The 72,089-nt window shown below is 36.3% G+C and overlaps 5 protein-coding genes and 1 pseudogene across 10 annotated transcripts in view; 4 read left to right on the top strand and 2 right to left on the bottom strand.

Moving 5' to 3' along the window:
* LOC142541362 (uncharacterized) overlaps positions 1–15,064 on the top strand; it is a 54,459-nt gene extending 39,395 nt beyond the window's left edge. The window contains exons 1-2 of one of the 3 annotated variants that reach the window (XM_075647904.1): positions 13,898–14,060; positions 14,291–15,064. In XM_075647904.1, coding sequence (XP_075504019.1) covers positions 13,913–14,060; positions 14,291–15,012 — 870 coding nt within the window. In that variant the 5' untranslated portion in view covers positions 13,898–13,912 and the 3' untranslated portion in view covers positions 15,013–15,064. Of the gene's footprint in view, positions 1–13,897; positions 14,061–14,281 lie in introns of those variants that run through there. The other 2 variants (XM_075647903.1, XM_075647906.1) reach the window with 2 other exon arrangements.
* On the bottom strand, positions 9,080–11,979 carry LOC142542103 (ATP-dependent Clp protease proteolytic subunit 4, chloroplastic-like). 2 transcript variants are annotated; one of them, XM_075648541.1, is made up of 3 exons: positions 11,498–11,979; positions 9,880–10,384; positions 9,080–9,368 (listed from the first exon to the last, which is right to left on the bottom strand). In XM_075648541.1, exons 1-2 carry the CDS (start codon positions 11,938–11,940, stop codon positions 9,898–9,900), a joined length of 930 nt encoding a protein of 309 aa, XP_075504656.1. In that variant the 5' UTR covers positions 11,941–11,979; the 3' UTR covers positions 9,080–9,368; positions 9,880–9,897. The 2 variants fall into 2 exon arrangements, with proteins under 2 accessions (XP_075504656.1, XP_075504655.1); XM_075648540.1 differs by having other exon boundaries at positions 9,080–9,379; positions 11,498–11,978.
* A 23,481-nt stretch (positions 15,065–38,545) lies between the features above and the next one.
* Positions 38,546–42,610, top strand: LOC142542101 (uncharacterized). 3 transcript variants are annotated; one of them, XM_075648537.1, is made up of 9 exons: positions 38,561–39,486; positions 39,616–39,805; positions 39,934–40,011; positions 40,307–40,670; positions 40,798–40,910; positions 41,185–41,349; positions 41,475–41,614; positions 42,036–42,128; positions 42,222–42,610. In XM_075648537.1, exons 1-9 carry the CDS (start codon positions 39,383–39,385, stop codon positions 42,382–42,384), a joined length of 1,410 nt encoding a protein of 469 aa, XP_075504652.1. In that variant the 5' UTR covers positions 38,561–39,382; the 3' UTR covers positions 42,385–42,610. The 3 variants fall into 3 exon arrangements, with proteins under 3 accessions (XP_075504653.1, XP_075504652.1, XP_075504654.1); XM_075648538.1 differs by lacking the exon at positions 42,222–42,610 and having other exon boundaries at positions 38,546–39,486; positions 41,706–42,125; XM_075648539.1 differs by lacking the exon at positions 39,616–39,805 and having other exon boundaries at positions 38,615–39,486; positions 42,222–42,593.
* A 1,799-nt stretch (positions 42,611–44,409) lies between these two features.
* Positions 44,410–48,611, top strand: LOC142542100 (protein root UVB sensitive 1, chloroplastic-like). The gene is made up of 7 exons (XM_075648536.1): positions 44,410–45,289; positions 45,377–45,652; positions 46,285–46,341; positions 46,530–46,728; positions 46,872–46,987; positions 47,404–47,580; positions 48,042–48,611. Exons 1-7 carry the CDS (start codon positions 44,474–44,476, stop codon positions 48,330–48,332), a joined length of 1,932 nt encoding a protein of 643 aa, XP_075504651.1. The 5' UTR covers positions 44,410–44,473; the 3' UTR covers positions 48,333–48,611.
* Positions 48,612–50,599: 1,988 nt separating this feature from the next.
* On the top strand, positions 50,600–53,573 carry LOC142542099 (putative carotenoid cleavage dioxygenase 4, chloroplastic). The gene is made up of 2 exons (XM_075648535.1): positions 50,600–52,051; positions 53,108–53,573. The coding sequence occupies exons 1-2, from the start codon at positions 50,631–50,633 to the stop codon at positions 53,475–53,477; spliced, it is 1,791 nt and encodes a 596-aa protein (XP_075504650.1). The 5' UTR covers positions 50,600–50,630; the 3' UTR covers positions 53,478–53,573.
* A 16,332-nt stretch (positions 53,574–69,905) lies between these two features.
* On the bottom strand, positions 69,906–71,349 carry LOC142541284 (putative carotenoid cleavage dioxygenase 4, chloroplastic; annotated as a pseudogene).
* Between the last annotated feature and the right edge of the window lie 740 nt (positions 71,350–72,089).

Here is a 72,089-nt window from a genome sequence, read left to right as displayed (position 1 = left end):
TTAGTTTGTGAAATATACTGGGAAACTTGATCTTCCATTGTAGTCTTTGTGAAATGAGTCAACTCAAGTCAGAACTCAAAAAAGTTTTCGACCCGAACTCGAACTTAGGTAACATTGTTGAACGCTCACTTAAGCTCAAGCTGGGTTGCGACGAGAAATTAGACGAATTATAATTATAAGATAATCGTGCATACGATAAATTTAATAGATATTTTTTTAGATACTTGTATATAAGAAATGTCATTTAATATAGGTAGTATTAGCAAAAATAACGATAAAATGCTCATAATTAAACTACTCCAGCAACTTTTAAATGATTAAGTGATAAGTATGAAAACGAAGCTCAACGGATATGAGTTGAACTGTGCGTAGTATCCATCACCACCTCCCATTTTGAGAGTGGAGATGTCACTCGACCAAAAGGTCAGTGGCTAAATCAGTCAAGTTTTGAAGCAATGTATTTAAGAAAAAAGATACAACCAATATCATCATGTGTTTTGGTTTCGTAACTATTCATTTGGTTTTTGGTCTTTTTTTTACGGAATTTTGATATGACGTCATATATGTCAGCATTTCTTGATATAACATCAACATTTTTAGTAGTCATGTTAGCATTTTATGGTGACGTGCCAGCTTTTCGAGAAAAATATCAAAAGTCAAAACATAACCTAACTTGTAGAAAAAAACTAACTTTCAATAATTATTAAATCAAAACACAAAATAGGCAAACTTAGAGGACTATTTCAAAAAAAAAAAAAAATTACTTAAAAATGTTTGGTTTGACTTATAACTCAACATGCACGTCTCCAATTTAAGATAATATCTTATATCAAATACTCAATTGTAATGAACCTCTCCCAAATTTAAAAAACCCGTTTTGGAGTCATAAGTTTCACTTTTCAAAGTAGCCGATTTTTTGTTGAGTATTTTAACGAACAGCAATTCTACGGCTCTACTTTTAGGAACGTTACGAAAAATATATGAAAGGGTTGTAGCTCATAAACGTACATGAAATATTTAATAACTAATATATCAGAATTTGGTATTGTGCTCAGGTGTTATCAACACTAGTACACAACACTGCAGCGGAAATTAATTATAAACATACAAGAATAATTTTATTGAATAAACAGAGAGCAGACGTTATCATGCACAAGTACGAATACATGTGCGATGACTAATGGCAAAAAATCACTAAAAAATATGTAAATCGTTTACACCAAACAATACTAGTGAAAATATTAAAACTAAATTCATTGACACATCAAAAAATTAAATATCATCAAAATAAGTTACGACTAAGGCCGAAATGCATAAACTAAACACATAATGCTTAAAAACCAAACAGAACCACTCGACGATCAACACTCTGCGTCAGTGTTGTTCTTCGAGTGTTGGCAACACCAAACAACAACACGTGATTATGTGAGTCGATCACTTAAAACTCTTCACGCGGAAATCTTCAATTCCGAAATTCAGCAGCAACGTGGTTATTCTTCCGAGAGAGATGGATCGTTCTTTTAATATTCGATCATCATAGTTATATCAGTTCTTGACCTAGATCTTCATAGATACTCCATACCTATAAACAAGGAAACAAGAGTTTACTTGGAATCAAAATCTATACAAGAATGATATATTATATCTTATGGATAATTTCTCAAATTATATTGAATAATTCCCAAAAATACAATTAGTATATCTAGGGAAACAAATAATTAAATTAGTCTAGAAATGTAAAATAAAATATTAATTAATTTAGAATCCAATATTACTTTCAATATATATCTGGGATGGCCATGAATTGGGGTGGATTCCTAATTTTTATAATCGATAATAGTGACATTTTTTTTTAAATAATTTAAAATTAGGACATGATTCTTGACTAGAAATTGCAATGTCTGGAAGAATATTAAAACCTACATTTGAATAAATATTATGAAATTCTATAGGTTTTGAAAATATATATCAACTAGACCTGAGAGCCCACCATGCACTACATAGATTTATTTAAAAGGGAAAAATTATTAAAGTACATTTTTCTAAAAATAATAATTTTGATGCATCGATATTACACCACAATATAAGTGATCATTTGATTAAAATTCATTACATATTATACAATACAACTATTTAAATTAATGACAAAACAACCATCATTTGGTTTCATGCACTTGGAAACATTAATTAAGTACAATAATTAAACAAAACATTGCATAAATTTTAGTCAACTAATCTTATATGCATGAAAAACATTAGCTAAGAGTTGAATGCAGTCCTGTTTATTTAATTAAAATTTTAAAACTTTCAATCAACTATTCGAGTTATAATATAAATATTTTTTATATTAAAAGACACATACTTGTTTTTTGAGTTGGAGGACATGTAACCTTACCCAAAATTTTATTGCAAACTCGAGATACTGATGTCAGATAATCTATAAACTGAAAAACAACGACTTTGTTTTTAGAACGAAAACAGTGAATTTTTAAAATAGCCGACATGTGGATCCTCGCTTCTTCACCGTCGGCCGCTCAAGATTATTGTCAAGTATAGAATATAATTTTTGATAGTTGTGGAGTTTAAGGTTTCAAAGTCGACACAAGACGTCCAATTTTCAATGTCTCTTCATAAGTAAAGTTCATTTAACATGTCGTCTAATGCATATTTTTTAGTTTAGTTTAGTTACGCTACTAGGGTTTGTTTTCCAATTTTGATGCCATAATAAAAAATACTAAATCAAGAAAATGACATCGGATGCATGAAATTGCTCTTTTATTAAATCTTTTTGGATTAGTTCTGTTCACATATGATTTCAATCTAATCCATATAGATACAAGGGATGTAAACGATTCAAATCAAACCAAACAGTATCAGGCTTGAGCTTGACTCGTTTAAAATTATCTGAGGTTCGAGCTCAATTCGAGCTTGGTTTGTCTTGAATTTACCAAACTCGGGAAAAGCTCGAGCTCGACTTGTTAAAAGCTCGTTTAACATGTTAATCAAGCCAGGCTCGAGCTTGATTCATTAATAGCTCGTTTAGCATATTTAACAAGTCTGGTTTGAGCTTGGCTCGTTTTCGAGTTCGTAAAACATAGAATTGAGCTCGAGTTTGAGCTTGATTCGAGCTTGTTAAAAATTAAATATATCTATAAAATAATTTTACATCAGACATAAATATGTAAATCCATTCATAAAGAACCAAAACGACACAAATAAGAGCTAAAAAAACATAAATCAATATATTATTGAACATTCCAAAATAATACATCTAGAATATGCATCATTCACTGATATCACCATATAAATAACAATGAAATAATTTCACCCCTTTAATACTTCAACTAAGTCTGGTGAGAAAGTAGGGAGGACGTCAAAGAATCCATTAAAATCAGGAATTACAAAATCATCTCCAATAACAACTAGTCAAGTATCCTGCAAAGTTCATAATAACAATAATACTAATATTTTTATTTGTCTTGTGTTCAATTCCTTCAATTGACATTAGTACTAATATTTTATTTGTCAACTCAACAAATGAGTCAAGCTCAAGCTTACGAGCCACCTAAACGAGCTGAGCTCGAGCTCGAGATCGCGAGCCTATTATCAAACATGTTTGCGAGCTCACGAGCCGAATATTTTTAGGCTTGAGCTTGGTTTGATTAAATTTTCGAGCTCAAAATCGAGCTTGAGCTTGGCTTGATATGATTAACAAACAAACTCAAACGAGCTTTTTATCGAACCAAGCTTCGAATAGCTCACAAAAAGTTTAGTTCATTTACATCCCTAGATACAATGATTAAATTCATTATTCAAATTCTTACATTCTATTAGATTTGATAGAGTATTTGAATTTGAAGGTGTTCTTATAATAAATCTTATAATAATTTCGAGAAAAAGTAAATGATGTGACATAGGACTAATTACTAGCTAGTAAAATCCTTCAACACATAATTGTTTCGGTATTATTATACGAATACAAAAATTCTTGTTAGATGATTTTACGAGTCAATTTTATAAGACAAATATTTTATTAAGATCACCATGAAAAATATTATTTTATGTAAAAAAAATTACTATTATAAATATGGACACAAGATGCCTACTCTTATTCGAAGGGGATAATAGTTTTCCAATTTTGAGTTTAGTTTATTAATTTTTCAAAGTTTGGTTTTAATATTTCAAAGTTTGATTTTAATATCTCAATTTTTATTTTTCGATAATTTTGATCAAATTGCTGATGTGACACTAAAAAATGCTTAGATGACAATGAAAAATATTGACCTGATGCTAACGTGGTATCGAAAAATGTCAACCTGTCAGATGTCATGTCAGAAATTGATCCAAAATATTATCTATCTAATTTTTTATTTATACATTATTTAGTTTCGTCTATCAGTACAATATCATCTGCAAACAAAATACATTAGAGTACATCATCCTGAATATATCCCGTCAGCTCATCCATAACCAAAGCAAATATAGGTAAGGGGTTAAAGATGATCTTTGATAAAGTCTTACTGCCACAGAAAATTCACATGACATTGAAACAATGCAATCATATAAAACATATATAAAAGCATAAACAAACATTGAAACATGTATCCAATCTGACTACATGAATCAATACAAATCTGTATTTAAATCAATGACTCGTTATCTCTTCTCAACTTATTTCTAATCTAGGGATCCCAATCTAATTAGACTCTGGCATGCTATATCGAATGTCTACAATAGAAGTCGATCTACTTCTAAGCTCATCGATACACCACAGTCTAGAGTCTCTAGAGTCTTAGCGGTTCTGTCAAAGACTCGGCTGTTCTGCCCTAGCTAGGCTGATCTGCCCTAGACTCGGACTCTTGCTCTGCTATAAATTCAATAGACTAAACATATCAATCTGATAATTTGCAAATATCAATGCAATAAAATAAAGTATGTGATTTTGGAAAACTCAAGCCAAACCTAACTCGAGTTGTGCAATCCCGAATCAACATTTATTTATACCTTTCGTTCTGTCGCTCTGATAGAATCGAAGTCTCGACTCAAAGTCAGTCAATGTTCAATCTGGCAATGACAATATCAATATACTGCATTAATATTCTATTCAAATCAAGACATCTCTGTCTTATCAAATTCTGACGGTACAAGTGTACAATCTTGCGATACCGGTGATGCCACATCAGTATATACTAATTCCAATAACTTATAATCAACCACAGTGCAAATCTGACATCACATCTCAGTCAATTTAACTCTGAATTTCATAACAATTCCATAATCAATCTGTTTCTTAATCTTATTTCGATTCTTTGATGTATATTATGTCAAGAACACCATATTTGAATCATATTCGATTCTGACAACATCATAATTTCAAGACATGACAAAACGTAACCAAACTTACGTTCAGTTGAAGCCTGCGTCGATAGGAACACAGTACCGAAGTCGGATTCACAATCGGACAGATGAATCAAAATATAAAGGCGTAAGGATTTTTATCAATCTTTCTCGTTTTCCTTTCTTTCTCCTTTCAATTTCTGAAGGGATGCATTTATATATATCAAGTTTACATGTAAAGCAACGTGGCTTATTTTTCTTGAACTTGGGTCGGCGCTCGAGCGGTGCTAAACTACCGCTCGGGCGCGGCATTCTCTGTCCAAGCATTTCCAAATTGCACCTTGGCGCTCGGGCGGTCACAACCTACCGCCCGGGCGCCACATCTTCTGCCCGAACATGTTCTTGTTGAACATTGGCGCTCGGGCGGTTATTTTCTACCGCTCGGGCGCCAGTAGTTCCGTCTAAAAAATTGAACCCTTCATATGCTTTAGCCAATCTGGTCCCGTGATAGCCCGATTATAATCACATCAATTCAAATTCAATAATCTTCGCTTAACATGATATGAAATCTAGGGCATTACAATCCTTTTCAGTGCATCTATTACTTACTTAGCACTAGCTCTATTATATAACACTAGATGTCTTATTTTTTGCATCTCATGTATACCCACACTTAACTCCTCCGTATTTATATCATTAAGTAAGTTCTTAAAGTAATCCCTATACCTACCTAGGATATCTTTACCTTGCATTAAAACTCTACCATATTAATGCTTGATACACCTGACATGGATCGATTTTTTAGTATTCCGATATCTGGCTTTCACTATCTTAAAAATATTTTTCTCTCCTTTTGTGCCTAGCCTATCATACAAATCAATATAAGCTCTTTTTTCAGCATCTCCTAGTGCTCTACTAATGAGTCATTTGGCTTGCTTGTATAGCTTATACGATCATTGGTCTCTAGCTTCTTGCCAGTTCTTGAACCTTTTTTTTTTCCCTAATGACTTTTTGCACCTCATTGTTCCACCCCATGTATCCTTGTCGTATCGTCCCTTTCTTTTAGCCTCTCCAAGTACTTCCATCGCCCCATTCCTTATATGGTTAGCCATGAGCTCAAATAACTCAGAGGTATCGGTCTTATCTTTACGCCATACATTCTCACATCCTTTGAAGACTAAGTGAATATTTAAAATCTCATTCTTAAGAGTTTTGCATACATATCCCTTCATAATCCACCATTTGATTCTCGGCCTAATCTCAACTTTGTTTCCTCTGCTTCTACTCTTAAAGCAAAGATCTAATATTATAATCTATGTTGGGTCGTCAACCATTCTCCTGGTACGATCTTACAATTTTTACAACTAATTAGTTATTATCTCCTTATAAAAAAGTAATCAATCTGACTTATATTATGTCGAATTCTAAAGATTATTAAATGACTCTCCCTCCTCTTATAGAAATTGTTTATTATCCCAAAATCACTAGATAAAAAATAGTTTAAAATAAAAATCCCCGTATTATTTTGAACCCCAAAGCCTTGTCCTCCAGGAACCTTCTCACACCCAACTTTATCCTTACCTATATGGCCATTTAAATCTCCACCAAAGATCTTTTCCTCACAGGAGATTCTATTAACTACATCTTCTAGAGAGTCACAAAATTCCTTCTTACTCTCATAATCTAATCCCACTTGTGGTATATACGCACTAATGATACGAACAATCTCTGGTTCTAAGGCTAAAGTGATACATAATCATGTCTTCAAACCTCCTAACCACAACAATTGTATCCCTATAGGCTTTATCCATAAATATTCTCACTTTATTTCTAGATTTATCTACTCCTGCATAAATAAGTTTGAAACATTCTCTTAACTTTCTAGCATTGCTTCCCTTCCACTTTGTCTCTTGAAGACAAGTTATGTTTACCTTCCTTTTTTGTATGACATCCATTAACTCTATTGGTTTGTCCGTCAATGTTCCTAGGTTTCAAGAGGCCAATCTAATCTTTCTAATCCTAGTCAGAATTAACTTTTTTATTTGCCTCTGTCCAGTAAGGTCTGATAACTCTTGCCTACTTATCACTGCAAATGGGCGCCACTGCAACACGCCTAACTCATTTGACACTACACCCGAGCTTAGGTGAAGTGCGTCGCTTAAAGCTGATGACGACTAAGCATTTCACGTTAATCTGTTTGAACTAACATCCATGTGAAGAGGTGTCACAATAGTTGGTTGGGTATCACAAATTTGACACCAAAAACTGTGAGAGAGAGAAAGAGAGTCCATCATGAAATACTTATTGAATCCATACATTAAATCTAACATACATATAAATATATGACTTCTAATTGTAAATTTTTTAATATACCCTCATTCATTTAAGTTAGCAAATTAAATCAATGGTTTTTTTAATGGGTTTTTTTGGTAATTCATTGTACATCTTAAATATTAAATGACTTTGGACATTAATGCATATTGAATTCATCAATTTACTAATGATTTTTCTTTGTTGCTACTAAAATTGGTTGCTAAAATGAGTTGATTTTTTCATGGTTGCTAATGAATATTTAATGTTTTTATCTTATCTTATCTTTTTTTTTTATTTTACATATAAATATATCACTTTTATAACAAGTTGATTTTAAATATGAACTAAAAAGCATCATATTTTTTAATTTAAATATGTCATTTTGTTTTTGTGACACTATTTTTTTCTTATATATATTTTTTTAATGTTTGCGGGTGTTTTTGTGCTTATTATTTTTATTTAACATTGTTGGAAATATTATATGCATAGAAAATTTAAATCATAATGTGTCTACATTATTGTGTTTACACGCGTTTGCAAATTTAGGATCAATGTTCATAGTGTGTTTTTCGTGAAATGGGTCAACTCTACCTGTATTTACAATAATAATTTATATTTTTGTCAAAAAAATAATACTTTTTCATTAGTGAATCATATAGGAGATTCGTCTCACAAAATGACTCGTGGGGCCGTCTCACAAAATTTTGTATGTTATCTTATTTATATATCTATTTTATTTAGCAAAATCACAATTGATATTTAATAAATGTTTAGTGGTTTTATTTTAATATTATTATGATAATTTAGTTAATTAAGAGAATTTTATTTGACAATATTTTGTCTATGTTTACTCCATTTAAGTACATCGTGATTTTGGCTTTGATAAAATTCATTATTATATTATTTTTCCATTGTGAATTACATTTGGATGAAAAATATATTTTCTAATTTGAGAGAGCTGTCGTTCTGTTATAATCACGCGGATTGAAAATGTCATATGAATAAGTTAATACATATTATTTATTGTCATAATATATTTTCATTTTTTGTGTTTTATATATATATAGATTGATAAATACTCATAAAAAATATGTTATTCAATTTTAAACATTATCTAAATTTCATTATTATATATTTCATTATTAGTTATCTACGTGCATCGCACGTATACATTCTTGGTGATATTGATATATATATCACAGTAGCATAGCGTACTCCAAATCAAGACTTCGACCGAGGCAAACATGCGTACTTTTCCATCTCAAATTAATTCACGAAAGACATGCTGAATTGGAACTAATCAATCATCTAACTATTAAAGTGGATATGATCTTAGAATGGAAAAAATAGCCTAACTACGTGTTTCACATTCGCAAAAATTCCACGCAACATACCACAATTCGTAACATCTAATGGGACGCAGAAGAACGAAGTCTAAACATTGCTGCATTCAAACTTGAACTTTTCTTTCCACATTCTCATTCATAACAAAGACAGGACCCCGTTTGTCATAGAAAAGCAGAATTGGGTACATTACATGTGTTACAAATAAACTATTGATGAATAAGAAACCACTAATCAGTCACTTTTACACTATCTCTGGTGACAAATGGAATTTCGAATGCTGAAGCAACCCTTCCCAAACTTGGAACCTGTCAAAAAGTCTCTAAAGTCGAATGCTTGATTTGTTCATCACTTCCTCACTTCGCCAGATAAACCTGATGCCAGTCTGGTCAAAAGATACAACAAAAGTAGCATAAGACAGTGCATTAGCAGCAACTTGAATAGATACAAATGATCAGTACAGTATACAATAATCAATTGCCAGTCTAAAGGATCTCTCGTGAATAGACATCAAGATGGAACATATTTTGTTGTGACTAGAATCATCGACTCTCTCTCAAAAAAAAAGAAAAAGAATCATTGGCAGATATAAAAAAATGTGCTTCTAGAAGTTATAAAATTAACCTTAACAGAAAGATACAAGTCATATAAGCCATTGGTAAGTGAAATATGAGTCATGAGCGGATCAATATACAAGCAGAATGTCAATAATTTTAGTCACTTTTAAAATTCTCAAAAATTGTTCTTTAGCTCAATGAGATAATAAATTTAAAACAGGAATTCAAGGTTTCATTTGAAATCTTAGACATCTGTAAGTACATGTGAATCAAAGGATGTTCAGCACAAAGTACAGAAGCAAAAATGAAATTTATAAAGGAAGTTTACCCAAAATAAATGTCCAGACTAATATATCTCATCATCAGGTATATCAGGTGTCAAGAACTTTCTCGGGTCCTTGCTGATCTCCTCATAATTGAATGTAGAGGGCTTAACTCTTTCTGGGACAGGCTCAAGTGGAATAATGCTATCCCTATCAATAACTCCATCTATTAAGCCATATTCAACTGCTTCAATCGGGGACATGTAGCGATCTCTATCAATATCCTTTTCAACTTGTTCAAATGATCTACCGGTGCAATCAGATATAATTCCTGTGACGTTCTTCTTGTTATGCATTACCTCCCTGGCTTGAATTTCCACATCAATCGCTTGCCCACTAGCACCTCCAAGTGGTTGGTGGATCATGATTCGAGTATTAGGCATTGCAAAGCGCTTGCCTTTAGTGCCACCACCAAGAATAATAGATGCTGTTGATGCTGAAATGCCAAGAGCAATTGTGGAGACATCGGCCCTAACTAGCCGTACAACATCAAAGATGGCCATCGTAGCGCTGGAGTAAAAGAACTTCGAAATAATTAAAAAATATTTACAAGCCTAAACCACGAAAAGCTATTCAACGATGAATTTGGAATAGGGTTAAATCAATATTTTGGCTTGTGCCTCCATCCATTACAGTCACATTTAGCTATAGTTCAAGTTGCAAAGACTTGAGGCCATAAATACGGGATAACTTATGATGGTCATCAATCAATATTGGTCAGATAATTTAGATTGATCATGACTCGTGAGGAACTAAAATGGAAACGAGATCAATCCATTGTCGGAGTAAACTATCACTAATTAAGATAACTGAACTACTGTGAGCCGAATAAAAACTATGAATTTAAAATCAATACAATGGATGAGTTAGACCAATATGTAGATATGGGGGCAAGTGCCAAGTTGAAGCACCTAAAACCACAGAGCATATAAAAAAGATTCAGTGACATGTGCATCATATTATACCGCCAAATCCATTTAACTGGAGCACTAGAATGGTGATAATAAATAAAATAGCATAATCATTGAAAGATTCAAAGACATATCGATCACATTATATAAAAATAAAACAAATACACGTAGTTTTAGAAGAAAGAATATTCATATGAAGCCAAATCCTCCTACAGATAGACCACTACATCCACTCCTTCAACCTATCTTTCAACTCAAGAAATAATGGTACAAATTGTTGGCCTCTCACATTCAAAGTTACTGACTTTCTCCACACAATCCATCAGGAGGAAAAACCGAAAAAACCTAAATATGCCATCTTAGATACGCCAACAATTATGGACTAGCACAAACATTTGGCAACCCAGAAATAAGAAGCAATGTCAATCTACCAATATAAATGCACTCAATCATTATTCTCGCAGTGACTCTAATACCAACTCATACTATATATTGGTCATTCAATCTTCGTAACAAGTACACATGGAAACATAATCCACCTTGTGACTAAAGCTAATATGATTTTGGGATTCCCATCTTCAGATCAACTGAAAAATTAACTAGTAAAGACTGAAGCCAAGTCAGCCATCTTTCTTTGGCTATGTAATAAATTACAAAATGAATTAAAAGGACTTCATAAAACTAAACCAATGACAAATTTGTATACACAAACCTGAGAGAGCCACCAGACGAATTGATGAATAGCCGGATATCCTTTGTCGAATCCTGAGCGTCTAACAGTAACAGCTGACTAATAATTGAATCAGCGACAAGATCATCAATACTGCTCCCCAGGAAGACAATGCGCTCCTTGAGCAACAACCCCATGGCGTCAGAATCGGCGCCACGCATGGCGGTTGCGGGAGTCTGAGGGGAAGAATCCGTGAGATGGAGCAAGAGGGATTCCTCCGAAGGGGCGGAGACGGAAGAGCCGAGAGTTTGGTGGTTGTAGGAAGCGAGGGAGCATCTGAGGGGTAATGTTCGGTGGCGGGTTTTGGCACGGTGCAGGCAGAGAGCAGTAGGTGGTGTAGTTTTCAGTCCCGTGTGGTAGCTGCGGCAACTGGATGCGGCGGAGGAGTGGTGGGAGAACGGCGCAGAGAGGATGAGTGAGTCCATGGCAACACTCGGGATAAAATGTTGGTCACGGGAGATTGATTGCAAATTGGGGCATAAAAGAAGCATTATTGGGCTTGGGCTCCTCAAATTGATAAAAAAAAATGAGGCCCAATCGAATATTTCAAAGCCCATTATTTCAACAACATAAAAACAATACATAACGAAAAATCTAAAGTTTGAATTCGATTTGAAATAGATATAATCGAGTTTGATTCGAAGCTCGAAATATTTAATTTTTTTTGTTTGATATGAAATATTCAAGCATGTTAGCGAGCTATTAAAACTATTGATAAAATAAATAAGTAATTGAAAGATACAAAATATGTTTTTTTACTATATTTTTATATTATATTAATAAATTATCAAAGCTTCTTTTAAAAAAAACTTATCAAAATTTGCAAATTTGTCAAATAATAAAATTTAGACTTGAATCTGACTCGAATTCAATGAATTCAAATAAGAATAAAATATCTTTCGAGTCGTTTCATTCAGTAACTCTTAAAAAGTCATATATAGTTTGGGCAGTTTTCTAATGCAACACCGCCAATAGGCATTTTGTACTTTTTGGAATTGTAGAAACCTGTGCATTGGAAGGACTATTTCATTCAAGAATTTGTTGTAAAAAATCAGGGGACAAAAGTATAAATTTAAATCATAATTATTTCAATTTTGGGAATTTTTAGATATGAAGATTTTGGGATTTATAGAAGCCGTAAATTTGGGACCTATAAATTTAGGATTTTAGAAGCTTTAAGTTGATGAGTATGTCTCTTGTGAGACGGTCTCAAGAATTTTTATCTGTGAGACGAGTCAACCCTACCGATATTCCCAATAAAAAATAGTACTCTTAGCATAAAAGATAATATTTTTTCATGGATGACACGAATAAGAGATCTGTTTCACAAAATACGACCTGTGAGACCGTCTCACAAAAATTTTTGCCTAAGTTTATACTTTATCTATGCTATATGTACTTGTTCTATATCATATTTTATTATTAAGTTTAAAACACATGAAATAATTAACTTTGTATCAACATAAATTTTTAAAAATACCAACCATACTCTTTTAAAAATATAAAAAAACAACTATATTTTTATTTAATATAAAATATTATAAAAATATTCTCTTCTCACTGTCCTACCTACTTTCCAAAATTTTAAAACTACTAAAATATTTAATGTAATCTTTATCCAAAATTTTAAATTATTATATCATTTATAATAAAAAAAATTATCATAAAAAACATAAAATAAAAATTAACACGAAAAATATTCACATATATACACGCAAAACACATGCAAATGATATTCGATTTTTTATGATTATTACAATTGAGATGTAAAATAATATTTTATATTCATATATAAATATGGAACAAAATTGCGCCAAAAAACTCAAAACCCTTTTATCTTAGGTCTGAAATCGGTTCATGTGGAATCAATCCAGTCCGTTAATAGGATCCGATAGCCTCCAATAATGTTCGAACTGTTTTTAAAAAGAATTTTGATATTCTGTTGTTTAATAATTATCACGTGTAGTCTACATATAACAAATAATATATTTAATTTTCAAATAAGTTTTTTGATAAATTATGTTTGAAGTACACATTGATTGAAAATAAATAAAACTGATTTTAATTCGATCTCAATATGTTCCTACACATTTCTAATACGGTCAACAATCTGATCAAATCATGTGCAACGCGTTTCATTTTAACTCGTTTTTGCCATTTTGGATTAGATTATATGCAAAATCCAATAAATAGGAAACCGGTTTAATCCGGTATTATGTTAAATTTGATTTGGTTCAACTACTCTATAATCCAAAACCGATCCAATCAGATCTGGTCACATGCCTGATCCCATTTTCCTGATATATAAACAAATAGTACAATACTACTCTAAAATGAATGGTGGAGAGAACAAAGTATCGATTCACGAAGTTGGATTGGGCCAATTAAAAGTTTGTAATGGGCTACTGGACTAGTGAACTAGTGGGCTTGGGCATTAAATTACATTCGCCTGGCTTTGCTGTTATGTCCCTCGTTTCTTCTCCCCCGGTCGAAGCCGCGACGTCCACGGTGGCTGTTAGTCAATCCCGAAGCACCGGCGGAGGCGGTAAGCGAATCTTTTTTCTATCCTGTATTTATTGTTCTTTAGTTCTTCAGTCTACGTTGTCTTCTAGTTTTGAGTCAAAGTGGGATTGGGGATTCGGAAATGTGATTGAAAAAAATTCACAAGTAACAAATTGGAATGCTTTTATGAGATTAAGATTATCGTATCTTTCGTTGATTACTTGAGAAGTCAGACTTTTCATTGCTTATTGTTATTATTCTTAGCTGTTACAGGAATGAGTCGATCCTTTGGAGCTCTTTCCCTTAAGCGGCAAAGGCCTGAAACAGATCCCCCAGGCCTGGTCGATGCTGAACGTGCCATTCTCAATTCAATCAAAAGCAAAAAGGATTTGGGTATCTGGGTAAGAGACATCAAACTAGATACCAAGCTAACTGATAATGTAGTGAACAAATCACTCAAGTCTTTGATAGCTAAGAAATTGGTAAAAGAGGTGGTCAACATCCAGAACAAGGGAAAGAAACACTACATGGCCGTCGAATTCGAGCCTTGCAAGGAGATAAGTGGAGGCGATTGGTACATAGATGGGAATCTTGACAATGAACTTATTAACGTACTCCAACGGCTGTGCCTAAGGTACATGCTGGCTCAGAGGGTTGCTACGTTGCAAGGGGTTCATAACGAATTGAAGAAGAACCCAGTGGTGAATTTCGAGCTCTCTGCTCAGCAAACTGCGGAGACACTGAATTCCATGGTTTTGGATGATGAGATTATAGAGGTCAAAAGCACTGGATTGGGGGATTATCATTCCATACCCATGGGAACGATTTGCTACCGAGCTGCAAGTGGTGCCGGGGCCGCCAAAGGCTCCAAGGTTGGTGTGTTTGCTTCAACTCCTTGTGGTGCTTGTCCCCGGATTAGTATTTGTACACCCGATGGCGTAGTTTCCCCAAGTAATTGTGTATATTATACTAAATGGTTGGACATTGAATTTTGAATTCTTAATGTTATTTTGTCTCATATGTAAATGTGAAGATAGTAATTTGATCCCTTTGTGTAAGGTTAGTTTCTTGTTTATGGGGAATCAAAGCGTTTCATTTCAAACTTGAGGGATTAATCTTTGATACTCACGGGAAATTTAGGGTCCGCACCCAGCAAGTGTCACTAGTGCAGACGCAGGGTTTTGAAATTGTCCTGAGCCTGAAATCACGAAAAAGACCGTTTAGGGGGATGAGCCAGGGATAATGGGCTCATACGCTATAGTGAATGAAAACAATATAGTGAATTAAATATCATACGCTCAAACCTGGTATTTATAAGAGAATACCTGGGCTCTTGATGAGCCTGTCTTCCATTTGGGCTAGGGATGGGCCAGGGATAATGGGCTCATCCATGGGGTATCACCAGTCTCCCCCTCCTGAGTCGAAGTGAATCGCAGGTTCGAAGTTCGATTAGTCGTGCTGTACTCGGGTTACCGGGTGCGAGTTGTGCATTATCTTCCAGCCTTTCGTCAGTCCCCAAAAATTTGGAAACAAATCAAATCGTAATCCTAGCACCGCTTCATCATCACCTCGCCATTACCCGAGCTACCGCTTCACCCCGCTCGCCGGCCCCGCCTCGCCCAAGCTACCGCTCCACCATCGCCTCACCCGGCGCACCTCCTGCTCGCCCAAGCGCCACGCTCGCCCAAAGCTTCACCCCCGCTTGCCCGGCGCACCTCCTGCTCGCCCAAGCGCCACGCTCGCCCAAGCTTCACCCAGCTCGCCCGGCGCACCTCATGCTCGCCCAAGCGCCACGCTGGCCCAAGCTTCACCCCAGCTCGCCCGGCGCACCTCCTGCTCGCCCAAGCGCCACGCTCGCCCAAGCTTCACCCCAGCTCGCCCGGCGCACGTCCTGCTCGCCCAAGCTTCACCCCAGCTCGCCCGCTCTCGGCGCAGCGGTCGCCCAGCACCGCGCGCAGACGTTCGCCCGGCGCCATGCTCGCCCAAGCTCGCCCCGCGCCGCGCATCCTGCTCGCCCGAGCTTCACCCCAGCTCGTCCGGTGCACCTCCTGCTCGCCCAAGCGCCACGCTCGCCGCCTTCTGCTCTCGCCATCACATGCCGCGCTTCACCCTCGCCCTCTCAACGCTCGTCTGCCATCACGCCGCATTCACGCCCAAGCACCTTCTTCGCTCTCGCACGCTCGCCCAACCAGCGCACGCTCGCCCATCACACCTGCTGCGTGCTCGCCCCGCTCCCTTCACCTGCTCGCCCCATCCCCTTGTCAAGTCGACCTGCCGAACGCACGCTCGCCCGAGCACTCGTCCAGTACGTTGAGAATTTTGATACATTGCCTTGCGAATGGTTGTGTGATTTTCGCAGCGGCAAACATAATTTCGAACCCCGTAATTTTTGCAGCGGCAAACATTGTTAGTTAACGACAAACGAAATAAATTTTTCTAACACAGTATGCCCTCGTCACCCCCATCTTCAAGGTCCTCTACTAAGCTTTTGAAGGGAAATAGTTTCCACTTCCCCGTGCCCTTGACTCCTCTGCTAACATAGTTCATAGCAGGAAAATAAAATTCAACGCCTCCACCCTCTAACTCCTCTGCTAGGTGACGCCATAGCATGAAAATAAAATTCAACACCTCTACCCTCTAACTCCTCTGCTAAGCGATGCCTTAGCAGGAAAATAAAATTCAACGCACCCACCCTCTAACTCCTCTGCTAGGCGATGCCTTAGCAGGAAAATAAAATTCAACGCACCCACCCTCTAACTCCTCTGCTAGGCGATGCCTTAGCAGGAAAATAAAATTCAACGTCCCCACCCTCTAACTCCTCTGCTAGGCGATGCCTTAGCAGGAAAATAAAATTCAACTCCTCCATCTAACTCCTCTGCTAGGTGATACCTTAGCAGGAAAATAAAATCAACACCTCCATCCTCTAACTCCTCTGCTAAGCCAGGCCTTAGCAGGAAAATAAAATTCAACGCGCCCACCCTCTAACTCCTCTGCTAGGCGATGCATCAGCAGGAAAATAAAATCAACACCTCTACCCTCTAACTCCTCTGCTAAGCCGGGCCTTAGCAGGAAAAATCAAACTCTCACCTCATCATCTCATAACTCCTCTGCTAAGCCGGGCCTTAGCAGGAAAATAAAATCAACACCTCCACCCTCTAACTCCTCTGCTAAGGCAGGCCTTAGCAGGAAAATAAAAATTCAACACCTCCACACTCTAACTCCTCTGCTAAGCCGGGCCTTAACAGGAAAATAAAAATTCAACACCTCCACACTCTAACTCCTCTGCTAAGCCGGGCCTTAGCAGGAAAATAAAAATTCAACACCTCCACACTCTAACTCCTCTGCTAAGCCGGGCTTTAGCAGGAAAATAAAAATTCAACACCTCCACACTCTAACTCCTTTGCTAGGTGATACCTTAGCAGGAGAATAAAATTCAACACATTCATCCTTTAACTCCTCTGCTAAGCCGAGTCTTAGCAGGAAAATAAAGATTCAACGTCTCCACCCTCTAACTCCTCTGCTAGGTGATACCTTAGCAGGAGAATGAAAATTCAACGCCCCCACCCTCTAACTCCTCTGCTAGGTGATACCTTAGCAGGAAAATAAAAATTCAACGCCTCCACCCTCTAACTCCTCTGCTAAGTGACACCTTAGCAGGAGAATGAAAATTCAACGCCCCCACCCTCTAACTCCTCTGCTAGGTGATATCTTAGCAGGAAAATAAAAATTTTCTTCTACACGCTGCTCCTCTACTAGGCGATGCCTTAGTAGGAAAATAAAATTTTTCTTCTACACGCTGCTCCTCTACTAGGCGATGCCTTAGTAGGAAAATAAAAGTTCTCTTCCACCCCAACTCTGCTCCTCTGCTAGGCGATGCCTTAGCAGGAAAATAAAATCTCTCTTCCACCCCAACTCTGCTCCTCTGCTAGGCGATGTCTTAGCAGGAAAATAAAATCTTTCTTCCACCCCAACTCTGCTCCTCTGCTAGGCGATGCCTTAGCAGGAAAATAAAATTTATTTCATTCTCACAATACAACAACATCCATGAACTTAATATAAGAACTTGGTTTTATTGAATTTCAACTGATTACATGGGAAAATGCAAAGATGAAATACATCAACAATAAATTCAAGAGTAATATTTTCTGAGGTGGTAAGCACTTCAGGGTCTCTTTGAAGCCTTGCCCTGCGCTTTTTCCAACTTTTATGCTCCTCTTATACCTTCACAGGACAAAGTTACCCACTTAGAAGCTTCTTCGAATGACTCTACAACTGCAAGACTGAGCTCAAGCTTCCATGCGAATGCTCGTGACCTCTCTTTTCTTCTTCCTTCACGATTCTTTCATAACAACGACGTGCGACTTTTTGGTCCCCGCACAGGACTCCAACTCCTTTTCCCACAGGAAACTTAAGCTTCTGATGATAACTGGAAGCTACTGGTCTAAAATCCTTCAGGGCTGGTCGTCCTAGAATTTCATTATACGCTGACGGGGTATCTACTACAGTGAAGGCTATCATCTTTGTTACCCGCCGTGAATCAGTCCCCAAGGATAGGGGAAGAACAATCTGACCCAAAGGCAAGATGACGTGTTCTGCAAACCCATACAGCAGGGTGAATATCGGCTCAAACTCAAATCTTCCCATCTTCATTTGATCCAACGTGCTCTTGAACAAGACGTTCACAGAGCTTCCATTATCAATAAATATTCTCGCCACATCATAATTGGCAATGATGGTCGTTACCACCAAGTCATCGTTATGTGGAGTCACAACGCCTCGGAGGTCTTCCAGCCCAAAGCTGATGACGGGGTCTTGTGGTAAGTCTGCACCCCTAGATATCTCAAAGTTCTCCAACCTTCTCCCATGTGCCTTCCGAGCTCGCCCAGAGTCTCCATCAGTAGCACCCCCCGAGATCATATGAATCATTCCTCTCGTAGGGTGGTTATCCTCATTCATTCCCCTCCTCGGTTCGACGAGCTCCTGAGGGACATCTTGACATCGACCTTCCCCTCTCTGCTCCCCGATCCTCTGATTTATCCATGGAAGGCCTTGACCACGCCTAGGGGGCGAGCGAGACCTTTGTCGACTCCTGAATGAGGATCCTTCTCGTCTATCCCGTGAAGGCAATCTAGCACTGCACCCAACCCTTCGCGACTTCTCCCACCTCCCCGCGGGCTCCTTCACTTCCATCACCTCGTCCCGACTCCTATCCAGGGGAACATGGGATGAGAATTGTCTTCTACTACTAGTTCTGTCTTCCTCTCTTTCCCCCGCACCCCTCTTCCTTCCTCCTTTCTCCGCTCCCTCAACTCTACTTCCTCCGGACCATTTCTCCATCCTTCTGTACCGTTGGACATCTTCCAAGTTTACATATTTCTCAGCTCGAGCCAACAGATCATCATAGCTCAACGGAGGCTTCTTGACCAGCGACTTGAAAAAATCCCCTCCCCTCAGTCCTTGTGTGAAGGCACTTATCATGATGTCATGGGTAGCCGCTGGTATTTCCAGCGCTGCACTGTTGAAACGCTGGACAAATTCTCGCAAAGTTTCATTCTCTTGCTGTTTCATCACGAACCGACTCAAATAATTTTTCTGGTGCCTCTTGCTGCTAGCAAATCGGTGCAAGAAGGCAACTGAGAAGTCCTGAAAAGAACGTATAGAGCTGGGCTGCAAAGTGTTAAACCACTGCTGGGCTGACCTCACCAACGTGCCCAGAAACACCCTGCACCTGACTCCATCCGAATATTGGTGCAACAGAGACGCATTCTCAAACCTCCCCAAGTGTTCCTTGGGGTCAGTATGTCCATCGTACTCTCCCACATTCGACTGTCGAAAATTTGGAGGAAGCCCTTCTTTTAAAATGGTTAGTGAAAAAGGACTTCCTCTCTTGGGTGTCGGCGCTCTGCTCCCCAACTGCTGCCTCAACATCTGTATTTCTTTCCACATCTCCTCTATCTCCGGATTCTCCTCACTTGGGAGGGGTCGCGTCTCCTCCCCCCTACTCTGACTACCCTCCACATTCTCCTCTTGCTCCTGGCGAGCGGCTTGCTCTTCTACAAACATAGACTCTTTATTCCTTTTCATTGCCTCATCCACTGCCCGGGTGATAAATTGGCCCAACTGTTCCAAAGTCAAGTTCCCAACATTCTCATTGGGATGGGTTTGCTCGACCCTTGTATCCTGAAGGGGCTGCTCGGTTCTTGTCTCTGGACGAGGTTGTTCCTGTCTCGTCTCGAGACGCGGTTGTTCCTGTCTTGTCTCAACATGAGACTGTTCGGGTCCCCTTTGAGGACGCGATGATGCTTAGATAGCTCTTCTACTTCCTTTCCTGCCTGCCATTTCTACGTCTCAACTCAAGTTTTCCCACAGACGGCGCCAAGTGATACTCACGGGAAATTTAGGGTCCGCTCCCAGAAAGTGTCACTAGTGCAGACGCAGGGTTTTGAAATTGTCCTGAGCCTGAAATCACGAAAAAGACCGTTAAAGGGGGCCAGGAGGGTGTCCTGGCGTAGCCCCTCCGACGCTCAAGTCAGTGACTGAGGATATATAGGGGGAGCAGCTAAGGGTGCTGCTGAAAACAATATAGTGAATGAAATATCATACGCTCAAACCTGGTATTTATAAGAGAATACCTGGGCCCTTGATGGGTCTGTCTTCCATTTGGGTTAGGGATGGGCCAGGGATCATGGGCTCATCCATGGGGTATCAATCTTGATTCAGACGCACTTTAAACAGCATGCTCGTTACACAATGTGTGCCATAAATGGGGATTTTCAGGTGGGATAAATTTTGAGTTTCAATAGACAAAATTCGTAATGTTTTAGAATTATACATAAAATTTGTGAGGCCCGGGGCTGGAGAGGGCGGAGGTGATCGTCGGTGTCATGAGGTTGCACGGACAATGAGCGGCTCTTGACAGGCTTCTAGGTGAAGGTAACATGAATGAACCGATCTCACGTCGAAAAGAGAGGGATTTAAAAACTTTTCAGGTATGAGACTGTGCAGTTGATGAGTGTTTAAAGATTTGATATGCAGTACTCATATCAAGAAAGTGCGCATCTTCTTTTCGGGAGCTCATCACATAAGAACTTTAAAGTTAAGCGTGCTTGACTTGGTACAACTCTGGGATGGACGATCATTTGGAAAGTTTCATAAAGTGCGTGTGAGTGAGAACATAAACACGCTGGAAAGACTCGTCTTGGTATAGTGAGACAGTCGTCGAGTATGAGGCGTTACAAAATAAGTTTATTTAATCATAATAGAAAAATAACAGTAATAGATTATAAGGTGACAACAATGATTTAGCATTAAAGAGAATCAAGAAACAAGAAAAATGTGACCAGTTTGGACCAAATAACATTTGGGTAACTTCACAAAAAGAAGGTGCGACTCATACGCCTGACTTCTGCGCATGTTATTGCGAGGGTTTCAACATTACAAGTACACTGGACTGTTAAAAATATATCCATGAAAGAATGACTCATAAAATATCGGCTGTCTTATAAATGATAAGTTAAATTTCTGCCGGTGTTTATGTAATTTTTACAAATTTGAGGAGCCCTCAATTGGTAAAATGAATATAGACACCGACCATTATAGCCAACACCAATGTCCCTGATTGCCTCGACTCGTCGGATACAACCCAATGGAGCAAAAAGAAGAAGAAAACCAGCAAACATGCCCATCCAAGCTCTTCTCCGTTACATTTTAAAGAAGGCAAATAAGCTGTCGTCGCCAAACATATGATTAAAATCAAGACAAGAGGTCCAAGAAGCATTGTTGTGACCGTATAGGAGACAAGTACTAGCACGATAGGTAATATAATCGAATGACTGGTTGAATAAAACGCGAGTAGTAACACAACAGGTATAAACACCACACACGTGAAGATTGCATTTTCTGAGTCAGAGACTAATGGGAGGTTGAGACTGATCGCGGAGGAGTTGCCTCGGAGGAGAAGGCCTAGTGCCACCACTAGAAGAAGTGGGATTATGGGAGACGGCCCTTTTGAAGTGTTGGAAGCATGGTCAAATGAGTCTGTGTCACTCATTATGAATCAACAAACCAAGGCAGGCCGTGTTACTACTTGTGAAGTTTTGGTTATTGCACTTATGGGTGGAAACTTTGATTCAAGAAATATATATAGGAATAGGAAAGTGGGTGTGATAGCATATGTATATATTGGGACAAAATTAGTTTAAATAATTATTATAGATATGTTTATGTAATTTTCTATAGTTAATTTCTTTGTTTTGTCACGATTTTTAAATATATCAATGAAAAGAATCAATTTTAAATGTTGAAACGAGATTTGGATGATAATCATACGAATAAACGATCTTTGTATTTCTACTAGAATTCGGGTGATTGTATGCATTAAGGGAGCAAAAATGGCATATTTTTAGAAGATAATTAAACGTCAAGAATCAGTATCTGATATGCATGTAGACTCAAAGTAAAGGCTGAGTTGTGCATGACTCCAAGGAAAGTTTCAAATGCATGGGACAAATAACTTCTGATGCCATAGATTTGATCTTTCCAGACAAAAAAATAGGATTTAGAACAAGATTTTTGTCAGTTCTTGTGTCCTTCGCCTAATTACTCCATACGCCATTTGAAATGAGAATGTGCATATTTAAACTGTCTTGCCATAAAACTGCAGCCTGCTTTCTGGAATAAGCTTTTTCTTGGTGGGCATAATGATGATTTTAACCCTCCAATATAAGAAGTTTCATTTGGACAGAAATGTGGACAACTTGAAGAAGCACGGTATGCTTGTAAATTTCATTTCATTTTATTCTTATAGTTAAACAACTCAATGTTTCAACAGGATCACAAACCACGGTAATCGACTCATGACCAAGCGAGAAACGCAACAAAAACATCAAAAGTCTCCTTCTCCAAATCAATTTGTTTTTATGAGACATAATTGATCAACAAGAGGCATCGGCTATTGTGAATTGATTAATCAAAATAAATTCTGAATTGTCAGGCTGGTATACATATTGTCTTGATGCACTTGCATTCTAGCTAGAAACTAATCTGCACCTTGAACTACTGTTTAAGCAGTCTGGTTTGTGTAATGTCTGAAGTAAATATCACAATTTGTTGATTTAGTAATGTGAGATTGCTAAATAATTAATGATTTTGAAAGAGTGAAATATGACGTATTTTGGTCATATGAAGTCTAAATGATTTGAAATTTGGATATAACGTAGAAAACTCAAAAATATAAAAGTTTCATATTTTGAGTTTTGGAAAATTTGATCGTTTGACTGGTCCAAAAGGATACACGGTATTAAAAATGTTAAATATTATATATTATATTATATTAATTTTTTATTAATATAATAATTTTTTATTAATATAATATAATATAATATTAAAAAAATAATAATAAATGATAAATATGAAAAGCTTCATCGAGAATGGTAATTCCTTTAACAGTGAGTTCAAGAGAGAATAAAGAAGAAGAATAGATATAAAGTTTTCGATTTTTTTTTCGATCGTGCGACTTATCGGTTTATCCAATCGACGAACCGACTTCATTTTTGGGATCGTTGACATGAGGTCTTCGATTTGAGGTATAAATTTTATAGTTTTGGTGATATTTGAAATTCGTCGATTTCTGGAATAAATACGATAAATTGTTAAATCATACTGAAATTGAAGATTGTTGAATAGTGTATGATCTTAACGAAGTAGAGAAGATTATTGTGTTGTTGTTTTGAACTATTCCTAAATTATTATAATTAGGAATTTTTAATCGTTGAATTGAAATTGGTGAGTTGTTTGTCAGCTGTTATTAATTCTGATTATATATTCGGAGTCTACGAAGTATAGGCTACACGTTGATATAAAGTTTTCGCAATTTGACGGATGTTGTAAAATAGTCTATTATTTGATGTTAAATTAATTAGGGTGTATTTGATGGTAGTATTGTGAATTAAATATACAAGAATATTAAATTATTGAGCGATAATAATTTATAATCGAGTTTTATATTTTGTTGAATTAATTGTTGTTGGGCTATTTGATGTTATATATTGAGGCTGTTATGATTGTGTTGATACGGTGACAATGATCTGATAATTATTGTTGAATTATTTAGATACATCACAAGCCTCAGGATCAAAGAAATAGCCAGATTGTATATATATTCGATTATCAGGTACGTGTTGACGTACGGGCATATGTTGTTATTGTTTAGTATTGATGAATACTATTGCGTTGAACGATGATAAATCACCGGAATTGGGTGATTTAATATTATATTTGTTATTGTTTATTATTGTTGATATTGTTGACTATCGTTGTTGGGAGACGTCTCGTTGATGTTATCACGTTGATGTTGTTCGTTCAACGATATTGCTGTCCCCGGAGTTGGGGTGCGACGTATCGTTGATGTTGTTGTTCGTTCGACGATATTGCTGTCGTCGGTGTTGGGGTGCGACGTATCGTCGATGTTGTTGTTCGTTCGACGATATTGTTGTCGCCGGAGTTGGGGTGCGACGTATCGTCGATGTTTTTGTTGCATTGTGATGTTGTTGAGGTTGTTGTTGGCTTGATTGTTCAGACACAGCAAAGGGGGTATTTCTGTTATCATTTCAGTTATATTTTATATTGTTGATGATATAACTGTTATGTATTTTGATGATGATTGTTGTGTATGCTCACCCTTTGAGGGCTGTTTCTGTTGGGCAGGTTACAGGACTATGCGTGAGACATGATAGTGGTGAAGGACTAGGTGTGTCTAGTTAAACAGTCATGTAGTTGATTAGTAGATAGAGACAATATAGTTTATTATCTTATTTGAGTTATGTGTGTATATATTTATTATACTGTTCTACTACACTGACGTAGATAGTGTGGTGATTGCACTATTTTGTCGTATATGCATTATATTATGACGTCGTCGAAAAGAAAATTTTTATGCATATTACGTCACATGTTGTATTATTACGTGGCCAGGTTTGGGGCGCCACATTTGGTGGTATCAGAGCATATGTTAGATGTCTGGGTTGGTTAGGAGTTGGGTTTGTGATGAGGGAGTCTGATGACGATATTATCTGCGTGTGTTTGTGCATTTGACTTGTTATTGATGATTTCTCGATATGATTGATTGTTCTTTAGTTGCGTATGCTTTCGTTCGAAAGGTGTGATGATGATTATTGGATTGTAATTGTTAAATGTTATGATTAACAATTTGATTTCCAGTGATGGCAGCTAGAGAACAGGTACATCCACACGAGAAAACAGAAGAGGTTGACAGTGGGTTTGGACAGATGAATCCATTGCCACCTCCTCCTATGGGACAGGCACCTGCAGATCAACCTTTATTGCCTGGTGAGTTGACTTTGGTTGGCACAGTTCAGCAGTTATCTTCCGCCGATATTTGATAGTTCTGAGACCGGTGAGCGAGCAGAGGAGTGGATTGAGAGGATAGAGCAGATATTTGTGACTGCACCGTGTGCTAGGTCTGCTTGGTTACGATTGGCTACATTTCAGCTTTCGCGGAATGTACTATTGTGGTGGCAGACGACTGAGGCCAGATTGAGAGCTCAGGGCCGTACTGTTGATTGGGATGTGTTTCGGTCTCGTTTTCTTGATAAATATTTTTCTATAGCAGCCAGACAAAAGAAAGAGAAAGAATTTGAGGATTTGAGACAGGGTAGTATGTCTGTTGCTGAGTATGAGACTCGATATTCTGCATTGTTGAAATATGTGCCACATATTGCTACGAATGTTCATGCTAAGATGAGGCATTTCTTGAAAGGGTTGAAGTTAGAGTTATTTGATCGTGTGCAATCAAACAACCCGGTATCATTTGAGGATGCAGTGACGAGGGCTGAGATGGCTGAGTTTGTTATGCAGGAGTATGGGGCTCAGGGACGATTATCAGAGCCGACCAGAGAGTCATTGCGACCTCAGAGACAGTCTTTTAAATATCAGAAGGGTTCATCTTCTTCTTCAGCATCATCTGGGAAGCGTCGATTTGATTCACGACGTGTTGAGAGTCGTGGGGGCAGTTCTCAGTCTGTTCAGGGGCAGAGAGGAGAGTCCAGAGCAGTGAGATGTTATCGTTGTGGGGGACCTCATCTGATCAGAGAGTGTACACAAATCGAGATCACCTGTTTTGAGTGTGGTGGTGTTGGTCATCTGGCGAGACAGTGTCCTAGTCGTGAGGGACAGCGAGAGCCTAGGAGTGCTAGAGGTAGATCCTCAGAGAGAGGAGGACGACAGCCTCAGCAGTTTACACCACGACCTTCTGGAGGACAGCCACGTATGCAGGGAGCTGGTCCGCCTCAGGCACAGGTGTATGCTTTGACACGAGAGCAGACAGAGGAGGCACGAGAGGAGATGATAGCGGGTAAGTGTTATTTATGTTCTTATCCTGCTTATATTCTTGTTGATACTGGTGCCTCGCATACTTTTATATCGAAGAGGTTTGTGGTTGAGCATCATATGCGCTCGTCTCCATTGTCTATGCCTCTTTCTGTTTCGACACCTTCTGGAGTTGATATATCAGTTGTATCTATGATATCAGATGGTATTATTTCTTATGAGGGCTATGAGCTGAGATCTGGTATGATTATTCTAGAGATGACTGATTTTGATTGTATTGTGGGAATTAATGTGCTGAGGAGATATTGTGCGACAGTTGATTGTTATCAGCGGGTGGTATATTTTTATACAGATGAGAAAGAGCGTTGGACATTTTATGGGAAGGGTTCTCGTCCCCGTGTTCCGTTGGTATCTGCCATCCAGATGTCTCGGTTATTGGAGCATGGGCACGAGGGTTATCTTATTTATGTTGTAGATGTGACAGAAAGAAGAAGGAGGTGGGAATAGAGGAGATACCTATAGTTGCTGAGTTTGCCGATGTATTTCCTGATGAGATTCCAGGCTTCCCACCAGCCCGTGAGGTGGAGTTTGGGATCGAGTTGATGCCAGATACTTCCCCTATTTCTCGTACTCCTTACAGAATGGCACCAGCAGAGTTGAGAGAGTTGAAAGCCCAGTTGCAGGACTTGGTGGAAGAGGGATACATTCGCCCTAGTGTATCGCCTTGGGGTGCACCAGTCTTATTTGTGAGAAAGAAAGATGGAACTATGCGGCTTTGTATCGACTATCGACAGCTGAATAAGGTAACGATTAAGAATAAATATCCCCTCCCTCGTATTGATGATTTGTTTGATCAGTTACAGGGAACCTCAGTATATTCGAAGATTGATTTGAGGTCAGGATATCATCAAATACGAATTAGAGAGGAGGATATTCAGAAGACAGCATTCAGGACCAGATATGGGCATTACGAGTTTTTAGTTATGCCGTTTGGATTGACGAATGCTCCAGCTGTGTTCATGAGTTTGATGAATAGGGTATTTTAGCCTTATCTCGATCGATTTGTTATTGTGTTTATTGATGATATATTGATATATTCCAGGAGTGAGGCTGAGCATGCAGGGCACTTGCGTTCAGTGTTACAGGTGTTGCGAGATAGACAGTTGTATGCCAAACTCAGTAAGTGTGAGTTTTGGTTGGATCGAGTGGTCTTCTTGGGTCATATTATATCGAGAGATGTGATTTCTGTTGATCCAACGAAGGTCGAAGCCGTGTTACAGTGGTCTGCACCTACATCTGTACCTGAGATTCGTAGTTTCTTGGGTTTAGCAGGTTATTATCGTCGATTTATCGAGGGATTTTCAAAGATTGCTAGGCCTTTGACACAGTTGACTCAGAAAGGTGTGCGATTTCAGTTGTCTGAAGCATGTGAGAGGAGTTTTCAGGAGTTGAAGCACCGACTGACGACTGCACCGATGTTATCAATTCCTACAGAAAATGAGAGGTTTGTTGTTTATACTGATGCATCATTACATGGTTTAGGATGTGTTTTGATGCAGGATCGACATGTTGTGGCATATGCCTCGAGACAGCTGAAACCACACGAAACAAGGTACCCTGTGCATGACTTGGAGTTGGCAGCCATTATCTTTGCCTTGAAGATATGGCGACACTATTTATATGGTACCTCGTTTACGATTTATACTGATCATAAGAGCTTGAGATTTTTGTTTACCCAGACAGAGTTGAATATGAGACAGAGTCGATGGTTAGATTTGCTGAAGGATTATGATTGTGAGATTGAATATCATCCTGGTCGAGCCAATCTTACAGCTGATGCATTGAGCCGTAAAGTGAGTTGTACTGCAGAGGATGTGAGTCGTTTATCAGCTATGATGATGTCTTGTTGTTCCTTGGGATATGATTTTGATATCTCGACGACTCCTATCCAGGTATCTACCTTATTAGCTGAACCTGATATATATGGTTGTATTCGTGATGCAGAGATGACAGACGAGAGAGTTCAGCGATGGAGGGAGTTAGTTTCTCAAAAACAAGATACTCGTTTTAGAGTGGCTGATGATGGCAGTTTGAGGATGAATGATAGATGGGTAGTTCCTGATATATCTGAGTTGCGCTAGGGCCTGTTGCGGCGTGCACATTGTAGTCGATATTCTATCCACCCTAGTGGCAAGAAGATGTATAAGGATCTACGCTCTCAGTTTTGGTGGAAGGGAATGAAACGTGATGTGATTGATTTTGTATGTCGATGTCTTAATTGTCAACAGATCAAAGCTGAGAGGAGAAGGCCGGGAGGTGAATTGAGGAGTTTAGAAGTGCCGACTTGGAAATGGGAGCACATATCGATGGATTTTGTGACTCATTTGCCAAGAAGCAGTGGAACTATTGATGCTATTTGGGTGATTGTTGATCGATTGACGAAAGTTGCACATTTTATACCCTATAGCATGAGTAGTACGTACTTGACGATGGCACAGTTGTATATACGAGAGATTGTACGGTTGCATGGGATTCCAGTGTCTATTATTTCTGATAGAGATCCTCGATTTACTTCTCATTTTTGGGAAGGATTGCAGACTGCGATGGAGACAGAGTTGAGATTGAGTACAGCTTATCATCCCCAGACAGATGGTCAGACTGAGCGTACTATTCAGACGCTGGAGGATATGTTGCGTGGCTATATTATGGATTTTAAATCTGCTTGGCAGTCATCTATTCCATTGGTGGAGTTTGGGTATAACAATAGTTATCAGAGTAGTATTCAGATGGCTCCATTTGAGGCATTGTATGGGAGACGTTGTAGATCTCCGTTATACTGGGATGATGTTGAGCGAGCTGCGGTTACCGGTCCTGATATGATTCATAAGATGGAACAGAAAGTAAAGTTGATACAGCGGCGATTGAAAGCAGCTCAAGATAGACAGGCCGCCTATGCAAATAAAAGACGAAGACCATTAAAGTTTCAGCAGGGCGATCGAGTACTTTTGAAAGTTTCTCCTTTTCGTGGCACAATACGATTTGGTATGAAAGGAAACTTGGCACCGAGGTATGTTGGCCCGTATGAGATATTGCAGCGGATAGGCACTTTGGCTTATCGATTGGCTCTACCTCCATCTTTATCTGGTATTCATGATGTATTTCATGTGTCGATGTTGTGGAAATATGAGCCTGACCCTTCACATGTGTTGGATATTTATGAGGTTCAGTTAGATCCTGACGTGTCTTATGTTGAGAGACCAGTTTGTATTTTGGATCGATCTGAACGGAAGCTTCGTAGTAAGCTTATACCGATGGTGAAGGTTCAGTGGGAACATAGAGTGTCGAAGAGGCCACTTGGGAGACAGAGCGGCATATGAGGGAGTTCTACCCCTACTTATTCTGATGGTATGACGTATCTTTTATTTATGCATGTTATTACTGTTGTTGATTAATTTCGGGGTCGAAATTCATTTAAGAGGGGTAGAAATGTAATGCCTGAAGTAAATATCACAATTTGTTGATTTAGTAATGTGAGATTACTAAATAATTAATGATTTTGAAAGAGTGAAATATGACGTATTTTGTTCATATGAAGTTTAAATGATTTGAAATTTGGATATAACGTAGAAAACTCAAAAATATAAAAGTTTCATGTTTTGAGTTTTGAAAAATTCGATCGTTTGACTGGTCCAAAAGGATATACGGTGTTAAAAATGTTAAATATTATATATTATATTATATTATATTATATTAATTTTTTATTAATGTAATATAATATAATATTAAAAAAATAATAATAAATGATAAATATGAAAAGCTTCATCGAGAATGGTAATTCCTTTAACAGTGAGTTCAAGAGAGAATAAAGAAGAAGAATAGATATAAAGTTTTCGATTTTTTTTTCGATCGTGCGACTTATCGGTTTATCCAATCGACGAACCGACTTCATTTTTGGGATCGTTGACATGAGGTCTTCGATTTGAGGTATAAATTTTATAGTTTTGGTGATATTTGAAATTCGTCGATTTCTGGAATAAATCCGATAAATTGTTAAATCATACTGAAATTGAAGATTGTTGAATAGTGTATGATCTTAACGAAGTAGAGAAGATTATTGTGTTGTTGTTTTGAACTATTCCTAAATTATTATAATTAGGGATTTTTAATCGTTGAATTGAAATTGGTGAGTTGTTTGTCAGCTGTTATTAATTCTGATTATATAGTCTACGAAGTATAGGCTACACGTTGATATAAAGTTTTCGCAATTTGACGGATGTTGTAAAATAGTCTATTATTTGATGTTAAATTAATTAGGGTGTATTTGATGGTAGTATTGTGAATTAAATACACCAGAATATTAAATTATTGAACGATAATAATTTATAATCGAGTTTTATATTTTGTTGAATTAATTGTTGTTGGGCTATTTGATGTTATATATTGAGGCTGTTATGATTGTGTTGATACGGTGACAATGATCTGATAATTATTGTTGAATTAATTGTTGTTGGGCTATTTGATGTTATATATTGAGGCTGTCATGATTGTGTTGATACGGTGACAATGATCTGATAATTATTGTTGAATTATTTAGATACATCACAAGCCTCATGATCAAAGAAATAGCCAGATTGTATATATATTCGATTATCGGGTACGTGTTGACGTACGAGCATATGTTGTTATTGTTTAGTATTGATGAATACTATTGCGTTGAACGATGATAAATCACCGGAATTGGGTGATTTAATATTATATTTGTTGTTGTTTATTATTGTTGATATTGTTGACTATCGTTGTTGGGAGACGTCTCGTTGATGTTGTTCGTTCAACGATATTGATGTCGCCGGAGTTGGGGTGCGACGTATCGTTGATGTTGTTGTTCGTTCGACGATATTGCTGTCGCCGGTGTTGGGGTGCGACGTATCGTCGATGTTTTTGTTGCATTGTGATGTTGTTGAGGTTGTTGTTGGCTTGATTGTTCAGAGACAGCAAAGGGGTATTTCTGTTATCATTCCAGTTATATTTTATATTGTTGATGATATAACTGTTATGTATTTTGATGATGATTGTTGTGTATGCTCACCCTTTGAGGGCTGTTTCTGTTGGGCAGGTTACAGGACTATGCGTGAGACATGATAGTGGTGAAGGACTAGGTGTGTCTAGTTAAACAGTCATGTAGTTGATTAGTAGATAGAGACAGTATAATTTATTGTCTTATTTGAGTTATGTGTGTATGTATTTATTATACTGTTCTACTACACTGACGTAGATAGTGTGGTGATTGCACTATTTTGTCGTATATGCATTATATTATGACGTCGTCGAAAAGAAAATTTTTATGCATATTACGTCACATGTTGTATTATTACGTGGCCAGGTTTGGGGCGCCACAGTTTGAGTCTTGGAAGAAGCTTGATCTTTAAAGAAAAATATGCAGCATAACTTAAGATGCTAGCTAGAGGAAGGCTGTCCGACTTGATTTCATAGTATCCAACTTGAAACACGTTAATACAAAGAAATAGTAACTGAACCTTGAAATAACTCGATGTTATATCCACTATGTGTGTATATGTATATGCGTGTTTATGTATGCATGTGTTGTAGCTATAAATTATTTAATTGGTATCCAAAATCTTATCATAATAGCGAACTGGGGCATTTGCCAAAGAGTAGGTCTCTTGTGAGACGGTCTCACGAATCTTTATATGTGAGACGGGTCAACCTTACCGATATTCATAATAAAAAGTAATACTCTTAGCATAAAAATTAATATTTTTTCATGGATGATCCAAATAAGATATCCGTCTCACAAAATACAACCCGTGGGACCGTCTCACACAAATTTTTGTCTTTGCCAAAACCCATGAGAGTGAAAAAAACCATACGGATATGATAAAAATAAATATTATGAATGCTTAATCTATATGTCTTTATAAGGACTATTCAAGTTGAACTTTTCATATTCTCTCGCATAATGTGATGTTTTGAAGGATTAAATTAATATAATTATGATTCACATAAGGATAATCGAATATTCACAATAATGATGCTAAATAACATATTCTATACTATCACTGGTAAAATTTAAATTTTGAAAAAATTATACTTATTCTCTTTAAACTTGATATTTTGTAGTAATGGGCGTATATACTCAATTATTTGTACATGCATGTTAGGTGTATGCACAATAAATAAGTGTTTCTTCCGAAACCGACTCATATGTACAGTGGCGTAACTTGGGTGGGTGATAAGCACAAAAAGAATTATCGTTTTGCATTCTATTTTATGTTATTTTCGTGGTTATCTGGCTTGTTTACGTCATATTTTTTGATGTTATTCATTGAGTTTGTATTTGTCGTATAATGTTGACGAAAGCTAAAAGAAATAAAGAAAATTGGTGAAAAATCAACAAACTATGTCACGTAAGTAAATCCCTTGAGAATTAAAAGGGTTTATTTCACTCTACTCTTAAGGGTAGTGCCCTTAATCCACTCGATCATGTGATGAGTTGATTAATCATGGCCATATATCCAACCATAATTCATCAACTCGGCATATATGTCATGTTATGAGCGGATTAAAAGCATTAGTCTCAATGGTAAGATCTACTTAACCAAGGAAAAGTTAGGTAAGTTTATCAAAGTCGAGCCAAAAGCCAAGAAAAAACCCAAGTGCTTATGAAGTAAAGAACTTTTGTCAAACATACGTTCATATATACCTACACTAGCGTGAGTATCAAGGCAAATCTAAAATTTGTATCATATCCATTCCAAGCTCGATTTTCATGATTTCAAACATGGAAAGGATTGTGATATTATGAAGGCTTTTCAAAGGAACTATATAAAAAGAGAAACCCCAATCCATTAGAAAAAAACTCTTGACGCTTCACGTCGGATGCTAGGTTTTGGAAGAGAGAAAGCCCAACTTCAAATATATATGCAATCACTTTAAGCTTAAAAATGCAATTTCATTATTAAGGTAATACACTGATATTTTGCGATATAACTGATGCTACATGTATATCAGCATTAACGGCCCCAAGTTACTGTCGTAAGGCGAAACAAGAATTTCTTGTATTTTCCCCTTTTGTCGTGTTGTATATTGAAAGACTTATTCGAGGAATGGTATTAGACAATAGGATCTCGACTGACTATTATTACAGGGGTCTCACGAATCTTTATCTGTGAGACGGATCAAACCTACCGATATTCACAATAAAAAATAATACTTTTAGCATAAAAAATAATATTTTTTCATTGATGACCCAAATAAGAGATCTGTCTCACAAAATACGACCTGTGAGACTGTCTCACACAAGTTTTTTTCCTATTATTATCATTATCAACAATTTAAAATACACTATATTGGTTTAAAAAATAATTCAAAGTTGAATCTACATGATTTGAAATCCATGAAACTAACCATATAATATATATATATATATATATATATATATATATATATATATATATATATATATATTAGTAAAGTTGAAATACTTAAAATAACTGACTTTGTTATCATGATATATTTTTTGTTAAACTAAAAAAACTCATCTTCTTATATTACGAAATATTTAATTTTATTTAATAAAAATATCATAAAACCTTATGTAAATAGAGCATATATCTTGTGACACGGTCTCACAGATCTATATCTATAAGACTGGTCGACCAGACTCATACCTGACATGACAAGTAATAATTTTGATATAAAGTAATATTTTTTAACGAGTTGAGTCAGATTAGATATCTGTCTCATTAAATTAGGCGTAAAACTGTCTCTCTCACAAGAGTTTTTGTAATATAAATTTGTATTTAATCTATAACTAACATATCATAATATAATATTTTTAAAATCTTTATTATAGTCTTAAATTTTAAATGATTATATCACGTATAACATAAAATTATTATTATTGTCATTATATATATATATATATATATATATATATATATAATAAACCATTTTAAAAAATTATTAGTTTCAATATAATATCTAATTTTTTTGTATTGTAAAATTATATTCTTAAGGAGCAATAATATTCGACTGAGAATTTCAAATTCAAATCCACCAAATATTTCATTCCAAATAATTCAAATGCGGCCCCAAGTAAACTATTGAATAGATCTAACAATTTTTGAAATTTGAAGGACCATTTTGAAATGTCGTAAAACTTCAAGGTCCTCCTGCTCATTTTCACCTCACGACCTTGTCGTTTCTTCCACAAACATTCTTCAACAAACCAATCAATGAGAAATTGAGATGGCGTGGGCAGGCGAACGTCCAAGTGAGATGACCCCCTATCCATGATATGCCTAATAAAATAAAAAAGCATCAGAAAAATTTATTAAATTAATATCAAATCATAATATAAAAATATTTATATCTATATCAAAATAATTATATTTTATATATTAATATCTTGTTATAGTTTAGATCTTTTAATTAACTTTTTTTTAAATTAATTTTTGAAACTTGAGATGAAATTACAATTCACAAAAATTTGTATGAGATGGTCTTACGAGCTATATTTTGTGAGACAAATCTCTTATTTGGGTCATCCATAAAAAAATATTATTTTTTATGTTAAGAGTATTACTTTTTATTGTGAATATCAGTAGAGTTGACCTGCCTCACAGATTAAAATTTGTGAGATCATCTCATAAAACACCTATTCATTACGATTATATTCTAACTCAGTTCTCAACAAAACCAAAATTATTAGACAAATAGTTATTTTATATGACACCTTCTTTCTTTTGTCATCAGATGTTTTATTATTTACTAAAATAACACTTATTTTGTGTCTTTTATGTTTTTTATTTACGAAAAATGTCACTCGTCTTTGTAAAATACTAAAAAATTTATGTATCTATTACATTTTGATGTCTATTTATTTACAAAGCATATTTTTTTAAAAAAAATTTCCATTTATTATTTATTTATTATTGTTTTCGTTAAAAAAAATAATTATACAAACACAAGTTGAGAATACTAATCAAGAAAATAAGGGGAAAACTGTCGTACCTAATTTTTTTTTTTTTATATATAAAATGACTACAGATATGAAATATCAGTCTCTTTCCAAATTGATTGGCTCGTCCTATCAACCATCCTTTAATAATTGGATAACATTACACATGTTTAAAAGAAGGTATAAAATGTTCGATCCGATTCGATAAGAAAAATAAGTGAGAAGATGGTAATTGTTCTTGGGCCTCTTCACCAAAATAATTTTAAATTATACTAATTTATTTTTATATAAAATGTTTTTTTTACATTAAAAATATTAAACTAACTTTTTTATGAAATTGAATTTTACCACAAAATAGGAAATAATCTCTTATTCACTTGAATTTTATCCTAGGTGAGTCTGGGTGGCAAATATATCTAGGTTAAATATTTTAATAGTGTTTGCCTTATCACTCTTTGAGCAATTTTATGTTGCACCCGTTTGTAATATTGTTGGATGCAATAATTGTCCCTGTTTGGTAGAGCGATCGAACCATGATGCTTGAGCTGCCGTGCGGTTTAAAAGATTTGAGTTGCACCACTACTACTAGCTATAGCTATTGGTAAAGCGGTAAGCACTCGATCCTACAAATACACTTGGTGTAATATTTTCCGTTGATTTTTATGGATCTCACATTATTAAATGTGGGACTCATGAAATGCGAGACCAGAGATGGCAATGAGACAAGGCGGGGACGAGTTTGTCATCCTCATCCTTGTCCTCGAATTCCATCTATACTCTCATACTCGCCTTGATCTTTTTTTCAGGTTCGGGGATTTTCCGAGCCTGAAACTGCAGAGATCAAATCCTCATCCCGCCGTCATCCTTGTTTCAAAAATATTAATGAGGCAAGACAGGGGTTCAGGGATTCCCCGATCCTGAAACTTCAGAGATCAAATTCCCATCTCCACGCCCATCCTCGTTTCAAAAATATTACCGAGGCAAGACAGGAGTGGGTAAGGGAATTTTTCCGAAACAAAACTTATTATTATATGATATTATCAATATTAATATTAATACTAATATTAATATTGTTAATATTTTAAAAAAATAATATTATTATTATATTAAATAATACTAATAGTATTAATATTTTTATTGCTAGTATTATTTTTTATGCGGGTTCGAAAAAATTAGAGATCATTTTCCCTATTTCGGAATTTTTTTACGAGTTCCCTGAAAAAATTAGAGATCATTTTCCCTATTTCGGATTTTTTCCACGAGTCCCCAAACCCATAAAAAAATTGTCATTTCTCTGTGATACCCATGAAAATCAACCATTATCACTCCCACCAGGTGTGTGGAGATGTAACACGCCCGGTGGGCATATAATTTCCTCTTTCTTGATGAAATATTTTTATATTGTCTTCTTTCGTTTAATAATTTATATTTAAAATATTAATAAAAATAATGACCTTATCCTTGCACCAGTATTTTATAATTTTTATTTCACACCAAGTATTCCTAATACCATTTCTTTAATGTCCAAATCAATATCATGCCCATTAATATACTCCTTAAACATTGTTGGGTATGCCATGTTTATCACTCCATCATCCACCAAATTATGCTATCTTATATTATAAAATCAATTTGGTATAGTTTGATACACGGGATAAGGAAGAAATTGATAAATAATTCTCCCTATCTCACGTTTAGTACTTTTTTAGAAAGCTCGTGATAATATCATGAGCCCTTGATAAATAACTTTATATAAGGATAAAATATCTCATCTATTAGATGCGATAATTTTAATTTAATGATAAAATACACAACAAATGACTTAATTGCCATCGATTTATAAAAATCCTAAACACTATCTTCTCTCATATCATATTATATAATATATAAAATTAGGTAAAATAAATAAATCATGCAAGCACTGTCGGCGCATGAACATATAAGAAATATGAACTCAAGCAACAACTTTGAAATTATAAAATTTATTATGATAAAGTTAATTTTGTCATTACAATATAATATATAAATTTAATCACTCTTATTAAAATCATACAAAATATTAAATATAATATCTTAAATCTTATTTATCATTAACTTATTCTTATATTATATATCATATGATTATCCTATTATGTGTACCAAAGTATGCTTTACGATATTACATATCTTTCCCATTTACTCTCATTTGGCAATAATTATAAAAATTAAATATTTATATATATTAGTTTTATTCGATATTTTACTCAAATTTATAAAATTATTATAATCATATTTCATTTTATTATATAAATTATATAACGACACACACATTATTCATCAATTTATCTCACAAAACAATGGTTATATATTAAGAACATGCTGTCACATCGAGTGAAAAATTGAGATTTTTTTTCTCATTTCTAATTATGAACATAACTATTTACATGGTAACATATATATTGAAGGTTATTTCATATTATTTTACAATAAAATTTCATGAAACTCGGTTTTACGTATCAATTTTGTGAGATAGATCTTCAATCTGATTTGAATCATAAAAAATATAATTTTTATGTCAAAATTATTAATTTTCATCGTATGAAACGAATTGACTCATTTGGAAGGTAAAAATCCATTAGATCATCTCATAAGATAACTGCTCAATATAAAATATATTAATTGATTCCTTACTAAAATTGGTATGTTTTGAAATCTACATTTCTGATTTTTTATATAATTATATTTACGAATTAAAAATCTATTTTTATATTTCCCGATATAGCCACTATTTCTATATTGTCTTTATAATTTAAAGCCTTCAAAGTTCAAATAACTACTTATATTCATCAAAACCCAAAAATAGAATTCAAATTAATTTGATAATATTTATAAACAAATATTCATGTAGTTTACCGACACAACGAAAATTATTTATTACAAAACCAAATATTGCGAAAATCACAATAATATTTATAAATTATTATTTCCCATCTCCTATCCCGGGATACGTAAAAATATACGTATTTCTTTAAATAAGTAAAAAAAAAAAACATAAATTCATCCTTGTCCAAAAGATTCTCAGGATTATACTCGTAACTTGAGGTTGAACTTTATAGGATTTTTAAGTAAGAAAAATTTTCTTGAGTTCAGAGAAGAACACGTTTCATCGAGGTGGATTGGATACCATAGGAAGTAGGAACCTTCGTTTATTGCAAATTTGTTTTTTCAGTTCATAATAAAATAATCACACACAGGCACACGTAAATGGTGATTAGCGAGGTAATGAGAGATTATAGTCCTGATAAACTGTAGGATGGCGAGGTTACCCCTTCCCTATCCATTTCTTTTGGCTCCATCATATAAGCTAGACGATAGCAAAAACAGGGACCCTCCTTCCAAAAAGTGCACACAATTGTGAATTTCCTCCCCCCACTGTCAGACAAGATTATATATAAGCACACAACAGATGGAGGGCCTGTGTATCGGATGAGGGAGATAGAGAGGAGTTGAAGAATTAGAGGGAAAAAAATTAAAAAACAGAATTGGGTTTTACTTTTTGTGGATTATTTTGGCTGATGCTATAATTTATTAGTTACAATTCTATGGATCTGGGGAGTTTCAGCGTTATTATCACTGCCAGCTTCCACTGTATACATTGTATTGCTTGCAGTTACTTTGCTTCGTCGTCATCATCATCATCTTTGTCTGTGTCTTCCTCGTGTTTTGGAAGTTACCACTCGGCACCCGGAATGTTCTCTGTTAACCCCTCCTTTAAACCCTCATCTCCTAAGATTTCCAAAGCTTTTATCTTCACTGGTTTTCGACGAGGAGAAAGCTTTATTTTTTGAGTTTTCTTGATTGCTTGCCCCTCTTTACTTCTTTTTTGGTTCTTGCGGGATTTTTGCTGCTTTTTGGCGTTTTATAACAACAGTGTCGCCTTTTGAGCTTAATCTCAGCAACCGTTTTGTTTTGTTTTTTCTTTTCTTGAGAAGCTGGGGCTTTTGAAGAGAAATTTCAAGAAAATCCGGTCTTGTCCTAATTATTTAATGGGAAATTGAAGAATGATGTGTGTTTCTTTACCTGGGTTTGGTAACCAGCACATGATGATTACTGGAGGGATCGACTTATCTTCTGTCGCTATGCCGCCTTTGGGAACTTTTGGCAGGTAAAATGACGATTTTGAGTTCAAGATTTAATGGGTTTTGATGGATTTCTTGTCAAATCACATGCAACTGATAGCTATGGCGTATTATTTATAGATTTATTGAATGTGAGTTTAACTTAGCATCATCAGGTATGATTTTGATTGTATTCATGGATGTTGGAGTGCCTGTGGCAAAGGGAAATTGAACTATATGACTGCTAAAACAGCTAGAAATGCTGCAGTTAAAAAGATGAATCGGAGCCTTTCACCTCTGGCTTCTTGTACTGTGGCCGTAGCAGCCGTGTCGTGTAATTCGTCGAGGGCCAATTTGTACAAGGAGGTTGAATTAGTTTATTGTGATATCTTCTTTTGTTGAAACCAGAGTGAAACTTAAATTTTTTATATCTTATAAGTCTGTCGGTTGTGGAATTATGTGAAACCTTGATTCATATGTTTATGATATGTCAGCTTCTTGAGGCTGCGAGAGTGAAATTTACTCGGGAGATATGTTTTCAGTCCAAGGACAAAGATATCTCACTTGCAAAGGTGATTCTTGCAATATTCTTTTGCTCAAGAGTATTCATGCTCAATGATTGGAGTAATTGCTTCTACGAGCAATTGTGGAATGATTTACAAGTTTGAGAATTTCATGCATCTAATAGACAAATATTTTAGATTTTGTTTTTCCTCTTGGGCTTATGGTATTATAAATGCAAAAATAATATACTATTACCTAAAATTTGATGGATTTGTATAAGAAATTTTTTGTTTGGCGTTTTGTATTTAAAGGCTGGGTTTGCTGTTTTTAATTGTGTTCCTTCACTTGGAATTGGTTCTTTAGGCTTTGCTTTATGTGGCTGTTGAAGATGAGGCATTGTTGGCTTTTAACCGTGAAATCGACGCCCATTCAGTCCGTAATGAACGAAGAGAGATGCCATCACCGTCTAACATGCAATCATGGAACTGTGTGGAAGCTATGCCAATAGCCGGAAAGAATATGAATGAGTGGTTGATTGAGCTAGACACGATATCAAGGGAAGTCGAAGCCGAGCTTGTGTCGAGAGATATAGGATGCGATTTAGTAGAAGTTTTGGATGCTGTGAACAAAGTTCTTTTCGAATTGAGACGTTTCAAAAGGTCGCCTGTACTAGTAGATTCAAAGTGTTTGTACTTGCACACTGTATTAAGCTCTGGATGCGCCAGTGGTAAGGTTCCATCAGTATATGTTTGAGAATCATTAGATTTCCTAGTTTATGTGAACTGTGTTACTTCTGATATGTTCATGGTTAGAAGGCAAGATTTCCCCTGAAATTGTCGGTGTAATTTTGACAGCAATTTTGCTAAGTGTGATTTATATCGAAGTTTGCCGACGACTTAATCTGACCATTGTGGGATCTCGTGTTGGGGAAGATTTTTTGATATGGCCCCCAACCAGGAACCCTGAGGTACATTAGTTTTTCACTTATTTCGGTTGGCATGCAGTGGTTATCCCATATAATAGCTTGTGATTAGTTGCGATAATTGTGTGACGGAGCATTTGTTTTTTGCCAAAAGTTATAGTTAATTGTAACAATAATTAAATATGTTAACCATACATCAACCCAAAATGCCAAGTTTTGACGATTTGCCATGTATGCTACTCTATAATTTGGGGAAATTATTGCTATGTAACAGTTTTTTTTGTTTACAGGATCTGATAACTAAATCTTTTATATGTAGGAATTATTCAGGACAACCTCTGGACATAGCTTGTTCGGGATTGTTAATGGAAAGTGTGTTGACGACCCTCGATCTAAGGCCTCAGACATTAACAGCAACTCGCTTTTGGGGCTGGATATCGCAACAAATCGAGACATCGTTGGGATTTCTTTGGCCAATTTGATCGTGAGTCTTTACTTTTAGTTTGTTTTGTTTTATGCTTGTATTTCTTGCATTACACTCAAGAAATGACTCTCCCAAATGTAGTATGCTTCTGTCCACCAGAATAAAGAAGTAAATATGTATTGCAGAGGCTCTACTGGAAGCGTGCTTCAAAAATGAATTATGGGTTGATGTTGACTTCTCCACTAAGACCGTTTCATAAATCTGAAGGCAAGTTCAACAATGACAGGGGTTCGAATGTGCCTTTGTTGCGGCCTCAGGAGTTGAGGTAGCGCATCATTGTACTATCTTCGTATCTTGATTATTATTGTCCTCTATTTGTTCTGATATTACAGGTGCCTATTTGTCTTATCCTACAGGTTGAGATGCATATATGGCAAGATTGGCCTGAGAATGACGAAATTGTGAATTCGGACTCATAAATTCTCTCAAAATATTAAAATCTAACATTTAGGATTTATTTTAACATATTATATTGTAATTCTATAACCCTTTTCTTTGAATTAAGATTTTCAAAATGATTTGTCGTTTCAGAATTGTTTCACTTGACATTTGCTCGTGGCTGGTGGAGGCGATGAAATTTTTGTTCTCTTTTCCATGTTTCTTAGTGTTGTACCTTTCCTTGAGTCAAGAAAATATGTCCTGTAATTTGTCCATCACCCTGCATTTATATGTTCTTCACTTTCTAGGCTTGCAATCATGGCTTCCGAGAGATTGCTTATACTTCAGCCGCATAATTGGGCTCTGAGACGTGACTTTGGCATGATGCTGTACTATAACAGGTATGAATGCGGAGCCTGTTATTTTTGGGCCATCTCCCCTGTGGTTGCGAGTATTTCCCCCCGTTTCTACGAAACATCTTTTACCCCTTACAGAGAATACGAGGAGGCAGTCCAAGAGCTTAGTATCTGCATGGCATTTGCACCGGAGGAAGAGGCTGAAATTTTAGAACGTTTTGTAGAGAAACTAAATCTGATGCAGCTTGAAACGTCTTGGAAGTCGTGGGAACAAAAAGGAGGTTGGCTTACGGTTCCTTGACTTGATCTGTAATATGCTGTTGTCTTAAGTACGTCCAGTAGTAGCTCGCCCTGTACGGTGTTGCCTTGGATTAAACTTCTGCTGTAACCTTTGTTTCTTCTGAATAAAACACCAAGATCATATGCAAACAAAGTAGAAATGCCTCCTTATCCGTTATCACGAACTTAGAATATCATCTCTAAACGAAATCTCGCTCCGCGATGTGCCAGAAACCTAGGGACTTAACGCTGTTGCTAAGAGTAGGAGCAAACATATTGATCGATGTGCTAGTTCCATTTGATGTAACCAAAACTTTATGGTATAGCATCAAGTATATGTAACCAAAACTTCACCATAGTGTTGGTTCTTATTCATCTCTGTTGATAGACGTTGCTATTTCCGACTTATCTAATGAATAGTTTGGTGTCCTCCAAAAAAAAGAATAATAGGTACCATGAGATATGTCTTGAACGTAAGATCATGAAATTAATTAGGAAGTGTATCATATATTCTAAACAAATTCTTAATCGAATCAGTCACCTAAAATTAAGATAAAAGTCGCTTGAGTTTTAGACTAGCATCGATTATGTTAACATCATGTTTCATAAATAAGAATATGGAAATGTCCATTCATATAGATGTGTGACCATTCGTGCAAAATTTAAACTTCTGATGTACTTTTTGGTGCGAGAAAACGATACTCCACAGTGTCTAATTACGAATGTGTTTCAACTCTCACGAGAAAGCATATCATTTTCATATTATTATTTTTAACAATAAAATGTAAATCTAAAAGATATTCAGATGATCATCATCGGACAGTACTGAAAATAGAGTATTACATTTTGGGTAATTTTTTTAAAATAAATTTGGCTCATCCTTATAATTTTCAACATATCCTCCAACCCCAAAAAACAGACATTTATCTAGCGTTTTTTAGTTTTTAGCACGTGAAATCAATCTTCGTCTGGCTGATCAAATTGAAAGAAAGTAGCTGTCATTTAGCTCAATTATTAATGAGTTGGTCTCTTGTGAGATGTGCTCACGAATCTTTATCTGTGATACGGTGAATCATACCAATATTCACAATAAAAAGTAATAATTTTAGCATAAAAAGTAATAATTTTTTATTAATGACCCAAATGAGAGATTTGTCTCACAAAATATGATTTGTGAGACCGTCTCACACAGATTTTTGCTATTATTAATACCAAACTCAACCAATCCTCATTTATTAAATTAAATAATTAAATCGGGCTATTGCAACATTTGTACTATACCACCATCTCCAAGAAAAAGTTGTGGCATGGATTCAATACCATTTACTACTTTGAAAAACGAGAGAGTGACTAAACATATCAAAAGAGTTTTTGCAAAAGATTACGTTTGTGTAGAAATGATTAAATTTATAGATCGTTTAAAAGTGGGAAAAAATAGAAAAAAAAAGTAGTTTTTGAAAATAAAAATGAAAAAAAAATAGTTTTCTTAGACACAGTGTTTGATAAATAAGTGATTTTCAAATTAATTTTTAAATAAAATTTTAAAAAGTTTATTTACATCTAATGTAAGAGTAACTCTCTTGTCAGACGGTCTCACGAATCTTTATCTATGAGACGGGTCAACCCTACCGATATTCACAATAAAAATAATACTCTTAGCATAAAAAATAATATTTTTTCATGGATGATCCAAATAAGATATATGTCTCACAAAATACGACCCGTGAGACCGTATCACACAAGTTTTTGTCTGAATGTAAATAGTAATTGTGAATTAGGAAAAAAATATTGAGCATAAGAGTGTCCAAAAAAATTTAATTTTCTTATCAAAATATTTTAATTATTATTGAAGAATCAGAATCGACATGAGATTAATTTTTAGATTATAATTAAATTGGACATAAGCCGAACACAAGTGAAGTTAAGCAACACCCAAAACTATTTTTTTAAAGTAAAGCCCAGTAGGTTGTGTCGTCGGCGGGCTTGGCCTTTGGGCCTAATGACAAATCTAAAGCCCATTGATAGCTGTATCGGAGAAATTAACGAGACGGCTTTCATAAGGCGCCCGCCACTGCAGTGCGTTGTGCCTCTTCTGCACACACACTGTAGTTATGAATTGCTCCCCCGCCGGTAACCACCATTTGTTCTTTCGTCCTCAACCTCTTCCGTCGCCCTACCCCGCCACCGCCGCCGCAACCATCGCTCTATATGATTCCCTTCTTGGTCATCACGGCTTGGCGAAACATTTTCTTCTCCATGTCGAAACCCTTAAGCACAATAACTTTACTCCGTTGGTGAATGGGCGGCACTCCATCCCACATCTTCACCATCATGCCAATATCAGAGATCATGGAGGTGGTGCTGGCGTTGGTGGCGGCGGTGCTGGCGTTGGTGGCGGCGGTGCCGGAGGTGGAGGTGGAGGTCGAGGGGATGATTGGAGTGACAATTTCTTTCACTTCAACCAGAAGTCGTTATTTCTCTTGTCTTCTCAGTTCAAATTCACAAAAGAAGACGACCCAATGTGCTTAATTTTACCCAAAATGATTTCTTTTGTCCTAATTTCATTGTCCGCTTCAGCAAGCTACTTCATCCTTTCATCCTCTGCAGCACGTGCAAAGACAGATGATCTTTCGGGAAATGGTGATGATATTGTTTGTGAAATTAGGGGTGGAAGGAGAGTTGAGCTGGTACCTGATTATGCCAAGGACGAGTTCATTGTACCTAGAAAATGGTGGCATTGGTGTGGCGAAAAATCGAAATCATCGATGACACCCGCGGATATTTGGATGAAATGTAGGGACCTGGTTGCGACTTTGATGCTTCCAGAGGGGTTTCCGGAGAGTGTTACAAGTGACTATCTTGAATATTCTCTCTGGAGAGGAGTTCAGGGTATTGCAGCTCAAGTTAGCGGTGTGCTTGCTACTCAGGTAGTAGATTTTTCCGCCTTTGGTGTAATTTGCTGAAGTATGTCGAGTGTCCTTTAGAATTTTCTGATTGGTCACTGTTATGTTTAGGCCTTGCTTTTTGCAGTTGGATTAGGTAAAGGGGCGATTCCAACTGCGGCAGCTGTGAATTGGGTCCTGAAGGATGGAATTGGGTATGTTAGTAAAATTTTCTTGTCAAAATACGGGAGGCATTTTGATGTCAATCCGAAGGGTTGGAGGTTATTTGCCGATCTTTTAGAAAATGCTGCCTTTGGATTGGAAATCTTGACCCCCGCATTTCCTCATCTTTTTGTTCCAATTGGTGCGGCTGCGGGAGCTGGTAGGTCCGCCGCTGCATTAATCCAAGTGAGTTTCAAATTTTGAGAGTGCACAATGATCACATCCATAGTCAGTGAGGTATCAAGTACATTATAATCAGCCAAGACTCTATCCTAATGATTCAAGGTCTTACCTTTGTAAAACAATGTTCTCTGAAACCTTGTCATGGTGTGAAATCATTATTTTTGAAACAATACCATATTCAATTCACTTAAGCCATTTTTCCGCGAATGCTCGTATTAATGTGGGTTGTGTAAATCTATTTTACGTTTCCGTTACATCAATAAAATGATTGAGAAGCTAAATGGCTAAATCCCTTATTATACGAGGGAAGTATAAACTTATCAAAACAAGAACTGACATTTTCCATTATCATAAGTTTCTATATTTGATGAACACAACTGAGAGAAAATATAGTAGCATTGGAACCATCTTAGTTAATGAGTGGGGAAAAGTTTTCTTGAATCTCATGTTATATTATTATGTGTTATGTTATTATCTTAGAATTGCAGGCAAACAGATCATTTTATTTCTTCTAATGTAAATTAATTTGGAATTGTTTTTCTTGTTGGACTATATGTGCGTACGGTGTCTTTCATGGATAATTTTAGATCTCTTTTGCAATAGTTTTCTTATCAGACAACTTTTACATATCACAGGCATCCACGAGGAGTTGTTTCTATGCTGGATTTGCTGCTCAGAGGAACTTTGCAGAGGTAACATCTTTCGTTATCCTGTCAAAATGTCAATCTTTTTGTTCATCTGAATTTTTTACTTGTTTTCATGATAAAACAATTCTCATATATACGGTAATTAAATTCAAATATATGATTGCTGCATTTACCCTGTTTCTGGCAGAAATTTCTCTTTGAAATTTACATCTCGAAGGATTCTTTTTTGACAGGTGATTGCTAAAGGTGAAGCTCAAGGAATGGTGAGCAAATCTATAGGAATTCTGCTTGGCATAGCATTAGCTAACTGTGTTCAATCTTCGACTTCTCTCTCCCTTGCTTCCTTCGGTGTCATAACTTGGATCCACATGTTCTGCAATCTGAAATCATATCAATCCATACAGCTCAGGACTTTAAATCCATACCGTGCAAGTATTACCTTGTCCTTTTACATTTCCTCCCTTTTTCCCTGTGCGACATCATGATAAATTGCATTAATATTTTTTACCTTCTCATGACATGCTTTACTATCCTTTTGAAAAGTAAAATTTGACATGTCCCCATGATTTCAATAGGCTTAGTCTTCAGCCAGTATCTGCTAAGTGGTCTCGTCCCTTCTGTTAAAGAGGTCAATGATGAGGAGCCACTCTTTCCGGCTTTTCCGCTCTTGAACATGAAGCCTGCATCTGAAGTAAGTTCTTTCTCAAATTAATGCTCCTGTTTTTTGCATAAAATGTGAATAGATCTGCAGAAGTAATGTTTCTTTATAAACGTAAAGCTCCATGGTTTAGTTATCTTATAATCCATCTCATCTTTTTATTCAAAGGTGATAGAAAAAGACTGACCATGTACCACTATTATCCTAAAGTGTTTAGGAGTGTTTGATGTGTAGTTAAAAGTTAAAACCATTGAATTTTCAGATGCGGAAAAATTCGGGTATGTAAATAAGTTTTATGAAAATTTGTATAGATTCTCTACTACAGCTGTATAATATCTGTAGTTTGTCGAATTGGCAGGTTTCCTAAATGTGAACACTTAAAAATGGTTGCTTGGCAAGATTTTGGCATGCGCTCTGACGATCAATTTGTTATGTCCTGTCTTATCCAGGAGCAAGATGAAGTATTGTCTACAGATGCAAACGATGCTGCTTTCCATATTGATCGGAGATTGCAGCTTGGTTCCAAACTCTCTGATGTCGTAAAAAGTAAAGAAGATGCTATCGCCCTAATCAATTTGTACAAGGATGAGGGTTATATTCTGACAGAACTCGAAGGAAGATACCGTGTAAGCCTCCCTGTTCTCAACGCTATTTATCTTTTTCTTAACGAGTTTTGTTTAATCTTTGTTAAATTCACATGTTCATCTCTGATTAATGCAACTGTCACATTGTTAGAAAGATCGCTAAAAAGTGGCTCAATTAGTTTTATACATCAACATGCCATATTGCATGTAAGCCGCAAGCTGGGAAATATTTGTCCTGAATTAATATTCAAGGTGCATCCGTTGATGATGGTTGGATATGGGGGCAACAGAGAGGCTAGACCAATTCAGTTAAATATAATTGGAATTGCAGTCCAGGGTATTTCGACTATTGACTACCTTGATGTCATTTTAGAAACCATTTCTTTCAGAAGTTTGAGTTGACAAAGAAATGACTCGATAGTAGTTTTAAATTTTAACAAAGGTGAAGTACAACATTACTGAAATAGCAGCGCCTAAGATATTTGTTTTCTGAACTTAAACAGGTGGTTCTCAAAGAAAGCTCATCCGCACAAGACATGCTAAGATCAATGTTTCAGGTCAGCTATCTGTATTGGCTGGAGCGAAACGCTGGAATCAAACCGAACACAACGATTCACGACTGCAGGCTTGGGGGACGGCTTCAAATATCATTGGAATATGTACAAAATGAATTCAACCATGTCAAGAATGACAGTGAGGTCGCCGGTTGGATTGTCGATGGTCTCATTGCTAGGCCATTGACCAACCGGATTCGTATTGGCAGCGAACCTGCATCTCTACCCGCTAAAAGATGAGCTCAACGTTTTTCCCCTTTTTGTATAAACAAATGTAGCAAATGGTGGTGAATGCCATTACTCTAAAAGAGCAATAAGTGTTGAAAATTTACAAAGTGAATGCGCTCGATGGACAGCAAGTGTCAAATCTCAAGAAAATTAACCATTGATTTTTGGAGCCTGAAAAATCTTGGGAGAGAGTAATTACCCTGAATAAATCTGTATCACATCACGGACCCACTTGGGGGAAACTACAACAATTTGCAAGTGAAAAGTATTGAAATTGCTATAAAATTTCCATGTAATCAAAGGTGTTGCGTACTGATTATATATGATCAAATTTATTTATTTTTCGAATTTTCCTATGCCCTTTGGCCACTAATAAGTGTAGAGTACTATTGTTTGTTTGGGAAAAGTTGACATTTAAGAGAATTTAACCACATAAAGTGTGTAGCTCACTCACCGAATTTAATTGGAGTAGGTCTCTTGTTGAATGGTCTCACGAATCTTTATCTGTGAGATGAGTTAACCCTAATGATATTCACAATAAAAAGTAATACTATTAGCATAAAAAGTAATATTTTTTTCATGAAACCGTCTCACACAAGTTTTTGCTATTTAATTGAGTTGGACAAGTCACGGGCATACATATAATTGCAAAGTGGTCCCTTGTGGTTTTCTTTTTCAGTTGGACTTTGAAAGGATGAAATATAATGAATGTTTTGAGTCGGTTCAATTTGGACCAATGATTATATTTAGAAAAATAATGATAATAATATCACTTGTGAATTTGGGAAGGTTTAAATTAGCAAAAGTTAGGCCACGAAACTTTCAAATCAAGTGGGAGATTTCCATTTTAAATCATGGGCCTACAAGATTTTTGATCACGAATGAAAATTATTTTAGAGTGATTTACTGGTAAGAAAGCTTGTGAAATTAGAATGTAACTATTATTATTAATAAGAATATAAATAATACAAGCTTTATTTAAAATAAGATAACTAAATCTAACTCTACCTGGCGATAAAAAAAATTTGTTATGATTGTTGCTTTCAACTTTATATTTATATTTTTGTAAAAATTTGTCTGATATGGTCTCACGATTCGTTTTTTGTGAGATGAATGTCTTATTTGAGTCATCCATGAAAAAATATTACTTTTTAGTCTAAGAATATTTTTTTTTTATTGTGAATATTGGTATGATTGACCTGTCTCACAGATAAAAATTCGTGAAATCGTGTTACAAGAGACCTACTTTTATATTTTTGCCATCAATATATTAGTATGGAAACTTCTCATATATGATCTTATTGCTAGAGGGAATGGAGCCAAGATACAAAATATAAATATATATATAAATAAATCTTTTCGACTGGATGAGAATATATTGAAAATGACTTCTGTGGGGATATTTTTTATAATTATTAATTTTTATTTTAACGAAATAAAGGAGTGGACATAGAACGAGAGGCAGGCACAGATTTTTCATTTTATAAATTATTATGTTTGTAGATAGAAAGAATAAGGGATATCAACGATATTGGATGGATTTATGTAATTATAATTATCTAATAATAGTAAAAATATTTCCATGCAAAACAGCCCTTTATCAGGTCAATTCAAAATGAGTACTTTTGTTAAAGCTTTTTATAAAGTAACTGAACTGATTTTTCACATTTTTAGGGATGAGTAGTGGTTGTGGAGGCGGGTGGGTTTGCCATCTTTATTTTTATCACTGGACTCAAAATCACAGAAATCAAATCCTTTTATGCCTTTCAAAAATATTAATAGGTTACGATTGAATTTCCGAACCAAAACTTATCATTATCTATTGTTATTATTATTATTATTATTTATTATTATTAATAATAATATTATTTTATTATTATATTATTTTTCAGATAGATTCGATGATGATGATAATAATTTCATATTCATCCCAAATTCAAAAAAATCGGAGTCTGTCTCCATTTCAGGTTTTTCCCGCAAGACCCCAAATCGGTGAGGGAAATTGTCATCCCTACGTATTTTACAAAAACCCAATGTTGAAGAGTTATATCTTTTCAAATATGTATATTTTGTTAGATGATTTCACATATTTATATCCGTGAAATGAGTTAATCACGTCTATATCTGTAACAATAAATAATATTTTTTTACAAGGGAGTTGAGTTGAAAACCCCTCATAAGATTAAATTGTAAAAAGATATCTGATAAGTTTGTATAATATGAATATAAATGTTGGTTAATACAAAAAATATCTGGGAATTAATATATAAGTTATTTCATCTTCGTTTCTCAGTGGATCCATAGAACACTATGGATTTTCTAAGTTCTCCAACTTTCCACCCTAAATTATCTACAAAGCCCAAAACATCCATCTCCATCGGTACGACACACAATTATCCTCGCATTTCATACGTCAGGATTGAAGAAAAGCCGCAGACCGCCACCGAAAGGCCACAGTCTCAGCTACTCAAGAAACCAACCCCACAATTATCCACCACCTACACCGCCCCCCCGCCGCCGTCTCCAAAAAGACCAGCAGATCCGCCATCACTCCCGGCCACTATCTTCAATGCAGCAGACAATTTCATCAACACCTTCATCGACCCTCCTCTCCGCTCCGCCGTCGATCCAAAATTCGTACTGTCCGACAACTTTGCTCCGGTGCACGAGCTTCCTCCGACACCATGCGAAGTTGTAGAAGGCTCTCTCCCACTGTCTCTCGACGGTGCGTATATCCGCAACGGCCCAAATCCTCAGTTCCTCCCTCGCGGACCCTACCACCTCTTCGACGGTGATGGGATGCTCCACTCTATCAGAATCTCCGGAGGCAAAGCAACACTATGCAGCCGTTACGTCAAGACGTACAAATACAAAGTAGAACGCGAGAAGGGATTCTCCGTCATCCCTAACGTCTTCTCCGGCTTCAATGGCCTTTCCGCCTCAGCGGCGCGTGGCGCGCTCGCCGTTGCCCGTATACTCGCGGGTCAGTTCAACCCCACCGAAGGCACCGGCTTAGCAAACACAAGCTTGGCTTTAATTAGTGGAAATCTCTACGCCTTAGGTGAGTCCGATCTCCCCTACTCAGTGAAAATAGACTCCGGTGGAGAAATTCACACGCTCGGCCGCCATGATTTTGACCGTAAGCTCTTCATGAGCATGACAGCCCACCCCAAAATCGACCCCCAAACAGGCGAAACCTTCGCTTTCCGGTACGGCCCCGTGCCTCCATTTCTAAGCTTCTTCAGAATCAACTGCAGTGGAGAAAAACAACCCGACGTTCCCATTTTCTCCATGACCAGCCCATCTCTCCTCCACGACTTCGCCATCACAAAAAAATATGCTATATTCAACGAAATACAAATCGGGATGAACCCAATTGAGATGATATCCGGCGGTTCTCCCGTAGGTGCAAATCCAGGAAAAGTTCCGCGACTTGGCATTATCCCCAGATACGCCACCGATGAATCGCAGATGCAGTGGTTTGAGGTCCCAGGGTTTAACACGATTCATGCCATTAACGCATGGGATGAAGTTGAGGGGAACACGATCGTACTGCTGGCGCCGAATATTTTGTCGGTGGAGCATACATTAGAAAGGATGGATCTGATACACGCGTCGGTCGAGATGGTGAGAATTGACCTCACGACGGGGTTCGTGTCGAGATTCCCTGTGGCTACGAGGAATCTGGATTTCTGTGTGATTAATCCTGCTTTTGTGGGCAAGAAGAACAAGTACGTATGCTTTAACCTTGAATTTAAGATTATTTAGATTTTACTAATTATATCTGTTTTTATAAGAAAATGCAATATTTTTGTTTGAACATTTAGCTGACGGTTAAAACTTAAACATAGAATATTATATCCGAAATTTGGGTAGGTTTTTTGTAAGACGGTCTCACGAATTTTTATATGTGAGATGGTCAATCCTATCGATATTCATAATAAAAAGTAATACTCTAATAATAAAATGTAATACTTTTTCATGGATAACCCAAATAAAAGTTATGTCTCACAAAATACGATTCGTGAGATCGTCTCACACAAATTTTTATTTTCTTAATAAGTCGGTATTGTTCGATATTCTAGTGTTCTAGACATAGAGGAACCACAAAAATACATCCGAACTTGGTTGTTAAACTCTACCGCACTTGCGATATTGTAGAAGAGGTTTCTGGAAAAATAGCTTAACATGACATATGATAAAAAAAACTTCACACCTTTCATTCTTATTTACTTTTTCAAAAAAAAAAATTTAAAAATAAGACTAAATATTAGAAAAAAATATTTTTTTTTCAATAACTTGTCTATACTTTGTGTTTCAGTCCATTTAATTTTAAAAATTTGGTTTCTTACATTAAATTTTACTTTTGGTTATTTTACTCTAATATCTGACGACAGATTAACAATTTATGATCTCACGTTAGTATTTTTCAATGTAACGGCAATATTTATCGGTGTCTCATCAATATTTTTTAGTGTCACATCATCATTTTTAAATGACACATTAGTAATTGGACCAAAATAGTCGGAACTAAAAGTTAGTGTATCAAAAACAAACTTTGAAAATTTAGTGGACCAAAACCAAAATTAATAAAAAAAATCCATAAAATCAAAGCATTTTTATACAAAAATATTTACTGAATTGTAGCAACGATAAAGATACAATCTTTTTATCAGATAAAGAATTTTGTGATAAATTAGTGTCAAAGCTTGATTATTGTACTTAGAAATCAGGGTGATATAATTAGGTTGAATAAATTTGACTCAAAATGAAAATAAATTTTGTAGGTATGTGTATGGGGCAATAGGGGATCCAATGCCTAAAATATCCGGGGTTGTGAAACTTGATGTTTCAGCGTCCGACGGTGACCGCCGTGACTGTACGGTGGCAAGTCGGTTGTTCGGACCAGGTTGCTTCGGTGGAGAACCCTTCTTTGTGGCTCGGGAGCCTGATAATCCGAATGCCGACGAAGATGATGGATACTTGGTGACTTATCTACACAACGAGAATAACGGGGAATCAAGGTTTTTAGTCATGGATGCAAAGTCACCGGAACTTGACATCGTTGCGGCCGTGAGGCTACCGGGCCGGGTTCCTTATGGCTTCCACGGGCTCTTTGTTAGAGAGAATGATCTGATCAAATTATTAAACCGATGAGTAGAAATTTCATGGTGTGTTAAATAGCATATCGGATTATGTTTTAAACAATACATAACAATATACTAAATTTCAGAAATAATGGAAATTTGTAGACTTAAATTATAAGAGCCAATCACATCATAATAACTGTATGATTAAATAAAATAATGCATATAAATTATAGATTATAGTTCATAATAATCATAGGCAAAAACTTATGTGAGACGCTCTCACGGGTTGTATTTTGTGAGACGGATCTCTTATTTGAGTCGTCTATGAAAAAATATTACTTTTTATGCTAAGAATATTTTTTTTATTGTGAATATCGGTAGGGTTGACTCGTCTCACGGATAAAGATTCGCGATACCATCTCACAAAAGATATACTCATAATCATATTGTAAAACTCAAATATTATATAAACCAAGTAACAACATAACAAATAAGTTTAGTTTGCTCTTCCGGTCAACAGATAGAATGAGTGAATGACTACTCCTAAGCCTATCAAGTTAAACGAATACTTTTTAGTATATTCAACTTGAAACTGACACATAATAGATATGTAAATCACTTAAGTCGAATTGTCAACTTAGGATCAGTGGAGATATTTGGAGAAAATGAATAAATATCTTATAATTTTTTTTAATTGTCAACTTAGGATCAGTGGAGACATTTAGAGAAAATGAATAAATATCTTATAATTTTTTTTTACAAAAAATTGTGTTGATGACCTCAACTGATGTTAGAAACATAAGTTTTTTCTTTGTCCTTCAAAGTTCAAAAAACAACTCATATAATCAATGCGGAATGAGTCCATTGATACTTTATGAACAAATGAAAATCAGTGAAGTAGAGAATAAAATGTGTAAGAGTTGTTTCTAGAAGTTTAAATGTTAATATTCTTTTGTGTCTTCCTTTATTCTATTTTCTTAAGTTAAAACTTTGATATATACAATTTCTGTTAACACTCATTTCAGAATGATTTCAACAATGCCAATTGAAACTTGTAATATCAACTTCTTTAAAACATTATACACATTTCTGAATATATTGACTCTTTCTGTCAGTTACAATAACTCACTCAAATGATAAAATGAATACGAGGATAATGTGAGTATGAATAAGAATAATGTGATCTCTGAAAAAAATTCTGATAAAACTTTAAGTGTGTGCGCTTCAAGATATATTCAACAAAGTTTTGAGTCAATAGAAGATGATAGATCGTAGATGTGTCGAGAGAGTTTGCTGAATCCTGAGATGGACTGTTTATAGGTGAAAACCAACGTTTCAAAATTTTAACTTCTATAAATCACTCGTACTGATGTCATAATTAAAATCGTACAAGATGTCACGTGTCTTCTTTTATGTTCCAAAATTAGTAGTAACAATAAATGCTTATAACACGTAGGGTCAAACTGTCATAATAATATTATTATGACCAATAAGATTGAATCAAATTTCGGTTGAAACAAAATTATCGGTAGAATGATTTAATTTAAAATTTGAAATCAAATAAATCGATTTATATTGATTTGTTTTCAAATTAAACTATTTTTCGGGGAATTTTTTTTTTAAAATAAAACTTTTATTTTAATAAATATTTTAAATTAAATATAAAAAAATTGAAGGTTATTAAGAAAGTTGGTTTACTTTATTTAAACGTCACTCATACTTTCCATAATTGGAGAGTTTTTATCCGAGATTCGAATCCAACTCGAGCCCAAAGCTTTGAGTCGAAAGGGAACCTTAAACTACACAAAGATTGTTAGAAGGGCCCGTGAAGGTGTTTTGGCATAGTCCTTCCAACTTTTAAGTGAGAACCGTGAATAAGTAAAGAGACGAGTTATGGCATCTCTCAAAATGAAAATAATAAATTTCAAATGAAATGAGTAAGCCTCGTATTTATAGGAAGAAATGTAAGAGACCACGAATATTTAGTAAGGACTATGTGCGTGTAACTCACACGCTTCTCTACAAAGGCACGCTTCTCTACAAAGGGGTCACATTACTAGGGCAAGCGCAAGGGTGAGCTCGCTCCTGAGGCGAGGCTCAGGTTAAGGGCGAGGCCTCCATGGATGAGCTCCTCACCCATGCTACTCCTCCGCTTCTCACCTCATCGGCTCTTCCCTAACTCCTTAGCACTTCCTCAGCTCCTTGGCAAATCCTCGATTCCCTAATTCCCAAGCTTATCCTTATCTCCTTAGCACCTATTTGATTCCCCACCTCTTTTCCCGCCACACCTCCTAACTCGTCTCATTTTTTTTTTAAATGCACTAGAAAATTTTTTTTCCAAGTATTCGGCCGAAATTACTATGTACATACATATATATATTTTCAAAATACTTTTATACTATTTAAAATAAATCAACCAACTATTATTTAAAAATTCTGAAAAAAGTAATTCAAAGCTTAAAGCCATGAAACGTCAACCACCTAAACTAATATTATTTCAAAAATAAATTAACCTAACATCCTCTCAAAAACCTCTCGAAGCATCATAAGTATAAAATTTTTTAAGTAATCATAAATCATAAAATAGTTTTATTTGCAGAAAACTAGCGATGGTCCTCGGGTTGTATGTACCTTCATTCCAGCAAGATCCACCATCAAGACCTCCATTTACATCAATCTCATGCTCACATGCATCGATCACACTTATTGAGTCTATTGACTCAACAAACCTTAATCATGATAACAAGTAATACATATACATTCACAAGCAACAGTGAAAATACTTTTAATAAAATAGCTTTTCATGACATATTCTTTAACGTTTTCCTTTGAGCACATCATATCATATTTTCTTTGAACATATATACGTATACGTTTCACTTTTTATTGAATTCAGATCCTCAATTGTGACTTTCATATTAGCTGTAGGTCGATGGATCCATCTACGTATTACAACAGTACCGGGCGACGGAGACATCAACGACATTCTCACCCGTCAACTGAGTTTTGACCATACATATCATCGTATCATTGTATTAGTCACAATCAATTCACCTCCTTCAAATTATCATATTTCCATCACTTATAAAAATTCATGCATTATAAATCATTTTTCTTTTAACCCAAGAATACAACATGTCTGTTAGCGTTAACGTTTCATCATAAAATTCCATGGACATTTAAAATAAACATTAACATTTATTAGACTACACATTAAACAATTAAAAATAATCATTTAATAAAAATATTTTCTCTTATATGCTCGCCGGTCTTCGTTCCTCGATCTCGTCTCGAATAATATTAAAAACACAGTTTTATGTATTCTAACAGAAAACCCTATTTAAACATGTAGCGATGCACATCATATTAAATTTATGCAATTAAAACCATTTAATTAGTCATTTTTCATTTTCCCTAGATTTACATACAGTTGGATTAAGTTATCATATATTGGACCTTACATCTTCTTTATCTTTGTCATCTTCCTTAGCTACAATTCGTACAACCAACTTGGACTACTTCATTCACCTTCCACACCCCAACTCCTAAAGAAACCTCTTATATCATCTTCACAATATTACTCATCTCCGATCCCTTAGCTACAATTGACACAACTCCAACTTGCCTCGTCTCCACCACCTATTCTCATGGGCTGAGCACATTTAGAGATAGACCCAAACCACCTACAATTGACACAACTCCAACTTTTTTGCTGTATATTGTATAGTTTATTTTTAGTAAAACTATGCATGGTATCTGATATCCTGGAAAGGGCTCGGGTCATTCTTGGACTCGGGGGGAAAGAGAACTTACACGAGTCAAATTCCAATTTGATGCAAAGAGTAGAGCGTGGGTAAAATTTAGACAGGGTACTCCAGCCCAACCAGGGTACTTTCGCTAGGGTTCAGGTCACCCGAACAGTATGGGTCATCATGCCTACTAACAGATGACAGGAAATGGGCAGTTGTCAGAATACAGGGCATGGGCAGTTGTCAGATGACAAAGCATGCGCAGCTGTCAGAGGACAGGGCATGGGCAGCTGTCTAATCAGGAACAGTGTCCATGCACTATAATCGAGGTCATATTCTCCCTTATAAATACCCAGGTTTGCTCATTTAAACAGACATTGCAATCTACTGCATTCAATAAATTCTCTCTCTACTTGGTGAACCTTGTACTTACTTGAGCATCAGAGTGGCTACGCCGGAAACCCTTCTGGCGCCCCACTGACATTATCTTGTTGAGTGTGTGCAGATTGTTTGACCCGGGCAGTCCAGGACAGAGCACCTGGGCATGCCAGGATAGAGCACCCGGATAGTCCAGGACAGAGCATCCGGGCAGACCAGGCCAGAGCACCCAGGAAGACCAAGACAGAGCACTCGAGAGACCAAGCCAGAGCACCCGAGCAGCCCAGTCCAGAGCACCCGGGTAGGCCAGGAGAGAGCACCCGGGCAGTCCAGGACAGATCACCCGGGCAGATCAGGAGAGAGCACCCGGGCAGTCCAGGACAGAGCACACAGGCAGACCAGGTCAAAGCACCAGGGCAGCCCAGGACAAAGCACCCGGGAAGACCAAGACAGAGCACCCGGGAGACTAGGCCAGACCACCCGGGATCATCCAATCAGGCCAGGTCATACTCATCCTATCATATCACAATCTTTACAGGGAAAGCACTCTTCTCTGCTCGGGTAGATTGCCCACCCCAGCTCACCCAATCTACCCGGGCATCATCATTGTCACCGTCTGTGGGAAATCAGATCTATAGACGTAGATATGGTTTTCATTAAAAAATAAGTCCGACCAGCTCGACACTCAGATCATATATGTGGATTTCATATGGGCTCAAAGCTCAGCAGCTATCCCGGATTGGCGTGGAAGAGCATTTGATATGCACTCAGTAGCATACAACTATATTAGTCACCTAATTTAGCTCAACAAGAGAAGTTTCACTCTACCAAAAATAAATTCGGATTCAGTATTTTCAGGTTAGTGATTTGGTTTTTAATAAAACTAATACAACAGGAGAAGCAGAAAAGTCAAAAGTCCCGGAGATATGATACCTCGACACCATATTTAAAGTCTGGGAGGCACGAGGTCCCGACATCATATTTAAAGTCCGGGAGCTATGAGGCCTCGACACCATATTTTAAGTCCGGGAGATATGAAGTCCCGGACCATATTTAAAGTCCGGGAAATATGAGGCCCCGACACCATATATTAAGTCCGGGAGACATGAGGCCCCGGTAGATTCTTGTAAATCCGACACCATATATTAAGTCTGGGAGACATGAGGCCCCGCCTATTCTCTAAGTCCAGGGATCCGTACCCTGGCTCGGGGCTCCGCACCTCGACCATTATAAGCCCAAGGAACTACACCCTAGCTCGGGGCACCACACCTCGGCCATTATAAGCCCAGGGCACTACATCCTGGCTCGGAGCATCACACCTCGACCATTCCCAAGTCCCAGGACATGCCCCCGGCTCAGGGCTCCGCACTCTGATTATAGATAAAATTCAGAGGCTCCAAATTCGGCATTCAAAAGCAGGTTTATGAACAAGAAGAATCAACTTATTTTTAAAGGCTGGGTATATTGCAAGTATTCTCAGTTTATAAAACACAAAGACAATGAAAGGAAAATATTATTCCATCGAAGCATATTTTATCGATAATAAGCCTGAGAGACATGAGGCCTCGACATCTTCTATTTAAGTCCGGGAGGCATGAAACTCCGGAACCTTATCTTAAGTCCGGGAGACACGAGGCCCCAACACCTTCTTGTAAGCCCGGGAGACATGAGGCCTCGTCATCTTATACTTAAACCCGGGAGGCATGAGGCCCCGATATTCTATTTAAGTCCGGGAGACATGAGGGCCCGACACCTCATCCCATCTCTGGAAAACATGAAGCCCCCGATGCTTTTATAGTCAAAATTAATTATCTTTCCGGTGGAACACCAAGCATGACTCATCGGGACAACGAGTATGACTTTAGCCCGACTATTTAAGGAGAGAGTGGTGATACCCTGGGAAGTGCTCGGGTCATTCTTGGACTCGGGCGGAAAGATAACTTACACGAGTCAAATTCCAATTTGATGCAAAGAGTGGATAGAGCACCCGGACAGGCCATGATAGAGCACCGGGCCAAGACAAAGCACCCGAGAGACCAGTCTAGAGCACCCGGGCAGTCCAGGACAGTGCATCCGGGCAGCCCAGTCCAGAGCACCTGGACAGTCCAGGACAGAGCACCCGGACAGACCAGGCCAGAGCACCTGGGAAGACCAAGACAGAGCACCCGGGAGACCAGGCCAGACCACCCGAGATCATCCCATCAGGCCAGGTCATACTCATCCTATCATATCACAATATTTACAGGGAAAACACTCTTCTCTGCTCGGGTAGATTGCCCACGGGTAGATTGTCCACCCAAGCTCTCCCAATCTACCCGAGCATTATCAGTATCTAATAAAAAAATCTCACATTGTATATTGTAAATTGTATAATTTACCATTAACCTTTTGTGCATCTATATATTTCTTTTATAATTTTCAACAATAAAACATTCCAAGTTTTTCTATATTTTAGCTTCTAAATCTTCTCTTTTAAAACACATTTTTTTATGCGTGTGTATATGCAAACCAACATATTCAAATAATAATTTAAAATTAGTATACTAGTTTTGAAATATTAATTTCAATTAGAACATAGAAATATATTATTTCTGTAAATAAAAATTACATTCAGAGTCACTTAACTTACACATTGTTCTATTTTTTTTATTATGTTATCATGAATTCAAGGTTTTAGTCCACAAATTTGAAATAAACAGATCTTTATAATATACAGTAAAAAATTTTTTACAAATTAAGACAAAAATTAATTAAACTTTATGATTTTTTGATCGCTTTCCCTCGATAGCCAATTTTTAGTTAGTGAAGGGGTACGCGTGGATAGGAAGAGTGAGGCTATGTTCTACCGGATAAAAAATCAGATGCAGCATAGCCTCATCCGGATTTCTTATGAAATTTGTTGTCTATCTGTTTGCCAAGAAAAATATCTTAAACTTGTGAATTATTCGTCATATTTGTTCATATTATATATATCAATAATCTTGAATAATCATATTAATTTGTTACCATAAAAATATTAAATAATTTTGAACCTCACAAACAAAAAAGATATTATATTAGAACTATTTATTATATTTGAGTATGTCATTTGTGAGACGATCTCACGAATCTATACATGTGAGATGGGTCAACCCTACCTATATTAATAATAAAAAGTAATACTTTAGCATAAACAATAGAGTAGTTCTCTTATGAAACGGTCTCACGAATCTTTATCAGTGAGACGGGTCAACCCTACCAATATTCACGAAAAAAGTAATACTCTCAGCATAAAAAGTAATATTTTTCATGGATGACCCAAATAAGAGATTCGTCTCACAAAATATGACCCGTGAGACCGTTTCACACAAGTTTTTGCCTAAAAAGTAATATTTTTCATGGATGACTCAAATAAGATATCCGTCTCACAAAATACGATTCATGAGACCGTCTCACACAAGTTTTTGCCATTATACTCACATATGATATAATTATAGGTGGTAAAGATTTTGGAATTTTTTGATGTAACACTAAAGATATTTTGGAGAAGAATTTTGTTGTTTTTCATGTGACATTGTAGAAAATAAAATTAAAATCTTACTGAAAAAGAATGTTTCGTCTATCATCTCTGAATTATTTAAATCAGTAAACAATTTAAATTCATACATATATTACGGAAATGTTTCATCAAAGATTCGGCAAACTTGAGTTTTTCCAACTAAAAAAATAATTTTGTACTTGTTGAATGTTGTTTTGTATTTCATGTTAGACAAAAACTTGTGTGAGACGGTCTCACGAATCGTTTTTGTGAGACGAATATCTTATTTGGGTCATCCATGAAAAAGTATTACTTTTTATGCTAAGAGTATTAATTTTTATTGTGAATATCGATAGGGTTGACCGGTCTCACAGATAAAGATTCGTGAGACAATCTCATGAGAGATATACTCTTCATGTTATTAGCAGCAACTATTACACTTTTTTTTTTATTGCAAATAAATGTTATTCTTTGGATATTGGTTTCACCCTCTCAATCATTTCAGGATTCTTAACACTGCCATGAATAATCGAACCCTATAAAAATTGAAAACAAAAAAAATTAAAAAGTATTTACAATAAATTAAGCAGATAATTTATAAAAAAAACTTTGTCACGGAAAATACATTCCAAGCGGAAAATACAATTTGATGTATTGGGCTGATTGCACGGATACTAAGAGTCATAAAATAGGTAGTCATTTTTTAATTTTCGAATTATTTGTTTAATTTTCAAAATATTTGGAATTTTCTTGTAGTCAGATCAATTGATCATTTTTTAAAAAATATTTAAATTAAATAATATGAGAAAAATAAATAAAATACAAGAAAATTTTGAATTTGTATGTGGATGGCCGAAGAATCGAAGACAAACATACCAATGAATATTTGTTTTAATATTTAAATTAAATAATGTGAGAAAATTAAATAATGTATAATTATCAGAAAACTTGAATTTGTAAATGGATTGCAAACCAATCGAAGAGTTGTAACAATGTTAACAGACATTAGACATCAACACGAGTGTTCTTTAGAGATTTAAGTTTATAATAATTTTAATTATTATTCTTTATATCGTCATCTTGAAGTAGTATAATATTTAGATTTAATATTGATACTTTCAAAGTATCACAAACTTTAAGTAGCACGACTTTACAATTTTTTATTTTATGTTGATGTTGAAAACACAACACGAATTTATATTGATAATATATCCAAATCTATAACAAAATTTAAGATTTAAATCAGATATTCTCGAAAAACATTGATTCAAGGTTAAAGATCTATTATTATTGTAGATAGTTTCTGATAATATCGATATAAGATGAAGATTTGTCACATTCATGAAAAATATCAATATAAGGTCTAGAATTTTTTGATATTAATATTAATATTACTTTAAATTTAAGATTCCTCAATATTAATAATGAATATGGATATAAAATCAAAGATTGTGCCATATTTTTTCCCATCATGGATTATCTATCTTTTTATCATGGAATTTTTCAGCTGTTTCGTTTCTCTTGCTTTAGCATGTATTGAGTTTTACAGTGAAGGTTTTTATATTAAGAAATAACTCTGATTGGAATGAAGAAATAATCGATTTCCTCTTTTTTTTTTTCTTGGTATATGTCCAGTCCATTCATTGCCATAGCTCGAAGCTTTCTAGCTGCTGCATTGAAATCCCGAACTCTAGCCCTGGTTCTTCTGCGCTTATTTGGTTCATTATAGGCTTTGGTTTCTATATTTTTGTGATGATTGCGATTGTTTCTGTTATGGGTTGGATATTTTTTTTTTTGATTAATCTTGCTGGCCTTCAGATCGGTTTTTTCCTGTCTCCATATGGTGCACACATAGTGTTCGAAAACAGAGATTAGTATAATCTCACAGAGAGGACCTATGGATAAATTTATAATCCAAATACTCAGAACTTCAAGTGATTGAGTTCTGAAATATTATAATTGTGTACTTAATAGACAGGAACAGAGGGTATATATGGGCAATAGTGAGCTATTGTCCGGCAGATTTAGCTCAAACTGCAGTAGCCCATTTGTAAATGATAGTTCAAAGAGAAAGAGTAAATATATGAATATGATCTTTTGCACAAAAGTATGAAAAGTGATGGAAGATATATTGGAAAAGAAAGCTGAGAACTTCATTTATTCGCAACGGAAGCTTTACAATATATAGGCTAATGAATAACAAACTAACAATCTGCCTATAATTTAGCAACGGCTAGTTGACTTATTAAACTGGACTTAACAAATAATAAAGAAAAAAGATAACAGAGAACTTAATAGAAAAGAACATGAGGTGGCCGTCTTGATGCAAATAACCAACACTCCTCCTTGCATTAAGGGCTGCAAACTCCAATTCTTTGTCTAAGAGACCCAAATTTGTTTGCTGGAAGAGGTTTTGTGAATATGTCAGCAAGTTGGTCTTCAGATTTGCAATAAATCAGGCCCACTTCTCCTTCTTTTTGCACTTCTCTTAGAAAGAACAACTTGATATTAAAATGTTTGGTTTTTCCATGAAAAACTGGATTCTGCGATATTGATATTGCGGCTTGGTTGTCAACAAATACCTCTGTAACTTTTAATTGCTTCAAGTGTAAGTCACATAACAACTTTCTCAACCACAATGCTTGGTTTACTGTTGCTGTAGCAGCAATAAATTCTGCCTCTGCAGTGGATTGTGCCACAATTTCTTGCTTCTTGGAACACCAAGAAAACACACCAGATCCTAGATTAAAACAATACCCGGATGTACTCTTCATATCATCTTTGGATCCACCCCAATCACTATTAGAAAATCCTGTCAACTTGAAGTTTTGACACTTTTTGAATTTTACTCCATAGTTAACAGTCCCTTTGATATATCTAATGACTCTTTTTGCTGCTTGAAGATGCATTTCAGTAGCACAATGCATAAAACGAGAGAGAAGGCTTACAGCAAAAAGAATATCTGGCCTAGTAGCAGTTAGGTACATCAAACATCCAACCATACTTCTGAAATAGCTTTCTTCAACTTTTTCTGAACCATCTTCCTTGCTTAAGCTTTCTTTTTGATTCATGGGTGTAGCCATTTCTTTGCATTCCTCCATATGAAACTTTTTAAGTATTTCCTTAGCATATTTTCTCTGACAGATGAAAACTTCTCCCATCAGCTTGTTTGATTTCCATGCCAAGAAAATATGTCATTAGCCCAAGATCTGTCATGTCAAAGACCAGCATCATATCTTGCTTGAATCCATCAATAAGCTTGGCATTGCTACCTGTCACCAACAAATCATCTACATACAAATACACAACAAGAAAATCATTATCTTGTTTCTTAAATATAGAGTGACTTCCGATAGACTTTTTTCAAAACCCAAGCTCAATAAATGATCATCTATACGACTATACCAAGCTCGTGGAGCTTGTTTTAAGCCGTAGAGTGCCTTTTTTAGTAGGCACACTTTGTCTTAATGGCCTTCTTCAATGAATCCTTCTGGTTGCTCAACAAAGATCTCCTCCTGCAGTAGACCATTTAGGAAGGCTGATTTTACATTAGCTGGAATATTTTCCACCCATTTTGAGCTGCTATAGCTAGGACCAACCGTATAGTGTCTAATCTGGCAACCGGGGCAAATGTGTCTGAGTAAATCGACTCCAAAATTTGAGCATATCCCTTGACACCAGCCTAGCTTTGTGCTTGTTGATAGACCCATCAGCATTGAACTTGGTCCTAAACACCCATTTTACTCCAATTATTTTCTATCATTGGCCTATCAACTAGCACCCAAGTCTTGTTCTTTTTTACCATCGATAGCTCCTCCTCCATTGCCCTTTTCCACTTTTGGTCCTTAATGGCTTCTTCATAACATGCAGGTTCACAAATGGCTACATTGCATCTTTGATAAATATCATGAAGTGATCTTCTTCCACGGACTGGTGGATCATCTTCCGTTTCCGCTTCAATTTCTGAAGTTTGGACTTGGCAAACTTGATTTATCTTGCTTGTAGATGCGTCTTTTGTTGTTCCCAGTTCCACTTATCTTCCTCAAGGAAAAACACGTCTCTACTAACAATTAACTTCCCTGTTTGAGGTTGATATACCTTGTAGGCTTTAGAGACAGAACTATAACCCACAAAGATGCCTGGTCAGACCTTTTGTCTAGTTTTATCCCGCTTGACCTGTGGAACGTGAGAGAAACAAATACAACCAAATAATCTTAGGAATTTGAGTGAAGGTTTATAACCATACCATGCCTCAAATGAAGTTTTATCCTTCAAAGCCTTGGAGGGCAATCTATTTTGCAAAAAAAAACTGCTGTACATGCAGCTTCAGCCCAAAACTTCTTGGGTAGCTCTTTCTCATGAAGCATACATCTGGTCATCTCCATTATATATTGGTTTCGCCTTTCACTAACTCCATTCTGTTGCGGAGTATATGGAGCAGTTAATTGGTGTTCTATGCCGGCTTTCTCGCAGAACAAATTGAATTCTTGTGAAGTGTATTCTTTTCCATTGTCAGATCTTACTGTTTGAATCCTACAGCCACTCTGATTCTCCACAATTTTCTTGAATTTTCAAAATACTCCAGCAACTTCTGATTTGAATTTTAAGAAGAAAAGCCAGCAAAATCTTGTAAAATCATCTATAAAACTGATGTAATACCGACTACCTGCTAATGATGGTGTTCTTTGAGGCCCGAATACATCTGTGTGAATAAGTTGAAGCTTTTGAGTGGCCTTCCAAGTTGACTTTGGGAATGGTCTTCTTCTGTGTTTACCATATTGACAAGTATAACCGTTTAGCAAGTGATCTCCAAAGTTTGGTAAGCCAATTGTCAACTTTTTTTTCTGCATGAGCTGCATCTTTTCCAAAGGACAATGACCGAGCCTCTTGTGCCATACTGCAGTGTTGCTTATTTCAGTAGAATATGCAACAAGTTCTTCTTTCATGGGATCAAAAGAAAAACTATTACCCTTCATTCTAACCTTGAGAGTTTCCCGACTCATGGCATCAAGAATGCGACAAAAAACCATCTTCAAAGATTACTTTAAAGCCTTTTCCCATTAATTGACCACATTTAGCAAATTCTGGTCAATTTCTGGCACATAAAGAACATCAAAGATTTTCTTTGTACCTGCCGCACTTGTTATGGCAATTGTTCCTTTCCCTTTGACAGAAATGTAATCACCATTTCCAATTTTTACCTTATGATATCAGTTGGCTTGAAATCTATGAAAAGTCCCTTGTCATGAGTCATGTGGTTGGTGCATCCGCTATCAATCAACCAACTTTCAGATGAGCTAATGCTTGCAAGACAAGATGCCACAAAAAGCTGATCTTCATCCTCTTGAGTTGCAACTTGGGCTTCAACTTCTTGATGATGAGCTTTTTCTTTGCATATCACTGCTTCATGCCCAAGTTGATTGCACTTGGAACACTTAGAATCAGGTCTCCTCCAGCATTTAAATGAAGGATGACTCTTCTTTCCACAATGTTGGCAAACTGGATAGGAATTTTTTGATTTCCATTTTTCCTTTGGAAAAACAGATGTACTTGCTTCATTCCGTTCGAAATTCTTCTTCTTCTTTTTGTATTTGGTCAAATTTTGATGTTGGGCTGCCAAGGCTCCTTCAGATGTTGTATCCTCTCTCATTTGTCTTCTCTGTTCTTGTGCTTGCAAAGCATTCAACAATTCAGCAAGAGAAATTTTTGTCAAGTCTTTTGTATTTTCCAAGGTAGTGACAGTTGCCTCATATCTTTCAGGTACTGTAACAAGAATTTTTTTCAACAATTCTTGTGTTGGTAAATTCAGATCCAAGAAGTCTTACTCTATTTGCAATATTAAGAAGCTTGCTAGAGTAATCTTTAATTGTCTCTGAGTCTTTCATTCTTTGAAGTTCGAATTCCCTGATCAAGTTAGAACTTGCATCCCTTTAATTCTTTCATCTCCTGCATATTCTTCCTTTAGATAGTCCCAAATCGCCTTAGCTGTTTGAGAGACATAATTCTTGTGAAAATCGTTGATGTAACCGCTGAAAATAAGCATGCTTTCGCCTTTGATTTTCTTGTCTTTTTCTCCTTTGTGCCTTGATCTGTGCCATAGTAGGATTAGCTGGAAGAGGTTGAACGTCATAATCCTCTTCCACAGCTTCCCAAATATCCAATGCGTCCAAGTACGTTTCCATACGCAGTGCCCACATTTGATAATTTTCTCCATCGAAGACTGGTGGAGCCATTGATGAAAAATGAGATTCACTTTCCATTTCAAACAGTCAAATGAATTCACAGATCCCTTAAGAAGAGAGCTCTGATACCACTTTGATAGTTTAAAGAGAAAGAGTAAATATATGAATATGATCTTTTGCACAAAAGTATGAAAAGTGATGGAAGATATATTGGAAAAGAAAGCTGAGAACTTCATTATTCGCAACGGAAGCTTTACAATATATATAGGCTAATGAATAACAAACTAACAATCTGCCTATAATTTAGCAACGGCTAGTTGACTTATTAAACTGGACTTAACAAATAATAAAGAAAAAAGATAACAGAGAACTTAATAGAAAAGAACATGAGGTGGCAGTCTTGATGCAAATAACCAACAGTAAAAACCAAGCATTGCTTACTGTCGTGTTGATTTTAGTTTTTTGTAATGCAGTGTGGTGAAGAGATGGAACAGACTTTGTTACATACAAGTCTGAGCATGGGAACTGGCAGAAACTGTGCTTCAGCAAAATTAGTGAGCAAGCTCCCTCTGCTAACGGGTTCCCTTACTAGCTTAATAAATCCGGCAAGTCTACATATACATGATTTCACTACTTGTAGCATATTATTCTATTTCAAGTTTCCCGTTCCACGTATACGGCTTGTTAAATTAATACTTGAATGCTTCAAGTTTTTCTGATGCAGTTCCATCATTTTGGAAATTGATAACCATAGGCGTCACCTATTCAAATCGGAAGCAATGGCGCCATCGATCTTGCTCAGGGGTGAGTCATCTGATTTTTAAAATGGCCACTCTCTCCAGTGTTATTTGCTTTTATTTTTATATTCTCCATTCCTTTTCTTTCTTCAGACGTTGTGGTTAAGGCAAGGTAGGAAGTCAGTTTGACAACTTTAATATTGTGGTTTTAGGCAAGTAGGAGGAAAATTTGATAACTCAAAGGCTTCCGCGGCATGCAATGCGCGCTGTCCATGTTACTTTCTGCAGCGTGCATTGTGTGTCATCGTTGTTCTTTTCTGCGACGTGCGTCGTGCGCTGTTGATGTTACTTACTGCGGCGTGCACGGCGCGCTTGTCAATAAACCTCTGACTTTCAACAATTTGTAATTCTGCAGCGTGTAATGCGCACTGTGAAAATTATTTTTGTTGTAGGGTTTTCGCGATCTCTGCTGTATATTATAATAATTAAATAAGTATGTAAAAGGAGAATTAAGAAATTAAAACGAAGGAAGGAAACAGTCGAGTCGAATAAGACATTATTCTCACAAAATTTATCCATGCGACGATATTCTAAAGTTTGTGGCCATCTAGAGGCATGCAATTTCATTCGATGCATCTACTCTAACAATTAAGATACAAACCTAAAAAATAAAGTTTAGAAAACTAGTCTTTCTGCTTCTTAATATTTCTTTTATTGAACTTGTGATTCTCGCTTTATTGAAATTCAAAGAAGCGTAAACTTTGAATTTATGTGATGAAATGATTTGTATCGTGGAAGTTTAATTTTTTGAGAACATTTACACGATTTATGGAAGGAACTAATATCTTTAAAGAAATTTGATGCATATAACATATACGAATTTCATTATCCACACGATCATATATATATATACACAACATTTTATGGTTGGATTTGTACTTTATATATTGGTGTGTATGTTAGTTACAAGATATGTTTTTTGATGATTTTGAGTTCTATAATGCAAGTAATATGAAGAATCGTCACTAATTAAATGTAACATTTTACTCAAACACGACGAAACCCGATGATCAATCTTGCATAACAAATAATTGATTACTTTTTTGCGTCATCCTTAATGACTAAATCATTAAAAATCCAATAATGTGATTAATTACAATTATTTGGTTGCAATTTCAGGTCGCCGTCACCGCACAAATATCCCATGGAACCCCGTAAGGCACCCTTTGCGGTAGCCTAACGCAGCAACTATCTCGAGAGTAGGAGATTTTGCATCCATTACAATAAATTTGGATTCTAGTGTAATTTCGTTATGTACAAAAGTACTAGATATCCATCGTCTTCTTCTGTTTCCGGATCATTTGGTACGAAAATTGCTTCGCCACCATAACATTTGGGTCCGTATAGGCGGCTAGCCACCGTGCAATCGTTGGAATCTGCTGTAGAAGTGATGAGTCGATTTTTAACCACACCTGATATCTTTGGCATCGGAGCCCCTAAAGCAGCATAAATGTACCTGCAAAGAAATATTTAATCAATCGGAAGATTAAGATCAAGTGTAGACACATATGATTCACAGGTTCTAAATAACAAACTTTAGAAGCAGGTCTCTTTGTGAGACGATATCACAAATCTTTATCTGTGAGACGGGTCAATCCTACCGATATTCACAATAAAAGGTGATACTCTTAACATAAAAAGTAAAAATTTTCATGGATGACCCAAATAAGATACTCGTCTCACAAAATACGACCCGTAACTATCTTACACAAATTTTTGCCAGAAATTTGAGCAGCATCATTTCTCAAAATTTTCTGCGTCTCTACAATATGGAGGTATTTTTATATATATTTTAAACGCATCGAATGTTAATTTGTTAAAATTTTGGGTCATAAATAACAATATCCCACGTTTTTTAAAAGTGAAACTATTTCACGTACCTGTTCTTTTCCCTGCATGAGCCGGATTGATAACAGCAAAATCAAGATTTGCAGCTGACAACGCCCACCTCGTGACGATCCTCTCCTTTACATTTATTTCAATTCTTTCCAAGCATGCATGAATCAAATCCGTTCGATCCAACACATGTTCCACCGCCAACACGTTTGGCGCCACGACGACTATGGTCTCCCCGCCGCCGCCATCATCTTCATCCCAGGCATTCACTGCGTGGACCATGTTCAACCCTGGTACTTCAACCCACCACATATCACTTTCATCTACCGATTCTCGAGGAATGATCCCCAATCTCGGTACTTTCTTAGGATCAACGCTGATTGCAGGCATCCCTTTAAGAATGTTTTTAGGGTTCATAACGATTTGTGTGTCGGGAAATATGGCGTACTTTTGGAAATAGCGAAATCGTGGATCAGTGAAGGCTCTGGTAGAGAGAATATTGGCACTTCTGGTTGTTTCTCCCCTTCTTTGTTTATCTTGAAATATATCAAGAATGGCGGCATGAACGTGATGCTCTGTCGGAAGGCGAATGCTTCCTGGGTTTCCACGTCGATTTTCGGGTGAGCTGTCATAGTTGTGAACGGAGCTCCGAAGGATTCGTGGCGGCCCAGAGTGATTATATCTCCATCCGGTGTTATTTTGATTCTGTACGGAAGATCAGATTCTCCGAGAGCAAAAAGTTTCCCATCAAACAACGCCAAGCTCGTGTTCACGGTGCCGATTCCATGTTTGGGGTCGTATTCTCTGGCTAGAACGCGGCCAAAAGTGACTGCGCACCGGGCGATCGAAGCCGCGAGTCCATTAAAAGCGGAGAAGACATTGAGTATCACCGGCCTACCAATTTCCCGCTCCACCATGTACTTATAAGTCTTGATATAACGACTGCAAAATGTAGCTTCCCCGTCCCGAATTCTGATCGAGTGCAGCATTCCATCTCCGTCGAAAAGGTGGTACGGGCCGTCGGGGATGAACTGAGGATTGGGTCCGTTACGGATATAAGCACCGGTGAGGCACGACGGAAGGGTACCCTCCACAACCTCACATGCCGTCGGAGGAAGCTCGTCCGTGGGATAAAAGTTCCCTGAAAGCACATGCTTTGGATCGATGGAGGTCCGAAGGGGAGATCAATGTATTTACAGATGATATGATCTAGCGAACTGAAAATAATATTGGGTAAAGATTGTTTCGTAACTTTACTTGTTCTCCGTTCAGTCTGATCATCGGAAGGAGCCAACTTTACTGGATTCAGAAATCTGGTTCCTGTCGGTATTTTGTCGATTTTAACAGATTGAATCTTGAATCGAACAACTTGTGATCGTGGGAGTGAGGGAGTGAAAGTGAATTTTTGAAGGAAAGATGAACAGAGGCTTTCCATTTCTTTTATATATCTATATATCTAAGTTCATTGGTTGTTTATATATATATACATATATTGTCATATTTTGGGTGACCATATATGGAAGCAAGCAAACTAAGATATTTATGTTCTCTTTAAAATGTCAAAAACACACCAACTATGTATTTTTTTAATGAGTAGGTTCACAGTTAAATGGATTTATATATACGAGAAGTGTCGATTCAATTCATTTTGGAGTAAAAAATATACTTTTGACGTGAAAAATATCTATTCCTGAGTCGAGTGCGATAAAATAAATATTCCACAAAATTGATCGTTGGAACCGTCTATAAGAGTTTTTGTTATTTTTGATAGGTTCAAGTATATATATATTATATTGACAGAGATAATCAACACAACGTGTTATTCAAACACCACATGTTTGAGTAAAAAAAAGAGCAGGTCTTTTGTGAGACGGTCTCGAATCTTTATCTGTGAAACGGTTCAACCATACCGATATTCACAATAAAAGTAATACTCTTAGAAGGTAATATTTTTTAATGGATGACCCAAATAAGAGATCTGTCTCACAAAATACGACTCGTGAGACCGTCTTACACAAGTTTTTGCCAAAAAAATAATCACAAATTGATATTTTTACAAGTACGAAACTTTTGAGTATATATTAGAAGTCAAATATGCTAACTACCTATTAGAAAATTCGTGTGGAAGGAGCTATTTATACATATTCCCTCTTTGAAAAACCAATGGGTTAATTCATTTCGACACAATGCGACAAGTTTTTATGACTCTATCTAAAGATA

The sequence above is a fragment of the Primulina tabacum genome, chromosome 4 (assembly GCF_025594145.1).
Source record: "Primulina tabacum isolate GXHZ01 chromosome 4, ASM2559414v2, whole genome shotgun sequence".
NCBI lineage: Eukaryota > Viridiplantae > Streptophyta > Magnoliopsida > Lamiales > Gesneriaceae > Primulina > Primulina tabacum.
The sequence above is the reverse complement of the archived record's forward strand: the minus strand, read 5'-3'. Positions and strand labels throughout refer to the sequence as shown.

What these genes read in the sequence shown, in the direction of transcription:
- LOC142542103 (XM_075648541.1), bottom strand. Translation starts at nt 11,940, where the DNA reads ATGGACTCACTCATCCTCTCTGCGCCGTTCTCCCACCACTCCTCCGCC. An exon ending in TCGTCTGGTGGCTCTCTCAG is followed by an intron (nt 10,385 to 11,497) that starts GTTTGTGTATAC and finishes CTTTTACTCCAG; the next exon opens with CGCTACGATGGCCATCTTTG.
- LOC142542101 (XM_075648537.1), top strand. Translation starts at nt 39,383, where the DNA reads ATGATGTGTGTTTCTTTACCTGGGTTTGGTAACCAGCACATGATGATT. An exon ending in AAGATATCTCACTTGCAAAG is followed by an intron (nt 40,012 to 40,306) that starts GTGATTCTTGCA and finishes TTGGTTCTTTAG; the next exon opens with GCTTTGCTTTATGTGGCTGT. An exon ending in ATGATGCTGTACTATAACAG is followed by an intron (nt 42,129 to 42,221) that starts GTATGAATGCGG and finishes TACCCCTTACAG; the next exon opens with AGAATACGAGGAGGCAGTCC.
- LOC142542100 (XM_075648536.1), top strand. Translation starts at nt 44,474, where the DNA reads ATGAATTGCTCCCCCGCCGGTAACCACCATTTGTTCTTTCGTCCTCAA. An exon ending in CCGCCGCTGCATTAATCCAA is followed by an intron (nt 45,653 to 46,284) that starts GTGAGTTTCAAA and finishes TACATATCACAG; the next exon opens with GCATCCACGAGGAGTTGTTT. An exon ending in AACTCGAAGGAAGATACCGT is followed by an intron (nt 47,581 to 48,041) that starts GTAAGCCTCCCT and finishes GAACTTAAACAG; the next exon opens with GTGGTTCTCAAAGAAAGCTC.
- LOC142542099 (XM_075648535.1), top strand. Translation starts at nt 50,631, where the DNA reads ATGGATTTTCTAAGTTCTCCAACTTTCCACCCTAAATTATCTACAAAG. An exon ending in TTTGTGGGCAAGAAGAACAA is followed by an intron (nt 52,052 to 53,107) that starts GTACGTATGCTT and finishes TAAATTTTGTAG; the next exon opens with GTATGTGTATGGGGCAATAG.